Source organism: Lonchura striata, chromosome 18 (genome assembly GCF_050655825.1).
Source record: "Lonchura striata isolate lonStrDom1 chromosome 18, ASM5065582v1, whole genome shotgun sequence".
Classification (NCBI taxonomy): Eukaryota; Metazoa; Chordata; class Aves; order Passeriformes; family Estrildidae; genus Lonchura; species Lonchura striata.
Window position 1 is genome coordinate 10,346,898 of NC_140720.1, and position 69,749 is coordinate 10,416,646.

Below are 69,749 nucleotides of genomic sequence, written 5' to 3' on the forward strand. Positions count from 1 at the left end.
TTGAGGTGGGGACAAATTCGGTGTGGGCTCCATCCTTCGATATAAGGATTCTTTGCAGTCAGGGCCAGGGGCCCCTGGGCACATCCTTTTTCCATTTTCCCTGGGAAAGAAAACTCAGCAGTCCAGGTTCCTGATGTCAGTTTGTAGGGCTCCCTTGGGTCTATCAGGGCAGCACAAGTTTGAGGTGGGGACAACTTCGGTGTGGGGTCCATGTTTCGATAAAAGGATTTTTTGCAGTCAGGGCCAGGGGCCCCTGGGCACATCAGTTTTCCATTTTCCCTGGGAAAGAAAACTCAGCAGTCCAGGTTCCTGATGTCAGTTTGTAGGGCTCCCTTGGGTCTATCAGGGCAGCACAAGTTTGAGGTGGGGACAACTTCGGTGTGGGGTCTATCTTTGGATATAAGGATTTTTTGCAGTGAGGCCCTAGCCCAGGTCCAGGGGCCCCTGGGCACATCCTTTTTCCATTTTCCCTGGGAAAGAAAACTCAGCAGTCCAGGTTCCTGATGTCAGTTTGTAGGGCTCCCTTGGGTCTATCAGGGCAGCACAAGTTTGAGGTGGGGACAACTTCGGTGTGGGGTCCATCCTTCGATATAAGGATTTTTTGCAGTCAGGGCCAGGGGCCCCTGGGCACAACCTTTTTCTATTTTCCCTGGGAAAGGAAACTCAGCAGTCCAGGTTCCTGATGTCAGTTTGTAGGGCTCCCTTGGGTCTATCAGGGCAGCACAAGTTTGAGGTGGTGACATGTTCGGAGTGGGGTCTATCCTTCGATATAAGGATTTTTTGCAGTGAGTGCCCAGCCCATGGCCAGGGGCCCCTGGGCACATCATTTTTCCATTTTCCCTGGGAAAGAAAACTCAGCAGTCCAGGTTCCTGATGTCAGTTTGTATGGTTCCCTTGGGTCTATCAGGGCAGCACAAGTTTGAGGTGGGGACAACTTCGGTGTGGGGTCCATCCTTCGATATAAGGATTTTTTGCAGTGAGTGCCCAGCCAATGGCCAGGGGGCCCTGGGCACATCCTTTTTCCATTTTCCCTGGGAAAGAAAACTCAGCAGTCCAGGTTCCTGATGTCAGTTTGTAGGGTTCCCTTGGGTCTATCAGGGCAGCACAAGTTTGAGGTGGGGACAACTTCGGACTGGGGTCCATCCTTCGATATAAGAATTTTTTGCAGTCAGGGACAGGGGCCCCTGGGCACATCCTTTTTCCATTTTCCCTGGGAAAGAAAACTCAGCAGTCCAGGTTCCTGATGTCAGTTTGTAGGGCTCCCTTGGGTCTATCAGGGCAGCACAAGTTTGAGGTGGGGACATCTTCGGTGTGAGGTCCATCCTTCGATATAAGGATTCTTTGCAGTGAGGCCCCAGCCCAGGTCCCGGGGCCCCTGGGCACATGCTTCTTCCATTTTCCCTGGGAAAGAAAACTCAGCAGTCCAGGTTCCTGATGTCAGTTTGTAGGGCTCCCTTGGGTCTATCAGGGCAGCACAAGTTTGAGGTGGGGACAACTTCGGTGTGGGGTCCATGCTTCGATATAAGGATTTTTTGCAGTCAGGGCCAGGGGCCACCGGGTACATCCCTTTTCCATTTTCCCTGGGAAAGAAAACTCAGCAATCCAGGTTCCTGATGTCAGTTTGTAGGGCTCCCTTGGGTGTATCAGGGCAGCACAAGTTTGAGGTGGGGACAAATTCGGTGTGGGCTCCATCCTTCGATATAAGGGTTTTTTGCAGTCAGGGCCAGGGGCCCCTGGGCACATCCTTTTTCCATTTTCCCTGGGAAAGAAAACTCAGCAGTCCAGGTTCCTGATGTCAGTTTGTAGGGCTCCCTTGGGTCTATCAGGGCAGCACATGTTTGAGGTGGGGACAAATTCGGTGTGGGGTCCATCCTTCGATATAAGGATTCTTTGCAGTGAGTGCCCAGCCCAGGTCCAGGGGCCCCTGGGCACATACTTTTTCCATTTTCCCTGGGAAAGAAAACTCAGCAGTCCAGGTTCCTGATGTCAGTTTGTAGGGCTCCCTTGGGTCTATCAGGGCAGCACAAATTTGAGGTGGGGACATCTTCGGTGTGGGGTCCATCCTACGATATAAGGATTTTTTGCAGTGAGTGCCCAGCCCATGGCCAGGGGACCCTGGGCACAACATTTTTCCATTTTCTATGGGAAAGAAAACTCAGCAGTCAGGGTTCCTGATGTCAGTTTGTAGGGTTTTCTTGGGTCTATCAGGGCAGCACAAGTTTGAGGTGGGGACAACTTCGGTGTGGGGTCCATCCTTCGATATAAGGATTTTTTCAAGTCAGGGCCAGGGGCCCAGGGCCAGGGGCCCCTGGGCACATCCTTTTTCCATTTTCCCTGGGAAAGAAAACTCAGCAGTCCAGGTTCCTGATGTCAGTTTGTAGGGCTCCCTTGGGTCTATCAGGGCAGCAGATGTTTGAGGTGGGGACAACTTCGGTGTGGGGTCCATCCTTCAATATAAGGATTTTTTGCAGTCAGGGCCAGGGGCCCCTGGGCACATCATTTTTCCATTTTCCCTGGGAAAGAAAACTCAGCAGTCCAGGTTCCTGATGTCAGTTTGTAGGGCTCCCTTGGGTCTATCAGGGCAGCACAAGTTTGAGGTGGGGACAACTTCGGTGTGGGGTCCATCCTTTGATATAAGGGTTTTTTGCAGTCAGGGCCAGGGGCCCCTGGGCACATCCTTTTTCTTTATCCCTGGGGAAGAAAACTCAGCAGTCCAGGTTCCTGATGTCAGTTTGTAGGGCTCCCTTGGGTCTATCAGGGCAGCACAAGTTTGAGGTGGGGACAACTTCGGTGTGGGGTCCATCCTTCGATATAAGGAGTTTTTGCAGTCAGTGCCAGGGGCCCCTGGGCACATCCTTTTTCCATTTTCCCTGGGAAAGAAAACTCAGCAGTCCAGGTTCCTGATGTCACTTTGTAGGGCTCCCTTGGGTCTATCAGGGCAGCACAAGTTTGAGGTGGGGACAACTTCGGTGTGGGGTCCATCCTTCGATATAAGGATTCTTTGCAGTCAGGGCCAGGGGCACCTGGGCACATCCTTTTTCCATTTTCCCTGGGAAAGAAAACTCAGCAGTCCAGGTTCCTGATGTCAGCTTGTAGGGCTCCCTTGGGTCTATCAGGGCAGCACAAGTTTGAGGTGGGGACAACTTCGGTGTGGGGTCCATCCTTCGATATAAGGATTCTTTGCAGTGAGGCCCCAGCCCAGGTCCAGGGGCCCCTGGGCACATGCTTCTTCCATTTTCCCTGGGAAAGAAAACTCAGCAGTCCAGGTTCCTGATGTCAGTTTGTAGGGCTCCCTTGGGTCTATCAGGGCAGCACAAGTTTGAGGTGGGGACAACTTCGGTGTGGGGTCCATGCTTCGAGATAAGGATTTTTTGCAGTCAGGGCCAGGGGCCACCGGGTACATCCCTTTTCCATTTTCCCTGGGAAAGAAAACTCAGCAATCCAGGTTCCTGATGTCAGTTTGTAGGGCTCCCTTGGGTGTATCAGGGCAGCACAAGTTTGAGGTGGGGACAAATTCGGTGTGGGCTCCATCCTTCGATATAAGGGTTTTTTGCAGTCAGGGCCAGGGGCCCCTGGGCACATCCTTTTTCCATTTTCCCTGGGAAAGAAAACTCAGCAGTCCAGGTTCCTGATGTCAGTTTGTAGGGCTCCCTTGGGTCTATCAGGGCAGCACAAGTTTGAGGTGGGGACAACTTCGGTGTGGGGTCCATCCTTCGATATAAGGATTTTTTGCAGTCAGGGCCAGGGGCCACCGGGCACATCGTTTTTCCATTTTCCCTGGGAAAGAAAACTCAGCAGTCCAGGTTCCTGATGTCAGTTTGTAGGGCTCCCTTGGGTCTATCAGGGCAGCACAAGTTTGAGGTGGGGACAAATTCGGTGTGGGCTCCATCCTTCGATATAAGGGTTTTTTGCAGTCAGGGCCAGGGGCCCCTGGGCACATCCTTTTTCCATTTTCCCTGGGAAAGAAAACTCAGCAGTCCAGGTTCCTGATGTCAGTTTGTAGGGCTCCCTTGGGTCTATCAGGGCAGCACAAGTTTGAGGTGGGGACAACTTCGGTGTGGGGTCCATCCTTCGATAAAAGGATTTTTTGCAGTCAGGGCCAGGGGCCCCTGGGCACATCAGTTTTCCATTTTCCCTGGGAAAGAAAACTCAGCAGTCCAGGTTCCTGATGTCAGTTTGTAGGGCTCCCTTGGGTCTATCAGGGCAGCACAAGTTTGAGGTGGGGACAACTTCGGTGTGGGGTCTATCTTTGGATATAAGGATTTTTTGCAGTGAGGCCCCAGCCCAGGTCCAGGGGCCCCTGGGCACATCCTTTTTCCATTTTCCCTGGGAAAGAAAACTCAGCAGTCCAGGTTCCTGATGTCAGTTTGTAGGGCTCCCTTGGGTCTATCAGGGCAGCACAAGTTTGAGGTGGGGACAACTTCGGTGTGGGGTCCATCCTTCGATATAAGGATTTTTTGCAGTCAGCAACAGGGGCCCCTGGGCACAACCTTTTTCCATTTTCCCTGGGAAAGAAAACTCAGCAGTCCAGGTTCCTGATGTCAGTTTGTAGGGCTCCCTTGGGTCTATCAGGGCAGCACAAGTTTGAGGTGGGGACAACTTCGGTGTGGGGTCCATCCTTCGATATAAGGATTTTTTGCAGTGAGTGCCCAGCCCATGGCCAGGGGACCCTGGGCACATCATTTTTCCATTTTCCATGGGAAAGAAAACTCAGCAGTCCAGGTTCCTGATGTCAGTTTGTAGGGTTCCCTTGGGTCTATCAGGGCAGCACAAGTTTGAGGTGGGGACAACTTCGGTGTGGGGTCCATCCTTCGATATAAGGATTTTTTGCAGTGAGTGCCCAGCCAATGGCCAGGGGGCCCTGGGCACATCCTTTTTCCATTTTCCCTGGGAAAGAAAACTCAGCAGTCCAGGTTCCTGATGTCAGTTTGTAGGGTTCCCTTGGGTCTTTCAGGGCAGCACAAGTTTGAGGTGGGGACAACTTCGGACTGGGGTCCATCCTTCGATATAAGAATTTTTTGCAGTCAGGGACAGGGGCCCCTGGGCACATCCTTTTTCCATTTTCCCTGGGAAAGAAAACTCAGCAGTCCAGGTTCCTGATGTCAGTTTGTAGGGCTCCCTTGGGTCTATCAGGGCAGCACAAGTTTGAGGTGGGGACAACTTCGGTGTGGGGTCCATCCTTCGATATAAGGATTCTTTGCAGTAAGGCCCCAGCCCAGGTCCAGGGGCCCCTGGGCACATGCTTCTTCCATTTTCCCTGGGAAAGAAAACTCAGCAGTCCAGGTTCCTGATGTCAGTTTGTAGGGCTCCCTTGGGTCTATCAGGGCAGCACAAGTTTGAGGTGGGGACAACTTCGGTGTGGGGTCCATGCTTCGATATAAGGATTTTTTGCAGTCAGGGCCAGGGGCCACCGGGTACATCCCTTTTCCATTTTCCCTGGGAAAGAAAACTCAGCAATCCAGGTTCCTGATGTCAGTTTGTAGGGCTCCCTTGGGTGTATCAGGGCAGCACAAGTTTGAGGTGGGGACAAATTCGGTGTGGGCTCCATCCTTCGATATAAGGGTTTTTTGCAGTCAGGGCCAGGGGCCCCTGGGCACATCCTTTTTCCATTTTCCCTGGGAAAGAAAACTCAGCAGTCCAGGTTCCTGATGTCAGTTTGTAGGGCTCCCTTGGGTCTATCAGGGCAGCACATGTTTGAGGTGGGGACAACTTCGGTGTGGGGTCCATCCTTCGATATAAGGATTCTTTGCAGTGAGTGCCCAGCCCAGGTCCAGGGGCCCCTGGGCACATACTTTTTCCATTTTCCCTGGGAAAGAAAACTCAGCAGTCCAGGTTCCTGATGTCAGTTTGTAGGGCTCCCTTGGGTCTATCAGGGCAGCACAAGTTTGAGGTGGGGACAACTTCGGTGTGGGGTCCATCCTTCGATATAAGGATTTTTTGCAGTCAGCAACAGGGGCCCCTGGGCACATCCTTTTTCCATTTTCCCTGGGAAAGAAAACTCAGCAGTCCAGGTTCCTGATGTCAGTTTGTAGGGCTCCCTTGGGTCTATCAGGGCAGCACAAATTTGAGGTGGGGACATCTTCGGTGTGGGGTCCATCCTTCGATATAAGGATTTTTTGCAGTGAGTGCCCAGCCCATGGCCAGGGGACCCTGGGCACATCATTTTTCCATTTTCCATGGGAAAGAAAACTCAGCAGTCCAGGTTCCTGATGTCAGTTTGTAGGGTTCCCTTGGGTCTATCAGGGCAGCACAAGTTTGAGGTGGGGACAACTTCGGTGTGGAGTCCATCCTTCGATATAAGGATTTTTTCAAGTCAGGGCTAGGGGCCAAGGGCCAGGGGCCCCTGGGCACATCCTTTTTCCATTTTCCCTGGGAAAAAAAACTCAGCAGTCCAGGTTCCTGATGTCAGTTTGTAGGGCTCCCTTGGGTCTATCAGGGCAGCAGATGTTTGAGGTGGGGACAACTTCGGTGTGGGGTCCATCCTTCAATATAAGGATTTTTTGCAGTCAGGGCCAGGGGCCCCTGGGCACATCATTTTTCCATTTTCCCTGGGAAAGAAAACTCAGCAGTCCAGGTTCCTGATGTCAGTTTGTAGGGCTCCCTTGGGTCTATCAGCGCAGCACAAGTTTGAGGTGGGGACAACTTCGGTGTGGGGTCCATCCTTTGATATAAGGATTCTTTGCAGTCAGGGCCAGGGGCCCCTGGGCACATCCTTTTTCTTTATCCCTGGGGAAGAAAACTCAGCAGTCCAGGTTCCTGATGTCAGTTTGTAGGGCTCCCTTGGGTGTATCAGGGCAGCACAAGTTTGAGGTGGGGACAAATTCGGTGTGGGCTCCATCCTTCGATATAAGGGTTTTTTGCAGTCAGGGCCAGGGGCCCCTGGGCACATCCTTTTTCCATTTTCCCTGGGAAAGAAAACTCAGCAGTCCAGGTTCCCGATGTCAGTTTGTAGGGCTCCCTTGGGTCTATCAGGGCAGCACAAGTTTGAGGTGGGGACAAATTCGGTGTGGGCTCCATCCTTCGATATAAGGGTTTTTTGCAGTCAGGGCCAGGGGCCCCTGGGCACATCCTTTTTCCATTTTCCCTGGGAAAGAAAACTCAGCAGTCCAGGTTCCTGATGTCAGTTTGTAGGGCTCCCTTGGGTCTATCAGGGCAGCACAAGTTTGAGGTGGGGACAACTTCGGTGTGGGGTCCATCCTTCGATAAAAGGATTTTTTGCAGTCAGGGCCAGGGGCCCCTGGGCACATCAGTTTTCCATTTTCCCTGGGAAAGAAAACTCAGCAGTCCAGGTTCCTGATGTCAGTTTGTAGGGCTCCCTTGGGTCTATCAGGGCAGCACAAGTTTGAGGTGGGGACAACTTCGGTGTGGGGTCCATCCTTCGATATAAGGATTTTTTGCAGTCAGGGCCAGGGGCCCCTGGGCACAACCTTTTTCCATTTTCCCTGGGAAAGAAAACTCAGCAGTCCAGGTTCCTGATGTCAGTTTGTAGGGCTCCCTTGGGTCTATCAGGGCAGCACAAGTTTGAGGTGGGGACAACTTCGGTGTGGGGTCCATCCTTCGATATAAGGATTTTTTGCAGTGAGTGCCCAGCCCATGGCCAGGGGACCCTGGGCACATCATTTTTCCATTTTCCATGGGAAAGAAAACTCAGCAGTCCAGGTTCCTGATGTCAGTTTGTAGGGTTCCCTTGGGTCTATCAGGGCAGCACAAGTTTGAGGTGGGGACAAATTCGGTGTGGGGTCCATCCTTCGATATAAGGATTTTTTGCAGTGAGTGCCCAGCCAATGGCCAGGGGGCCCTGGGCACATCCTTTTTCCATTTTCCCTGGGAAAGAAAACTCAGCAGTCCAGGTTCCTGATGTCAGTTTGTAGGGTTCCCTTGGGTCTTTCAGGGCAGCACAAGTTTGAGGTGGGGACAACTTCGGACTGGGGTCCATCCTTCGATATAAGAATTTTTTGCAGTCAGGGACAGGGGCCCCTGGGCACATCCTTTTTCCATTTTCCCTGGGAAAGAAAACTCAGCAGTCCAGGTTCCTGATGTCAGTTTGTAGGGCTCCCTTGGGTCTATCAGGGCAGCACAAGTTTGAGGTGGGGACAACTTCGGTGTGGGGTCCATCCTTCGATATAAGGATTCTTTGCAGTAAGGCCCCAGCCCAGGTCCAGGGGCCCCTGGGCACATGCTTCTTCCATTTTCCCTGGGAAAGAAAACTCAGCAGTCCAGGTTCCTGATGTCAGTTTGTAGGGCTCCCTTGGGTCTATCAGGGCAGCACAAGTTTGAGGTGGGGACAACTTCGGTGTGGGGTCCATGCTTCGATATAAGGATTTTTTGCAGTCAGGGCCAGGGGCCACCGGGTACATCCCTTTTCCATTTTCCCTGGGAAAGAAAACTCAGCAATCCAGGTTCCTGATGTCAGTTTGTAGGGCTCCCTTGGGTGTATCAGGGCAGCACAAGTTTGAGGTGGGGACAAATTCGGTGTGGGCTCCATCCTTCGATATAAGGGTTTTTTGCAGTCAGGGCCAGGGGCCCCTGGGCACATCCTTTTTCCATTTTCCCTGGGAAAGAAAACTCAGCAGTCCAGGTTCCTGATGTCAGTTTGTAGGGCTCCCTTGGGTCTATCAGGGCAGCACATGTTTGAGGTGGGGACAACTTCGGTGTGGGGTCCATCCTTCGATATAAGGATTCTTTGCAGTGAGTGCCCAGCCCAGGTCCAGGGGCCCCTGGGCACATACTTTTTCCATTTTCCCTGGGAAAGAAAACTCAGCAGTCCAGGTTCCTGATGTCAGTTTGTAGGGCTCCCTTGGGTCTATCAGGGCAGCACAAGTTTGAGGTGGGGACAACTTCGGTGTGGGGTCCATCCTTCGATATAAGGATTTTTTGCAGTCAGCAACAGGGGCCCCTGGGCACATCCTTTTTCCATTTTCCCTGGGAAAGAAAACTCAGCAGTCCAGGTTCCTGATGTCAGTTTGTAGGGCTCCCTTGGGTCTATCAGGGCAGCACAAATTTGAGGTGGGGACATCTTCGGTGTGGGGTCCATCCTTCGATATAAGGATTCTTTGCAGTGAGTGCCCAGCCCATGGCCAGGGGACCCTGGGCACATCATTTTTCCATTTTCCATGGGAAAGAAAACTCAGCAGTCCAGGTTCCTGATGTCAGTTTGTAGGGTTCCCTTGGGTCTATCAGGGCAGCACAAGTTTGAGGTGGGGACAACTTCGGTGTGGAGTCCATCCTTCGATATAAGGATTTTTTCAAGTCAGGGCTAGGGGCCAAGGGCCAGGGGCCCCTGGGCACATCCTTTTTCCATTTTCCCTGGGAAAAAAAACTCAGCAGTCCAGGTTCCTGATGTCAGTTTGTAGGGCTCCCTTGGGTCTATCAGGGCAGCAGATGTTTGAGGTGGGGACAACTTCGGTGTGGGGTCCATCCTTCAATATAAGGATTTTTTGCAGTCAGGGCCAGGGGCCCCTGGGCACATCATTTTTCCATTTTCCCTGGGAAAGAAAACTCAGCAGTCCAGGTTCCTGATGTCAGTTTGTAGGGCTCCCTTGGGTCTATCAGCGCAGCACAAGTTTGAGGTGGGGACAACTTCGGTGTGGGGTCCATCCTTTGATATAAGGATTCTTTGCAGTCAGGGCCAGGGGCCCCTGGGCACATCCTTTTTCTTTATCCCTGGGGAAGAAAACTCAGCAGTCCAGGTTCCTGATGTCAGTTTGTAGGGCTCCCTTGGGTGTATCAGGGCAGCACAAGTTTGAGGTGGGGACAAATTCGGTGTGGGCTCCATCCTTCGATATAAGGGTTTTTTGCAGTCAGGGCCAGGGGCCCCTGGGCACATCCTTTTTCCATTTTCCCTGGGAAAGAAAACTCAGCAGTCCAGGTTCCCGATGTCAGTTTGTAGGGCTCCCTTGGGTCTATCAGGGCAGCACAAGTTTGAGGTGGGGACAAATTCGGTGTGGGCTCCATCCTTCGATATAAGGGTTTTTTGCAGTCAGGGCCAGGGGCCCCTGGGCACATCCTTTTTCCATTTTCCCTGGGAAAGAAAACTCAGCAGTCCAGGTTCCTGATGTCAGTTTGTAGGGCTCCCTTGGGTCTATCAGGGCAGCACAAGTTTGAGGTGGGGACAACTTCGGTGTGGGGTCCATCCTTCGATAAAAGGATTTTTTGCAGTCAGGGCCAGGGGCCCCTGGGCACATCAGTTTTCCATTTTCCCTGGGAAAGAAAACTCAGCAGTCCAGGTTCCTGATGTCAGTTTGTAGGGCTCCCTTGGGTCTATCAGGGCAGCACAAGTTTGAGGTGGGGACAACTTCGGTGTGGGGTCTATCTTTGGATATAAGGATTTTTTGCAGTGAGGCCCCAGCCCAGGTCCAGGGGCCCCTGGGCACATCCTTTTTCCATTTTCCCTGGGAAAGAAAACTCAGCAGTCCAGGTTCCTGATGTCAGTTTGTAGGGCTCCCTTGGGTCTATCAGGGCAGCACAAGTTTGAGGTGGGGACAACTTCGGTGTGGGGTCCATCCTTCGATATAAGGATTTTTTGCAGTCAGGGCCAGGGGCCCCTGGGCACAACCTTTTTCCATTTTCCCTGGGAAAGAAAACTCAGCAGTCCAGGTTCCTGATGTCAGTTTGTAGGGCTCCCTTGGGTCTATCAGGGCAGCACAAGTTTGAGGTGGTGACATCTTCGGAGTGGGGTCTATCCTTCGATATAAGGATTTTTTGCAGTGAGTGCCCAGCCCATGGCCAGGGGCCCCTGGGCACATCATTTTTCCATTTTCCCTGGGAAAGAAAACTCAGCAGTCCAGGTTCCTGATGTCAGTTTGTATGGTTCCCTTGGGTCTATCAGGGCAGCACAAGTTTGAGGTGGGGACAACTTCGGTGTGGGGTCCATCCTTCGATATAAGGATTTTTTGCAGTGAGTGCCCAGCCAATGGCCAGGGGGCCCTGGGCACATCCTTTTTCCATTTTCCCTGGGAAAGAAAACTCAGCAGTCCAGGTTCCTGATGTCAGTTTGTAGGGTTCCCTTGGGTCTATCAGGGCAGCACAAGTTTGAGGTGGGGACAACTTCGGACTGGGGTCCATCCTTCGATATAAGAATTTTTTGCAGTCAGGGACAGGGGCCCCTGGGCACATCCTTTTTCCATTTTCCCTGGGAAAGAAAACTCAGCAGTCCAGGTTCCTGATGTCAGTTTGTAGGGCTCCCTTGGGTCTATCAGGGCAGCACAAGTTTGAGGTGGGGACAACTTCGGTGTGGGGTCCATCCTTCGATATAAGGATTCTTTGCAGTAAGGCCCCAGCCCAGGTCCAGGGGCCCCTGGGCACATGCTTCTTCCATTTTCCCTGGGAAAGAAAACTCAGCAGTCCAGGTTCCTGATGTCAGTTTGTAGGGCTCCCTTGGGTCTATCAGGGCAGCACAAGTTTGAGGTGGGGACAACTTCGGTGTGGGGTCCATGCTTCGATATAAGGATTTTTTGCAGTCAGGGCCAGGGGCCACCGGGTACATCCCTTTTCCATTTTCCCTGGGAAAGAAAACTCAGCAATCCAGGTTCCTGATGTCAGTTTGTAGGGCTCCCTTGGGTGTATTAGGGCAGCACAAGTTTGAGGTGGGGACAAATTCGGTGTGGGCTCCATCCTTCGATATAAGGGTTTTTTGCAGTCAGGGCCAGGGGCCCCTGGGCACATCCTTTTTCCATTTTCCCTGGGAAAGAAAACTCAGCAGTCCAGGTTCCTGATGTCAGTTTGTAGGGCTCCCTTGGGTCTATCAGGGCAGCACATGTTTGAGGTGGGGACAAATTCGGTGTGGGGTCCATCCTTCGATATAAGGATTCTTTGCAGTGAGTGCCCAGCCCAGGTCCAGGGGCCCCTGGGCACATACTTTTTCCATTTTCCCTGGGAAAGAAAACTCAGCAGTCCAGGTTCCTGATGTCAGTTTGTAGGGCTCCCTTGGGTCTATCAGGGCAGCACAAGTTTGAGGTGGGGACAACTTCGGTGTGGGGTCCATCCTTCGATATAAGGATTTTTTGCAGTCAGCAACAGGGGCCCCTGGGCACATCCTTTTTCCATTTTCCCTGGGAAAGAAAACTCAGCAGTCCAGGTTCCTGATGTCAGTTTGTAGGGCTCCCTTGGGTCTATCAGGGCAGCACAAATTTGAGGTGGGGACATCTTCGGTGTGGGGTCCATCCTTCGATATAAGGATTTTTTGCAGTGAGTGCCCAGCCCATGGCCAGGGGACCCTGGGCACATCCTTTTTCCATTTTCCATGGGAAAGAAAACTCAGCAGTCCAGGTTCCTGATGTCAGTTTGTAGGGTTCCCTTGGGTCTATCAGGGCAGCACAAGTTTGAGGTGGGGATAACTTCGGTGTGGGGTCCATCCTTCGATATAAGGATTTTTTCAAGTCAGGGCCAGGGGCCAAGGGCCAGGGGCCCCTGGGCACATCATTTTTCCATTTTCCCTGGGAAAGAAAACTCAGCAGTCCAGGTTCCTGATGTCAGTTTGTAGGGCTCCCTTGGGTCTATCAGGGCAGCACAAGTTTGAGGTGGGGACAACTTCGGTGTGGGGTCCATCCTTTGATATAAGGATTCTTTGCAGTCAGGGCCAGGGGCCCCTGGGCACATCCTTTTTCTTTATCCCTGGGGAAGAAAACTCAGCAGTCCAGGTTCCTGATGTCAGTTTGTAGGGCTCCCTTGGGTGTATCAGGGCAGCACAAGTTTGAGGTGGGGACAAATTCGGTGTGGGCTCCATCCTTCGATATAAGGGTTTTTTGCAGTCAGGGCCAGGGGCCCCTGGGCACATCCTTTTTCCATTTTCCCTGGGAAAGAAAACTCAGCAGTCCAGGTTCCTGATGTCAGTTTGTAGGGCTCCCTTGGGTCTATCAGGGCAGCACATGTTTGAGGTGGGGACAAATTCGGTGTGGGGTCCATCCTTCGATATAAGGATTCTTTGCAGTGAGTGCCCAGCCCAGGTCCAGGGGCCCCTGGGCACACACTTTTTCCATTTTCCCTGGGAAAGAAAACTCAGCAGTCCAGCTTCCTGATGTCAGTTTGTAGGGCTCCCTTGGGTCTATCAGGGCAGCACAAGTTTGAGGTGGGGACAACTTCGGTGTGGGGTCCATCCTTCGATATAAGGATTTTTTGCAGTCAGGGCCAGGGGCCACCGGGCACATCGTTTTTCCATTTTCCCTGGGAAAGAAAACTCAGCAGTCCAGGTTCCTGATGTCAGTTTGTAGGGCTCCCTTGGGTCTATCAGGGCAGCACAAGTTTGAGGTGGGGACAAATTCGGTGTGGGCTCCATCCTTCGATATAAGGATTCTTTGCAGTCAGGGCCAGGGGCCCCTGGGCACATCCTTTTTCCATTTTCCCTGGGAAAGAAAACTCAGCAGTCCAGGTTCCTGATGTCAGTTTGTAGGGCTCCCTTGGGTCTATCAGGGCAGCACAAGTTTGAGGTGGGGACAACTTCGGTGTGGGGTCCATGTTTCGATAAAAGGATTTTTTGCAGTCAGGGCCAGGGGCCCCTGGGCACATCAGTTTTCCATTTTCCCTGGGAAAGAAAACTCAGCAGTCCAGGTTCCTGATGTCAGTTTGTAGGGCTCCCTTGGGTCTATCAGGGCAGCACAAGTTTGAGGTGGGGACAACTTCGGTGTGGGGTCTATCTTTGGATATAAGGATTTTTTGCAGTGAGGCCCCAGCCCAGGTCCAGGGGCCCCTGGGCACATCCTTTTTCCATTTTCCCTGGGAAAGAAAACTCAGCAGTCCAGGTTCCTGATGTCAGTTTGTAGGGCTCCCTTGGGTCTATCAGGGCAGCACAAGTTTGAGGTGGGGACAACTTCGGTGTGGGGTCCATCCTTCGATATAAGGATTTTTTGCAGTCAGGGCCAGGGGCCCCTGGGCACAACCTTTTTCCATTTTCCCTGGGAAAGAAAACTCAGCAGTCCAGGTTCCTGATGTCAGTTTGTAGGGCTCCCTTGGGTCTATCAGGGCAGCACAAGTTTGAGGTGGTGACATCTTCGGAGTGGGGTCTATCCTTCGATATAAGGATTTTTTGCAGTGAGTGCCCAGCCCATGGCCAGGGGCCCCTGGGCACATCATTTTTCCATTTTCCCTGGGAAAGAAAACTCAGCAGTCCAGGTTCCTGATGTCAGTTTGTATGGTTCCCTTGGGTCTATCAGGGCAGCACAAGTTTGAGGTGGGGACAACTTCGGTGTGGGGTCCATCCTTCAATATAAGGATTTTTTGCAGTCAGGGCCAGGGGCCCCTGGGCACATCATTTTTCCATTTTCCCTGGGAAAGAAAACTCAGCAGTCCAGGTTCCTGATGTCAGTTTGTAGGGCTCCCTTGGGTCTATCAGGGCAGCACAAGTTTGAGGTGGGGACAACTTCGGTGTGGGGTCCATCCTTTGATATATGGATTCTTTGCAGTCAGGGCCAGGGGCCCCTGGGCACATCCTTTTTCTTTATCCCTGGGGAAGAAAACTCAGCAGTCCAGGTTCCTGATGTCAGTTTGTAGGGCTCCCTTGGGTGTATCAGGGCAGCACAAGTTTGAGGTGGGGACAAATTCGGTGTGGGCTCCATCCTTCGATATAAGGGTTTTTTGCAGTCAGGGCCAGGGGCCCCTGGGCACATCCTTTTTCCATTTTCCCTGGGAAAGAAAACTCAGCAGTCCAGGTTCCTGATGTCAGTTTGTAGGGCTCCCTTGGGTCTATCAGGGCAGCACATGTTTGAGGTGGGGACAAATTCGGTGTGGGGTCCATCCTTCGATATAAGGATTCTTTGCAGTGAGTGCCCAGCCCAGGTCCAGGGGCCCCTGGGCACACACTTTTTCCATTTTCCCTGGGAAAGAAAACTCAGCAGTCCAGCTTCCTGATGTCAGTTTGTAGGGCTCCCTTGGGTCTATCAGGGCAGCACAAGTTTGAGGTGGGGACAACTTCGGTGTGGGGTCCATCCTTCGATATAAGGATTTTTTGCAGTCAGGGCCAGGGGCCCCTGGGCACAACCTTTTTCCATTTTCCCTGGGAAAGAAAACTCAGCAGTCCAGGTTCCTGATGTCAGTTTGTAGGGCTCCCTTGGGTCTATCAGGGCAGCACAAGTTTGAGGTGGTGACATCTTCGGAGTGGGGTCTATCCTTCGATATAAGGATTTTTTGCAGTGAGTGCCCAGCCCATGGCCAGGGGCCCCTGGGCACATCAGTTTTCCATTTTCCCTGGGAAAGAAAACTCAGCAGTCCAGGTTCCTGATGTCAGTTTGTATGGTTCCCTTGGGTCTATCAGGGCAGCACAAGTTTGAGGTGGGGACAACTTCGGTGTGGGGTCCATCCTTCAATATAAGGATTTTTTGCAGTCAGGGCCAGGGGCCCCTGGGCACATCATTTTTCCATTTTCCCTGGGAAAGAAAACTCAGCAGTCCAGGTTCCTGATGTCAGTTTGTAGGGCTCCCTTGGGTCTATCAGGGCAGCACAAGTTTGAGGTGGGGACAACTTCGGTGTGGGGTCCATCCTTTGATATATGGATTCTTTGCAGTCAGGGCCAGGGGCCCCTGGGCACATCCTTTTTCTTTATCCCTGGGGAAGAAAACTCAGCAGTCCAGGTTCCTGATGTCAGTTTGTAGGGCTCCCTTGGGTGTATCAGGGCAGCACAAGTTTGAGGTGGGGACAAATTCGGTGTGGGCTCCATCCTTCGATATAAGGGTTTTTTGCAGTGAGGCCCCAGCCCAGGTCCAGGGGCCCCTGGGCACACACTTTTTCCATTTTCCCTGGGAAAGAAAACTCAGCAGTCCAGCTTCCTGATGTCAGTTTGTAGGGCTCCCTTGGGTCTATCAGGGCAGCACAAGTTTGAGGTGGGGACAACTTCGGTGTGGGGTCCATCCTTCGATATAAGGATTTTTTGCAGTCAGGGCCAGGGGCCACCGGGCACATCGTTTTTCCATTTTCCCTGGGAAAGAAAACTCAGCAGTCCAGGTTCCTGATGTCAGTTTGTAGGGCTCCCTTGGGTCTATCAGGGCAGCACAAGTTTGAGGTGGGGACAAATTCGGTGTGGGGTCCATCCTTCGATATAAGGATTTTTTGCAGTCAGGGCCAGGGGCCCCTGGGCACATCCTTTTTCCATTTTCCCTGGGAAAGAAAACTCAGCAGTCCAGGTTCCTGATGTCAGTTTGTAGGGCTCCCTTGGGTCTATCAGGGCAGCACAAGTTTGAGGTGGGGACAACTTCGGTGTGGGGTCCATGTTTCGATAAAAGGATTTTTTGCAGTCAGGGCCAGGGGCCCCTGGGCACATCAGTTTTCCATTTTCCCTGGGAAAGAAAACTCAGCAGTCCAGGTTCCTGATGTCAGTTTGTAGGGCTCCCTTGGGTCTATCAGGGCAGCACAAGTTTGAGGTGGGGACAACTTCGGTGTGGGGTCTATCTTTGGATATAAGGATTTTTTGCAGTGAGGCCCTAGCCCAGGTCCAGGGGCCCCTGGGCACATCCTTTTTCCATTTTCCCTGGGAAAGAAAACTCAGCAGTCCAGGTTCCTGATGTCAGTTTGTAGGGCTCCCTTGGGTCTATCAGGGCAGCACAAGTTTGAGGTGGGGACAACTTCGGTGTGGGGTCCATCCTTCGATATAAGGATTTTTTGCAGTCAGGGCCAGGGGCCCCTGGGCACAACCTTTTTCTATTTTCCCTGGGAAAGGAAACTCAGCAGTCCAGGTTCCTGATGTCAGTTTGTAGGGCTCCCTTGGGTCTATCAGGGCAGCACAAGTTTGAGGTGGTGACATGTTCGGAGTGGGGTCTATCCTTCGATATAAGGATTTTTTGCAGTGAGTGCCCAGCCCATGGCCAGGGGCCCCTGGGCACATCATTTTTCCATTTTCCCTGGGAAAGAAAACTCAGCAGTCCAGGTTCCTGATGTCAGTTTGTATGGTTCCCTTGGGTCTATCAGGGCAGCACAAGTTTGAGGTGGGGACAACTTCGGTGTGGGGTCCATCCTTCGATATAAGGATTTTTTGCAGTGAGTGCCCTGCCAATGGCCAGGGGGCCCTGGGCACATCCTTTTTCCATTTTCCCTGGGAAAGAAAACTCAGCAGTCCAGGTTCCTGATGTCAGTTTGTAGGGTTCCCTTGGGTCTATCAGGGCAGCACAAGTTTGAGGTGGGGACAACTTCGGACTGGGGTCCATCCTTCGATATAAGAATTTTTTGCAGTCAGCGACAGGGGCCCCTGGGCACATCCTTTTTCCATTTTCCCTGGGAAAGAAAACTCAGCAGTCCAGGTTCCTGATGTCAGTTTGTAGGGCTCCCTTGGGTCTATCAGGGCAGCACAAGTTTGAGGTGGGGACAACTTCGGTGTGGGGTCCATGCTTCGATATAAGGATTTTTTGCAGTCAGGGCCAGGGGCCACCGGGTACATCCCTTTTCCATTTTCCCTGGGAAAGAAAACTCAGCAATCCAGGTTCCTGATGTCAGTTTGTAGGGCTCCCTTGGGTGTATCAGGGCAGCACAAGTTTGAGGTGGGGACAAATTCGGTGTGGGCTCCATCCTTCGATATAAGGGTTTTTTGCAGTCAGGGCCAGGGGCCCCTGGGCACATCCTTTTTCCATTTTCCCTGGGAAAGAAAACTCAGCAGTCCAGGTTCCTGATGTCAGTTTGTAGGGCTCCCTTGGGTCTATCAGGGCAGCACATGTTTGAGGTGGGGACAAATTCGGTGTGGGGTCCATCCTTCGATATAAGGATTCTTTGCAGTGAGTGCCCAGCCCAGGTCCAGGGGCCCCTGGGCACATACTTTTTCCATTTTCCCTGGGAAAGAAAACTCAGCAGTCCAGGTTCCTGATGTCAGTTTGTAGGGCTCCCTTGGGTCTATCAGGGCAGCACAAATTTGAGGTGGGGACATCTTCGGTGTGGGGTCCATCCTACGATATAAGGATTTTTTGCAGTGAGTGCCCAGCCCATGGCCAGGGGACCCTGAGCACAACATTTTTCCATTTTCCATGGGAAAGAAAACTCAGCAATCCAGGTTCCTGATGTCAGTTTGTAGGGCTCCCTTGGGTCTATCAGGGCAGCACATGTTTGAGGTGGGGACAAATTCGGTGTGGGGTCCATCCTTCGATATAAGGATTCTTTGCAGTGAGGCCCCAGCCCAGGTCCAGGGGCCCCTGGGCACACACTTTTTCCATTTTCCCTGGGAAAGAAAACTCAGCAGTCCAGCTTCCTGATGTCAGTTTGTAGGGCTCCCTTGGGTCTATCAGGGCAGCACAAGTTTGAGGTGGGGACAACTTCGGTGTGGGGTCCATCCTTCGATATAAGGATTTTTTGCAGTCAGGGCCAGGGGCCACCGGGCACATCGTTTTTCCATTTTCCCTGGGAAAGAAAACTCAGCAGTCCAGGTTCCTGATGTCAGTTTGTAGGGCTCCCTTGGGTCTATCAGGGCAGCACAAGTTTGAGGTGGGGACAAATTCGGTGTGGGCTCCATCCTTCGATATAAGGATTCTTTGCAGTCAGGGCCAGGGGCCCCTGGGCACATCCTTTTTCCATTTTCCCTGGGAAAGAAAACTCAGCAGTCCAGGTTCCTGATGTCAGTTTGTAGGGCTCCCTTGGGTCTATCAGGGCAGCACAAGTTTGAGGTGGGGACAACTTCGGTGTGGGGTCCATGTTTCGATAAAAGGATTTTTTGCAGTCAGGGCCAGGGGCCCCTGGGCACATCAGTTTTCCATTTTCCCTGGGAAAGAAAACTCAGCAGTCCAGGTTCCTGATGTCAGTTTGTAGGGCTCCCTTGGGTCTATCAGGGCAGCACAAGTTTGAGGTGGGGACAACTTCGGTGTGGGGTCTATCTTTGGATATAAGGATTTTTTGCAGTGAGGCCCTAGCCCAGGTCCAGGGGCCCCTGGGCACATCCTTTTTCCATTTTCCCTGGGAAAGAAAACTCAGCAGTCCAGGTTCCTGATGTCAGTTTGTAGGGCTCCCTTGGGTCTATCAGGGCAGCACAAGTTTGAGGTGGGGACAACTTCGGTGTGGGGTCCATCCTTCGATATAAGGATTTTTTGCAGTCAGGGCCAGGGGCCCCTGGGCACAACCTTTTTCTATTTTCCCTGGGAAAGAAAACTCAGCAGTCCAGGTTCCTGATGTCAGTGTGTAGGGCTCCCTTGGGTCTATCAGGGCAGCACAAGTTTGAGGTGGTGACATGTTCGGAGTGGGGTCTATCCTTCGATATAAGGATTTTTTGCAGTGAGTGCCCAGCCCATGGCCAGGGGCCCCTGGGCACATCATTTTTCCATTTTCCCTGGGAAAGAAAACTCAGCAGTCCAGGTTCCTGATGTCAGTTTGTATGGTTCCCTTGGGTCTATCAGGGCAGCACAAGTTTGAGGTGGGGACAACTTCGGTGTGGGGTCCATCCTTCGATATAAGGATTTTTTGCAGTGAGTGCCCAGCCAATGGCCAGGGGGCCCTGGGCACATCCTTTTTCCATTTTCCCTGGGAAAGAAAACTCAGCAGTCCAGGTTCCTGATGTCAGTTTGTAGGGTTCCCTTGGGTCTATCAGGGCAGCACAAGTTTGAGGTGGGGACAACTTCGGACTGGGGTCCATCCTTCGATATAAGAATTTTTTGCAGTCAGGGACAGGGGCCCCTGGGCACATCCTTTTTCCATTTTCCCTGGGAAAGAAAACTCAGCAGTCCAGGTTCCTGATGTCAGTTTGTAGGGCTCCCTTGGGTCTATCAGGGCAGCACAAGTTTGAGGTGGGGACATCTTCGGTGTGAGGTCCATCCTTCGATATAAGGATTCTTTGCAGTGAGGCCCCAGCCCAGGTCCCGGGGCCCCTGGGCACATGCTTCTTCCATTTTCCCTGGGAAAGAAAACTCAGCAGTCCAGGTTCCTGATGTCAGTTTGTAGGGCTCCCTTGGGTCTATCAGGGCAGCACAAGTTTGAGGTGGGGACAACTTCGGTGTGGGGTCCATGCTTCGATATAAGGATTTTTTGCAGTCAGGGCCAGGGGCCACCGGGTACATCCCTTTTCCATTTTCCCTGGGAAAGAAAACTCAGCAATCCAGGTTCCTGATGTCAGTTTGTAGGGCTCCCTTGGGTGTATCAGGGCAGCACAAGTTTGAGGTGGGGACAAATTCGGTGTGGGCTCCATCCTTCGATATAAGGGTTTTTTGCAGTCAGGGCCAGGGGCCCCTGGGCACATCCTTTTTCCATTTTCCCTGGGAAAGAAAACTCAGCAGTCCAGGTTCCTGATGTCAGTTTGTAGGGCTCCCTTGGGTCTATCAGGGCAGCACATGTTTGAGGTGGGGACAAATTCGGTGTGGGGTCCATCCTTCGATATAAGGATTCTTTGCAGTGAGTGCCCAGCCCAGGTCCAGGGGCCCCTGGGCACATACTTTTTCCATTTTCCCTGGGAAAGAAAACTCAGCAGTCCAGGTTCCTGATGTCAGTTTGTAGGGCTCCCTTGGGTCTATCAGGGCAGCACAAATTTGAGGTGGGGACATCTTCGGTGTGGGGTCCATCCTACGATATAAGGATTTTTTGCAGTGAGTGCCCAGCCCATGGCCAGGGGACCCTGGGCACAACATTTTTCCATTTTCTATGGGAAAGAAAACTCAGCAGTCAGGGTTCCTGATGTCAGTTTGTAGGGTTTTCTTGGGTCTATCAGGGCAGCACAAGTTTGAGGTGGGGACAACTTCGGTGTGGGGTCCATCCTTCGATATAAGGATTTTTTCAAGTCAGGGCCAGGGGCCCAGGGCCAGGGGCCCCTGGGCACATCCTTTTTCCATTTTCCCTGGGAAAGAAAACTCAGCAGTCCAGGTTCCTGATGTCAGTTTGTAGGGCTCCCTTGGGTCTATCAGGGCAGCAGATGTTTGAGGTGGGGACAACTTCGGTGTGGGGTCCATCCTTCAATATAAGGATTTTTTGCAGTCAGGGCCAGGGGCCCCTGGGCACATCATTTTTCCATTTTCCCTGGGAAAGAAAACTCAGCAGTCCAGGTTCCTGATGTCAGTTTGTAGGGCTCCCTTGGGTCTATCAGGGCAGCACAAGTTTGAGGTGGGGACAACTTCGGTGTGGGGTCCATCCTTTGATATAAGGGTTTTTTGCAGTCAGGGCCAGGGGCCCCTGGGCACATCCTTTTTCTTTATCCCTGGGGAAGAAAACTCAGCAGTCCAGGTTCCTGATGTCAGTTTGTAGGGCTCCCTTGGGTCTATCAGGGCAGCACAAGTTTGAGGTGGGGACAACTTCGGTGTGGGGTCCATCCTTCGATATAAGGAGTTTTTGCAGTCAGTGCCAGGGGCCCCTGGGCACATCCTTTTTCCATTTTCCCTGGGAAAGAAAACTCAGCAGTCCAGGTTCCTGATGTCACTTTGTAGGGCTCCCTTGGGTCTATCAGGGCAGCACAAGTTTGAGGTGGGGACAACTTCGGTGTGGGGTCCATCCTTCGATATAAGGATTCTTTGCAGTCAGGGCCAGGGGCACCTGGGCACATCCTTTTTCCATTTTCCCTGGGAAAGAAAACTCAGCAGTCCAGGTTCCTGATGTCAGCTTGTAGGGCTCCCTTGGGTCTATCAGGGCAGCACAAGTTTGAGGTGGGGACAACTTCGGTGTGGGGTCCATCCTTCGATATAAGGATTCTTTGCAGTGAGGCCCCAGCCCAGGTCCAGGGGCCCCTGGGCACATGCTTCTTCCATTTTCCCTGGGAAAGAAAACTCAGCAGTCCAGGTTCCTGATGTCAGTTTGTAGGGCTCCCTTGGGTCTATCAGGGCAGCACAAGTTTGAGGTGGGGACAACTTCGGTGTGGGGTCCATGCTTCGAGATAAGGATTTTTTGCAGTCAGGGCCAGGGGCCACCGGGTACATCCCTTTTCCATTTTCCCTGGGAAAGAAAACTCAGCAATCCAGGTTCCTGATGTCAGTTTGTAGGGCTCCCTTGGGTGTATCAGGGCAGCACAAGTTTGAGGTGGGGACAAATTCGGTGTGGGCTCCATCCTTCGATATAAGGGTTTTTTGCAGTCAGGGCCAGGGGCCCCTGGGCACATCCTTTTTCCATTTTCCCTGGGAAAGAAAACTCAGCAGTCCAGGTTCCTGATGTCAGTTTGTAGGGCTCCCTTGGGTCTATCAGGGCAGCACATGTTTGAGGTGGGGACAAATTCGGTGTGGGGTCCATCCTTCGATATAAGGATTCTTTGCAGTGAGTGCCCAGCCCAGGTCCAGGGGCCCCTGGGCACATACTTTTTCCATTTTCCCTGGGAAAGAAAACTCAGCAGTCCAGGTTCCTGATGTCAGTTTGTAGGGCTCCCTTGGGTCTATCAGGGCAGCACAACTTTGAGGTGGGGACAACTTCGGTGTGGGGTCCATCCTTCGATATAAGGATTTTTTGCAGTCAGGGCCAGGGGCCCCTGGGCACATCCTTTTTCCATTTTCCCTGGGAAAGAAAACTCAGCAGTCCAGGTTCCTGATGTCAGTTTGTAGGGCTCCCTTGGGTCTATCAGGGCAGCACAAATTTGAGGTGGGGACATCTTCGGTGTGGGGTCCATCCTACGATATAAGGATTTTTTGCAGTGAGTGCCCAGCCCATGGCCAGGGGACCCTGGGCACATCATTTTTCCATTTTCCATGGGAAAGAAAACTCAGCAGTCCAGGTTCCTGATGTCAGTTTGTAGGGTTCCCTTGGGTCTATCAGGGCAGCACAAGTTTGAGGTGGGGACAACTTCGGTGTGGGGTCCATCCTTCGATATAAGGATTTTTTCAAGTCAGGGCCAGGGGCCCAGGGCCAGGGGCCCCTGGGCACATCCTTTTTCCATTTTCCCTGGGAAAGAAAACTCAGCAGTCCAGGTTCCTGATGTCAGTTTGTAGGGCTCCCTTGGGTCTATCAGGGCAGCACAAGTTTGAGGTGGGGACAACTTCGGTGTGGGGTCCATCCTTCGATATAAGGATTTTTTGCAGTCAGGGCCAGGGGCCACCGGGCACATCGTTTTTCCATTTTCCCTGGGAAAGAAAACTCAGCAGTCCAGGTTCCTGATGTCAGTTTGTAGGGCTCCCTTGGGTCTATCAGGGCAGCACAAGTTTGAGGTGGGGACAAATTCGGTGTGGGCTCCATCCTTCGATATAAGGATTCTTTGCAGTCAGGGCCAGGGGCCCCTGGGCACATCCTTTTTCCATTTTCCCTGGGAAAGAAAACTCAGCAGTCCAGGTTCCTGATGTCAGTTTGTAGGGCTCCCTTGGGTCTATCAGGGCAGCACAAGTTTGAGGTGGGGACAACTTCGGTGTGGGGTCCATGTTTCGATAAAAGGATTTTTTGCAGTCAGGGCCAGGGGCCCCTGGGCACATCAGTTTTCCATTTTCCCTGGGAAAGAAAACTCAGCAGTCCAGGTTCCTGATGTCAGTTTGTAGGGCTCCCTTGGGTCTATCAGGGCAGCACAAGTTTGAGGTGGGGACAACTTCGGTGTGGGGTCTATCTTTGGATATAAGGATTTTTTGCAGTGAGGCCCCAGCCCAGGTCCAGGGGCCCCTGGGCACATCCTTTTTCCATTTTCCCTGGGAAAGAAAACTCAGCAGTCCAGGTTCCTGATGTCAGTTTGTAGGGCTCCCTTGGGTCTATCAGGGCAGCACAAGTTTGAGGTGGGGACAACTTCGGTGTGGGGTCCATCCTTCGATATAAGGATTTTTTGCAGTCAGGGCCAGGGGCCCCTGGGCACAACCTTTTTCCATTTTCCCTGGGAAAGAAAACTCAGCAGTCCAGGTTCCTGATGTCAGTTTGTATGGTTCCCTTGGGTCTATCAGGGCAGCACAAGTTTGAGGTGGGGACAACTTCGGTGTGGGGTCCATCCTTCGATATAAGGATTTTTTGCAGTGAGTGCCCAGCCAATGGCCAGGGGGCCCTGGGCACATCCTTTTTCCATTTTCCCTGGGAAAGAAAACTCAGCAGTCCAGGTTCCTGATGTCAGTTTGTAGGGTTCCCTTGGGTCTATCAGGGCAGCACAAGTTTGAGGTGGGGACAACTTCGGACTGGGGTCCATCCTTCGATATAAGAATTTTTTGCAGTCAGGGACAGGGGCCCCTGGGCACATCATTTTTCCATTTTCCCTGGGAAAGAAAACTCAGCAGTCCAGGTTCCTGATGTCAGTTTGTAGGGCTCCCTTGGGTCTATCAGGGCAGCACAAGTTTGAGGTGGGGACAACTTCGGTGTGGGGTCCATCCTTCGATATAAGGATTCTTTGCAGTGAGGCCCCAGCCCAGGTCCAGGGGCCCCTGGGCACATGCTTCTTCCATTTTCCCTGGGAAAGAAAACTCAGCAGTCCAGGTTCCTGATGTCAGTTTGTAGGGCTCCCTTGGGTCTATCAGGGCAGCACAAGTTTGAGGTGGTGACATCTTCGGAGTGGGGTCTATCCTTCGATATAAGGATTTTTTGCAGTGAGTGCCCAGCCCATGGCCAGGGGCCCCTGGGCACATCATTTTTCCATTTTCCCTGGGAAAGAAAACTCAGCAGTCCAGGTTCCTGATGTCAGTTTGTATGGTTCCCTTGGGTCTATCAGGGCAGCACAAGTTTGAGGTGGGGACAACTTCGGTGTGGGGTCCATCCTTCAATATAAGGATTTTTTGCAGTCAGGGCCAGGGGCACCTGGGCACATCATTTTTCCATTTTCCCTGGGAAAGAAAACTCAGCAGTCCAGGTTCCTGATGTCAGTTTGTAGGGCTCCCTTGGGTCTATCAGGGCAGCACAAGTTTGAGGTGGGGACAACTTCGGTGTGGGGTCCATCCTTTGATATATGGATTCTTTGCAGTCAGGGCCAGGGGCCCCTGGGCACATCCTTTTTCTTTATCCCTGGGGAAGAAAACTCAGCAGTCCAGGTTCCTGATGTCAGTTTGTAGGGCTCCCTTGGGTGTATCAGGGCAGCACAAGTTTGAGGTGGGGACAAATTCGGTGTGGGCTCCATCCTTCGATATAAGGGTTTTTTGCAGTCAGGGCCAGGGGCCCCTGGGCACATCCTTTTTCCATTTTCCCTGGGAAAGAAAACTCAGCAGTCCAGGTTCCTGATGTCAGTTTGTAGGGCTCCCTTGGGTCTATCAGGGCAGCACATGTTTGAGGTGGGGACAAATTCGGTGTGGGGTCCATCCTTCGATATAAGGATTCTTTGCAGTGAGGCCCCAGCCCAGGTCCAGGGGCCCCAGGGCACACACTTTTTCCATTTTCCCTGGGAAAGAAAACTCAGCAGTCCAGCTTCCTGATGTCAGTTTGTAGGGCTCCCTTGGGTCTATCAGGGCAGCACAAGTTTGAGGTGGGGACAACTTCGGTGTGGGGTCCATCCTTCGATATAAGGATTTTTTGCAGTCAGGGCCAGGGGCCACCGGGCACATCGTTTTTCCATTTTCCCTGGGAAAGAAAACTCAGCAGTCCAGGTTCCTGATGTCAGTTTGTAGGGCTCCCTTGGGTCTATCAGGGCAGCACAAGTTTGAGGTGGGGACAAATTCGGTGTGGGCTCCATCCTTCGATATAAGGATTCTTTGCAGTCAGGGCCAGGGGCCCCTGGGCACATCCTTTTTCCATTTTCCCTGGGAAAGAAAACTCAGCAGTCCAGGTTCCTGATGTCAGTTTGTAAGGCTCCCTTGGGTCTATCAGGGCAGCACAAGTTTGAGGTGGGGACAACTTCGGTGTGGGGTCCATGTTTCGATAAAAGGATTTTTTGCAGTCAGGGCCAGGGGCCCCTGGGCACATCAGTTTTCCATTTTCCCTGGGAAAGAAAACTCAGCAGTCCAGGTTCCTGATGTCAGTTTGTAGGGCTCCCTTGGGTCTATCAGGGCAGCACAAGTTTGAGGTGGGGACAACTTCGGTGTGGGGTCTATCTTTGGATATAAGGATTTTTTGCAGTGAGGCCCTAGCCCAGGTCCAGGGGCCCCTGGGCACATCCTTTTTCCATTTTCCCTGGGAAAGAAAACTCAGCAGTCCAGGTTCCTGATGTCAGTTTGTAGGGCTCCCTTGGGTCTATCAGGGCAGCACAAGTTTGAGGTGGGGACAACTTCGGTGTGGGGTCCATCCTTCGATATAAGGATTTTTTGCAGTCAGGGCCAGGGGCCCCTGGGCACAACCTTTTTCCATTTTCCCTGGGAAAGAAAACTCAGCAGTCCAGGTTCCTGATGTCAGTTTGTAGGGCTCCCTTGGGTCTATCAGGGCAGCACAAGTTTGAGGTGGTGACATGTTCGGAGTGGGGTCTATCCTTCGATATAAGGATTTTTTGCAGTGAGTGCCCAGCCCATGGCCAGGGGCCCCTGGGCACATCATTTTTCCATTTTCCCTGGGAAAGAAAACTCAGCAGTCCAGGTTCCTGATGTCAGTTTGTATGGTTCCCTTGGGTCTATCAGGGCAGCACAAGTTTGAGGTGGGGACAACTTCGGTGTGGGGTCCATCCTTCGATATAAGGATTTTTTGCAGTGAGTGCCCAGCCAATGGCCAGGGGGCCCTGGGCACATCCTTTTTCCATTTTCCCTGGGAAAGAAAACTCAGCAGTCCAGGTTCCTGATGTCAGTTTGTAGGGTTCCCTTGGGTCTATCAGGGCAGCACAAGTTTGAGGTGGGGACAACTTCGGACTGGGGTCCATCCTTCGATATAAGAATTTTTTGCAGTCAGGGACAGGGGCCCCTGGGCACATCCTTTTTCCATTTTCCCTGGGAAAGAAAACTCAGCAGTCCAGGTTCCTGATGTCAGTTTGTAGGGCTCCCTTGGGTCTATCAGGGCAGCACAAGTTTGAGGTGGGGACATCTTCGGTGTGAGGTCCATCCTTCGATATAAGGATTCTTTGCAGTGAGGCCCCAGCCCAGGTCCAGGGGCCCCTGGGCACATGCTTCTTCCATTTTCCCTGGGAAAGAAAACTCAGCAGTCCAGGTTCCTGATGTCAGTTTGTAGGGCTCCCTTGGGTCCATCAGGGCAGCACAAGTTTGAGGTGGGGACAACTTCGGAGTGGGGTCCATGCTTCGATATAAGGATTTTTTGCAGTCAGGGCCAGGGGCCACCGGGTACATCCCTTTTCCATTTTCCCTGGGAAAGAAAACTCAGCAATCCAGGTTCCTGATGTCAGTTTGTAGGGCTCCCTTGGGTGTATCAGGGCAGCACAAGTTTGAGGTGGGGACAAATTCGGTGTGGGCTCCATCCTTCGATATAAGGGTTTTTTGCAGTCAGGGCCAGGGGCCCCTGGGCACATCCTTTTTCCATTTTCCCTGGGAAAGAAAACTCAGCAGTCCAGGTTCCTGATGTCAGTTTGTAGGGCTCCCTTGGGTCTATCAGGGCAGCACATGTTTGAGGTGGGGACAAATTCGGTGTGGGGTCCATCCTTCGATATAAGGATTCTTTGCAGTGAGTGCCCAGCCCAGGTCCAGGGGCCCCTGGGCACATACTTTTTCCATTTTCCCTGGGAAAGAAAACTCAGCAGTCCAGGTTCCTGATGTCAGTTTGTAGGGCTCCCTTGGGTCTATCAGGGCAGCACAAATTTGAGGTGGGGACATCTTCGGTGTGGGGTCCATCCTACGATATAAGGATTTTTTGAAGTGAGTGCCCAGCCCATGGCCAGGGGACCCTGGGCACAACATTTTTCCATTTTCCATGGGAAAGAAAACTCAGCAGTCAGGGTTCCTGATGTCAGTTTGTAGGGTTCCCTTGGGTCTATCAGGGCAGCACAAGTTTGAGGTGGGGACAACTTCGGTGTGGGGTCCATCCTTCGATATAAGGATTTTTTCAAGTCAGGGCCAGGGGCCCAGGGCCAGGGGCCCCTGGGCACATCCTTTTTCCATTTTCCCTGGGAAAGAAAACTCAGCAGTCCAGGTTCCTGATGTCAGTTTGTAGGGCTCCCTTGGGTCTATCAGGGCAGCAGATGTTTGAGGTGGGGACAACTTCGGTGTGGGGTCCATCCTTCAATATAAGGATTTTTTGCAGTCAGGGCCAGGGGCCCCTGGGCACATCATTTTTCCATTTTCCCTGGGAAAGAAAACTCAGCAGTCCAGGTTCCTGATGTCAGTTTGTAGGGCTCCCTTGGGTCTATCAGGGCAGCACAAGTTTGAGGTGGGGACAACTTCGGTGTGGGGTCCATCCTTTGATATAAGGGTTTTTTGCAGTCAATGGCCAGGGGCCCCTGGGCACATCCTTTTTCTTTATCCCTGGGGAAGAAAACTCAGCAGTCCAGGTTCCTGATGTCAGTTTGTAGGGCTCCCTTGGGTCTATCAGGGCAGCACAAGTTTGAGGTGGGGACAACTTCGGTGTGGGGTCCATCCTTCGATATAAGGAGTTTTTGCAGTCAGTGCCAGGGGCCCCTGGGCACATCCTTTTTCCATTTTCCCTGGGAAAGAAAACTCAGCAGTCCAGGTTCCTGATGTCAGTTTGTAGGGCTCCCTTGGGTCTATCAGGGCAGCACAAGTTTGAGGTGGGGACAACTTCGGTGTGGGGTCCATCCTTCGATATAAGGATTTTTTGCAGTCAGGGCCAGGGGCACCTGGGCACATCCTTTTTCCATTTTCCCTGGGAAAGAAAACTCAGCAGTCCAGGTTCCTGATGTCAGCTTGTAGGGCTCCCTTGGGTCTATCAGGGCAGCACAAGTTTGAGGTGGGGACAACTTCGGTGTGGGGTCCATCCTTCGATATAAGGATTCTTTGCAGTGAGGCCCCAGCCCAGGTCCAGGGGCCCCTGGGCACATTCTTCTTCCATTTTCCCTGGGAAAGAAAACTCAGCAGTCCAGGTTCCTGATGTCAGTTTGTAGGGCTCCCTTGGGTCTATCAGGGCAGCACAAGTTTGAGGTGGGGACAACTTCGGTGTGGGGTCCATGCTTCGATATAAGGATTTTTTGCAGTCAGGGCCAGGGGCCACCGGGTACATCCCTTTTCCATTTTCCCTGGGAAAGAAAACTCAGCAATCCAGGTTCCTGATGTCAGTTTGTAGGGCTCCCTTGGGTGTATCAGGGCAGCACAAGTTTGAGGTGGGGACAAATTCGGTGTGGGCTCCATCCTTCGATATAAGGGTTTTTTGCAGTCAGGGCCAGGGGCCCCTGGGCACATCCTTTTTCCATTTTCCCTGGGAAAGAAAACTCAGCAGTCCAGGTTCCTGATGTCAGTTTGTAGGGCTCCCTTGGGTCTATCAGGGCAGCACATGTTTGAGGTGGGGACAAATTCGGTGTGGGGTCCATCCTTCGATATAAGGATTCTTTGCAGTGAGTGCCCAGCCCAGGTCCAGGGGCCCCTGGGCACATACTTTTTCCATTTTCCCTGGGAAAGAAAACTCAGCAGTCCAGGTTCCTGATGTCAGTTTGTAGGGCTCCCTTGGGTCTATCAGGGCAGCACAACTTTGAGGTGGGGACAACTTCGGTGTGGGGTCCATCCTTCGATATAAGGATTTTTTGCAGTCAGGGCCAGGGGCCCCTGGGCACATCCTTTTTCCATTTTCCCTGGGAAAGAAAACTCAGCAGTCCAGGTTCCTGATGTCAGTTTGTAGGGCTCCCTTGGGTCTATCAGGGCAGCACAAGTTTGAGGTGGGGACAACTTCGGTGTGGGGTCTATCTTTGGATATAAGGATTTTTTGCAGTGAGGCCCCAGCCCAGGTCCAGGGGCACCTGGGCACATCCTTTTTCCATTTTCCCTGGGAAAGAAAACTCAGCAGTCCAGGTTCCTGATGTCAGTTTGTAGGGCTCCCTTGGGTCTATCAGGGCAGCACAAGTTTGAGGTGGGGACAAATTCGGTGTGGGCTCCATCCTTCGATATAAGGGTTTTTTGCAGTCAGGGCCAGGGGCCCCTGGGCACAACCTTTTTCCATTTTCCCTGGGAAAGAAAACTCAGCAGTCCAGGTTCCTGATGTCAGTTTGTAGGGCTCCCTTGGGTCTATCAGGGCAGCACAAGTTTGAGGTGGTGACATCTTCGGAGTGGGGTCTATCCTTCGATATAAGGATTTTTTGCAGTGAGTGCCCAGCCCATGGCCAGGGGCCCCTGGGCACATCATTTTTCCATTTTCCCTGGGAAAGAAAACTCAGCAGTCCAGGTTCCTGATGTCAGTTTGTATGGTTCCCTTGGGTCTATCAGGGCAGCACAAGTTTGAGGTGGGGACAACTTCGGTGTGGGGTCCATCCTTCAATATAAGGATTTTTTGCAGTCAGGGCCAGGGGCCCCTGGGCACACCATTTTTCCATTTTCCCTGGGAAAGAAAACTCAGCAGTCCAGGTTCCTGATGTCAGTTTGTAGGGCTCCCTTGGGTCTATCAGGGCAGCACAAGTTTGAGGTGGGGACAACTTCGGTGTGGGGTCCATCCTTCGATATAAGGATTCTTTGCAGTCAGGGCCAGGGGCCCCTGGGCACATCCTATTTCTTTATCCCTGGGGAAGAAAACTCAGCAGTCCAGCTTCCTGATGTCAGTTTGTAGGGCTCCCTTGGGTGTATCAGGGCAGCACAAGTTTGAGGTGGGGACAAATTCGGTGTGGGCTCCATCCTTCGATATAAGGGTTTTTTGCAGTCAGGGCCAGGGGCCCCTGGGCACATCAGTTTTCCATTTTCCCTGGGAAAGAAAACTCAGCAGTCCAGGTTCCTGATGTCAGTTTGTAGGGCTCCCTTGGGTCTATCAGGGCAGCACATGTTTGAGGTGGGGACAAATTCGGTGTGGGGTCCATCCTTCGATATAAGGATTCTTTGCAGTGAGGCCCCAGCCCAGGTCCAGGGGCCCCTGGGCACACACTTTTTCCATTTTCCCTGGGAAAGAAAACTCAGCAGTCCAGCTTCCTGATGTCAGTTTGTAGGGCTCCCTTGGGTCTATCAGGGCAGCACAAGTTTGAGGTGGGGACAACTTCGGTGTGGGGTCCATCCTTCGATATAAGGATTTTTTGCAGTCAGGGCCAGGGGCCACCGGGCACATCGTTTTTCCATTTTCCCTGGGAAAGAAAACTCAGCAGTCCAGGTTCCTGATGTCAGTTTGTAGGGCTCCCTTGGGTCTATCAGGGCAGCACAAGTTTGAGGTGGGGACAAATTTGGTGTGGGCTCCATCCTTCGATATAAGGATTCTTTGCAGTCAGGGCCAGGGGCCCCTGGGCACATCCTTTTTCCATTTTCCCTGGGAAAGAAAACTCAGCAGTCCAGGTTCCTGATGTCAGTTTGTAGGGCTCCCTTGGGTCTATCAGGGCAGCACAAGTTTGAGGTGGGGACAACTTCGGTGTGGGGTCCATCCTTCGATATAAGGATTCTTTGCAGTCAGGGCCAGGGGCCCCTGGGCACATCAGTTTTCCATTTTCCCTGGGAAAGAAAACTCAGCAGTCCAGGTTCCTGATGTCAGTTTGTAGGGCTCCCTTGGGTCTATCAGGGCAGCACAAGTTTGAGGTGGGGACAACTTCGGTGTGGGGTCTATCTTTGGATATAAGGATTTTTTGCAGTGAGGCCCCAGCCCAGGTCCAGGGGCCCCTGGGCACATCCTTTTTCCATTTTCCCTGGGAAAGAAAACTCAGCAGTCCAGGTTCCTGATGTCAGTTTGTAGGGCTCCCTTGGGTCTATCAGGGCAGCACAAGTTTGAGGTGGTGACATCTTCGGAGTGGGGTCTATCCTTCGATATAAGGATTTTTTGCAGTGAGTGCCCAGCCCATGGCCAGGGGCCCCTGGGCACATCATTTTTCCATTTTCCCTGGGAAAGAAAACTCAGCAGTCCAGGTTCCTGATGTCAGTTTGTATGGTTCCCTTGGGTCTATCAGGGCAGCACAAGTTTGAGGTGGGGACAACTTCGGTGTGGGGTCCATCCTTCGATATAAGGATTTTTTGCAGTGAGTGCCCAGCCAATGGCCAGGGGGCCCTGGGCACATCCTTTTTCCATTTTCCCTGGGAAAGAAAACTCAGCAGTCCAGGTTCCTGATGTCAGTTTGTAGGGTTCCCTTGGGTCTATCAGGGCAGCACAAGTTTGAGGTGGGGACAACTTCGGACTGGGGTCCATCCTTCGATATAAGAATTTTTTGCAGTCAGGGACAGGGGCCCCTGGGCACATCCTTTTTCCATTTTCCCTGGGAAAGAAAACTCAGCAGTCCAGGTTCCTGATGTCAGTTTGTAGGGCTCCCTTGGGTCTATCAGGGCAGCACAAGTTTGAGGTGGGGACAACTTCGGTGTGGGGTCCATCCTTCGATATAAGGATTCTTTGCAGTAAGGCCCCAGCCCAGGTCCAGGGGCCCCTGGGCACATGCTTCTTCCATTTTCCCTGGGAAAGAAAACTCAGCAGTCCAGGTTCCTGATGTCAGTTTGTAGGGCTCCCTTGGGTCTATCAGGGCAGCACAAGTTTGAGGTGGGGACAACTTCGGTGTGGGGTCCATGCTTCGATATAAGGATTTTTTGCAGTCAGGGCCAGGGGCCACCGGGTACATCCCTTTTCCATTTTCCCTGGGAAAGAAAACTCAGCAATCGAGGTTCCTGATGTCAGTTTGTAGGGCTCCCTTGGGTGTATCAGGGCAGCACAAGTTTGAGGTGGGGACAAATTCGGTGTGGGCTCCATCCTTCGATATAAGGATTCTTTGCAGTCAGGGCCAGGGGCCCCTGGGCACATCCTTTTTCCATTTTCCCTGGGAAAGAAAACTCAGCAGTCCAGGTTCCTGATGTCAGTTTGTAGGGCTCCCTTGGGTCTATCAGGGCAGCACATGTTTGAGGTGGGGACAAATTCGGTGTGGGGTCCATCCTTCGATATAAGGATTCTTTGCAGTGAGTGCCCAGCCCAGGTCCAGGGGCCCCTGGGCACATACTTTTTCCATTTTCCCTGGGAAAGAAAACTCAGCAGTCCAGGTTCCTGATGTCAGTTTGTAGGGCTCCCTTGGGTCTATCAGGGCAGCACAAGTTTGAGGTGGGGACAACTTCGGTGTGGGGTCCATCCTTCGATATAAGGATTTTTTGCAGTCAGGGCCAGGGGCCCCTGGGCACATCCTTTTTCCATTTTCCCTGGGAAAGAAAACTCAGCAGTCCAGGTTCCTGATGTCAGTTTGTAGGGCTCCCTTGGGTCTATCAGGGCAGCACAAATTTGAGGTGGGGACATCTTCGGTGTGGGGTCCATCCTTCGATATAAGGATTTTTTGCAGTGAGTGCCCAGCCCATGGCCAGGGGACCCTGGGCACATCATTTTTCCATTTTCCATGGGAAAGAAAACTCAGCAGTCCAGGTTCCTGATGTCAGTTTGTAGGGTTCCCTTGGGTCTATCAGGGCAGCACAAGTTTGAGGTGGGGACAACTTCGGTGTGGGGTCCATCCTTCGATATAAGGATTTTTTCAAGTCAGGGCCAGGGGCCAAGGGCCAGGGGCCCCTGGGCACATCCTTTTTCCATTTTCCCTGGGAAAAAAAACTCAGCAGTCCAGGTTCCTGATGTCAGTTTGTAGGGCTCCCTTGGGTCTATCAGGGCAGCAGATGTTTGAGGTGGGGACAACTTCGGTGTGGGGTCCATCCTTCAATATAAGGATTTTTTGCAGTCAGGGCCAGGGGCCCCTGGGCACATCATTTTTCCATTTTCCCTGGGAAAGAAAACTCAGCAGTCCAGGTTCCTGATGTCAGTTTGTAGGGCTCCCTTGGGTCTATCAGGGCAGCACAAGTTTGAGGTGGGGACAACTTCGGTGTGGGGTCCATCCTTTGATATAAGGATTCTTTGCAGTCAGGGCCAGGGGCCCCTGGGCACATCCTTTTTCTTTATCCCTGGGGAAGAAAACTCAGCAGTCCAGGTTCCTGATGTCAGTTTGTAGGGCTCCCTTGGGTGTATCAGGGCAGCACAAGTTTGAGGTGGGGACAAATTCGGTGTGGGCTCCATCCTTCGATATAAGGGTTTTTTGCAGTCAGGGCCAGGGGCCCCTGGGCACACACTTTTTCCATTTTCCCTGGGAAAGAAAACTCAGCAGTCCAGCTTCCTGATGTCAGTTTGTAGGGCTCCCTTGGGTCTATCAGGGCAGCACATGTTTGAGGTGGGGACAAATTCGGTGTGGGGTCCATCCTTCGATATAAGGATTCTTTGCAGTGAGGCCCCAGCCCAGGTCCAGGGGCCCCTGGGCACACACTTTTTCCATTTTCCCTGGGAAAGAAAACTCAGCAGTCCAGCTTCCTGATGTCAGTTTGTAGGGCTCCCTTGGGTCTATCAGGGCAGCACAAGTTTGAGGTGGGGACAACTTCGGTGTGGGGTCCATCCTTCGATATAAGGATTTTTTGCAGTCAGGGCCAGGGGCCACCGGGCACATCGTTTTTCCATTTTCCCTGGGAAAGAAAACTCAGCAGTCCAGGTTCCTGATGTCAGTTTGTAGGGCTCCCTTGGGTCTATCAGGGCAGCACAAGTTTGAGGTGGGGACAAATTCGGTGTGGGCTCCATCCTTCGATATAAGGATTCTTTGCAGTCAGGGCCAGGGGCCCCTGGGCACATCCTTTTTCCATTTTCCCTGGGAAAGAAAACTCAGCAGTCCAGGTTCCTGATGTCAGTTTGTAGGGCTCCCTTGGGTCTATCAGGGCAGCACAAGTTTGAGGTGGGGACAACTTCGGTGTGGGGTCCATCCTTCGATATAAGGATTTTTTGCAGTCAGGGCCAGGGGCCCCTGGGCACAACCTTTTTCCATTTTCCCTGGGAAAGAAAACTCAGCAGTCCAGGTTCCTGATGTCAGTTTGTAGGGCTCCCTTGGGTCTATCAGGGCAGCACAAGTTTGAGGTGGTGACATCTTCGGAGTGGGGTCTATCCTTCGATATAAGGATTTTTTGCAGTGAGTGCCCAGCCCATGGCCAGGGGCCCCTGGGCACATCATTTTTCCATTTTCCCTGGGAAAGAAAACTCAGCAGTCCAGGTTCCTGATGTCAGTTTGTATGGTTCCCTTGGGTCTATCAGGGCAGCACAAGTTTGAGGTGGGGACAACTTCGGTGTGGGGTCCATCCTTCAATATAAGGATTTTTTGCAGTCAGGGCCAGGGGCCCCTGGGCACATCATTTTTCCATTTTCCCTGGGAAAGAAAACTCAGCAGTCCAGGTTCCTGATGTCAGTTTGTAGGGCTCCCTTGGGTCTATCAGGGCAGCACAAGTTTGAGGTGGGGACAACTTCGGTGTGGGGTCCATCCTTTGATATAAGGATTCTTTGCAGTCAGGGCCAGGGGCCCCTGGGCACATCCTTTTTCTTTATCCCTGGGGAAGAAAACTCAGCAGTCCAGGTTCCTGATGTCAGTTTGTAGGGCTCCCTTGGGTGTATCAGGGCAGCACAAGTTTGAGGTGGGGACAACTTCGGACTGGGGTCCATCCTTCGATATAAGAGTTTTTTGCAGTCAGGGACAGGGGCCCCTGGGCACATCCTTTTTCCATTTTCCCTGGGAAAGAAAACTCAGCAGTCCAGGTTCCTGATGTCAGTTTGTAGGGCTCCCTTGGGTCTATCAGGGCAGCACAAGTTTGAGGTGGGGACAACTTCGGTGTGGGGTCCATCCTTCGATATAAGGATTCTTTGCAGTGAGGCCCCAGCCCAGGTCCAGGGGCCCCTGGGCACACACTTTTTCCATTTTCCCTGGGAAAGAAAACTCAGCAGTCCAGCTTCCTGATGTCAGTTTGTAGGGCTCCCTTGGGTCTATCAGGGCAGCACAAGTTTGAGGTGGGGACAACTTCGGTGTGGGGTCCATCCTTCGATATAAGGATTTTTTGCAGTCAGGGCCAGGGGCCACCGGGCACATCGTTTTTCCATTTTCCCTGGGAAAGAAAACTCAGCAGTCCAGGTTCCTGATGTCAGTTTGTAGGGCTCCCTTGGGTCTATCAGGGCAGCACAAGTTTGAGGTGGGGACAAATTCGGTGTGGGCTCCATCCTTCGATATAAGGATTCTTTGCAGTCAGGGCCAGGGGCCCCTGGGCACATCCTTTTTCCATTTTCCCTGGGAAAGAAAACTCGGCAGTCCAGGTTCCTGATGTCAGTTTGTAGGGCTCCCTTGGGTCTATCAGGGCAGCACAAGTTTGAGGTGGGGACAACTTCGGTGTGGGGTCTATCTTTGGATATAAGGATTTTTTGCAGTGAGGCCCCAGCCCAGGTCCAGGGGCCCCTGGGCACATCCTTTTTCCATTTTCCCTGGGAAAGAAAACTCAGCAGTCCAGGTTCCTGATGTCAGTTTGTAGGGCTCCCTTGGGTCTATCAGGGCAGCACAAGTTTGAGGTGGGGACAACTTCGGTGTGGGGTCCATCCTTCGATATAAGGATTTTTTGCAGTCAGGGCCAGGGGCCCCTGGGCACAACCTTTTTCCATTTTCCCTGGGAAAGAAAACTCAGCAGTCCAGGTTCCTGATGTCAGTTTGTAGGGTTCCCTTGGGTCTATCAGGGCAGCACAAGTTTGAGGTGGTGACATCTTCGGAGTGGGGTCTATCCTTCGATATAAGGATTTTTTGCAGTGAGTGCCCAGCCCATGGCCAGGGGCCCCTGGGCACATCATTTTTCCATTTTCCCTGGGAAAGAAAACTCAGCAGTCCAGGTTCCTGATGTCAGTTTGTATGGTTCCCTTGGGTCTATCAGGGCAGCACAAGTTTGAGGTGGGGACAACTTCGGTGTGGGGTCCATCCTTCGATATAAGGATTTTTTGCAGTGAGTGCCCAGCCAATGGCCAGGGGGCCCTGGGCACATCCTTTTTCCATTTTCCCTGGGAAAGAAAACTCAGCAGTCCAGGTTCCTGATGTCAGTTTGTAGGGTTCCCTTGGGTCTATCAGGGCAGCACAAGTTTGAGGTGGGGACAACTTCGGACTGGGGTCCATCCTTCGATATAAGAATTTTTTGCAGTCAGGGACAGGGGCCCCTGGGCACATCCTTTTTCCATTTTCCCTGGGAAAGAAAACTCAGCAGTCCAGGTTCCTGATGTCAGTTTGTAGGGCTCCCTTGGGTCTATCAGGGCAGCACAAGTTTGAGGTGGGGACAACTTCGGTGTGGGGTCCATCCTTCGATATAAGGATTCTTTGCAGTGAGGCCCCAGCCCAGGTCCAGGGGCCCCTGGGCACATGCTTCTTCCATTTTCCCTGGGAAAGAAAACTCAGCAGTCCAGGTTCCTGATGTCAGTTTGTAGGGCTCCCTTGGGTCTATCAGGGCAGCACAAGTTTGAGGTGGGGACAACTTCGGTGTGGGGTCCATGCTTCGATATAAGGATTTTTTGCAGTCAGGGCCAGGGGCCACCGGGTACATCCCTTTTCCATTTTCCCTGGGAAAGAAAACTCAGCAATCCAGGTTCCTGATGTCAGTTTGTAGGGCTCCCTTGGGTGTATCAGGGCAGCACAAGTTTGAGGTGGGGACAAATTCGGTGTGGGCTCCATCCTTCGATATAAGGGTTTTTTGCAGTCAGGGCCAGGAGCCCCTGGGCACATCCTTTTTCCATTTTCCCTGGGAAAGAAAACTCAGCAGTCCAGGTTCCTGATGTCAGTTTGTAGGGCTCCCTTGGGTCTATCAGGGCAGCACATGTTTGAGGTGGGGACAAATTCGGTGTGGGGTCCATCCTTCGATATAAGGATTCTTTGCAGTGAGTGCCCAGCCCAGGTCCAGGGGCCCCTGGGCACATACTTTTTCCATTTTCCCTGGGAAAGAAAACTCAGCAGTCCAGGTTCCTGATGTCAGTTTGTAGGGCTCCCTTGGGTCTATCAGGGCAGCACAAGTTTGAGGTGGGGACAACTTCGGTGTGGGGTCCATCCTTCGATATAAGGATTTTTTGCAGTCAGCAACAGGGGCCCCTGGGCACATCCTTTTTCCATTTTCCCTGGGAAAGAAAACTCAGCAGTCCAGGTTCCTGATGTCAGTTTGTAGGGCTCCCTTGGGTCTATCAGGGCAGCACAAATTTGAGGTGGGGACAAATTCGGTGTGGGGTCCATCCTACGATATAAGGATTTTTTGCAGTGAGTGCCCAGCCCATGGCCAGGGGACCCTGGGCACAACATTTTTCCATTTTCCATGGGAAAGAAAACTCAGCAGTCAGGGTTCCTGATGTCAGTTTGTAGGGTTCCCTTGGGTCTATCAGGGCAGCACAAGTTTGAGGTGGGGACAACTTCGGTGTGGGGTCCATCCTTCGATATAAGGATTTTTTGCAGTCAGGGCCAGGGGCACCTGGGCACATCCTTTTTCCATTTTCCCTGGGAAAGAAAACTCAGCAGTCCAGGTTCCTGATGTCAGCTTGTAGGGCTCCCTTGGGTCTATCAGGGCAGCACAAGTTTGAGGTGGGGACAACTTCGGTGTGGGGTCCATCCTTCGATATAAGGATTCTTTGCAGTGAGGCCCCAGCCCAGGTCCAGGGGCCCCTGGGCACATGCTTCTTCCATTTTCCCTGGGAAAGAAAACTCAGCAGTCCAGGTTCCTGATATCAGTTTGTAGGGCTCCCTTGGGTCTATCAGGGCAGCACAAGTTTGAGGTGGGGACAACTTCGGTGTGGGGTCCATCCTTTAATATAAGGATTTTTTGCAGTCAGGGCCAGGGGCCACCGGGTACATCCCTTTTCCATTTTCCCTGGGAAAGAAAACTCAGCAGTCCAGGTTCCTGATGTCAGTTTGTAGGGCTCCCTTGGGTGTATCAGGGCAGCACAAGTTTGAGGTGGGGACAAATTCGGTGTGGGCTCCATCCTTCGATATAAGGGTTTTTTGCAGTCAGGGCCAGGGGCCCCTGGGCACATCCTTTTTCCATTTTCCCTGGGAAAGAAAACTCAGCAGTCCAGGTTCCTGATGTCAGTTTGTAGGGCTCCCTTGGGTCTATCAGGGCAGCACATGTTTGAGGTGGGGACAAATTCGGTGTGGGGTCCATCCTTCGATATAAGGATTCTTTGCAGTGAGTGCCCAGCCCAGGTCCAGGGGCCCCTGGGCACATACTTTTTCCATTTTCCCTGGGAAAGAAAACTCAGCAGTCCAGGTTCCTGATGTCAGTTTGTAGGGCTCCCTTGGGTCTATCAGGGCAGCACAACTTTGAGGTGGGGACAACTTCGGTGTGGGGTCCATCCTTCGATATAAGGATTTTTTGCAGTCAGGGCCAGGGGCCCCTGGGCACATCCTTTTTCCATTTTCCCTGGGAAAGAAAACTCAGCAGTCCAGGTTCCTGATGTCAGTTTGTAGGGCTCCCTTGGGTCTATCAGGGCAGCACAAATTTGAGGTGGGGACATCTTCGGTGTGGGGTCCATCCTACGATATAAGGATTTTTTGCAGTGAGTGCCCAGCCCATGGCCAGGGGACCCTGGGCACATCATTTTTCCATTTTCCATGGGAAAGAAAACTCAGCAGTCCAGGTTCCTGATGTCAGTTTGTAGGGTTCCCTTGGGTCTATCAGGGCAGCACAAGTTTGAGGTGGGGACAACTTCGGTGTGGGGTCCATCCTTCGATATAAGGATTTTTTCAAGTCAGGGCCAGGGGCCCAGGGCCAGGGGCCCCTGGGCACATCCTTTTTCCATTTTCCCTGGGAAAGAAAACTCAGCAGTCCATGTTCCTGATGTCAGTTTGTAGGGCTCCCTTGGGTCTATCAGGGCAGCAGATGTTTGAGGTGGGGACAACTTCGGTGTGGGGTCCATCCTTCGATATAAGGATTTTTTGCAGTCAGGGCCAGGGGCCACCGGGCACATCGTTTTTACATTTTCCCTGGGAAAGAAAACTCAGCAGTCCAGGTTCCTGATGTCAGTTTGTAGGGCTCCCTTGGGTCTATCAGGGCAGCACAAGTTTGAGGTGGGGACAAATTCGGTGTGGGCTCCATCCTTCGATATAAGGATTCTTTGCAGTCAGGGCCAGGGGCCCCTGGGCACATCCTTTTTCCATTTTCCCTGGGAAAGAAAACTCAGCAGTCCAGGTTCCTGATGTCAGTTTGTAGGGCTCCCTTGGGTCTATCAGGGCAGCACAAGTTTGAGGTGGGGACAACTTCGGTGTGGGGTCCATGTTTCGATAAAAGGATTTTTTGCAGTCAGGGCCAGGGGCCCCTGGGCACATCAGTTTTCCATTTTCCCTGGGAAAGAAAACTCAGCAGTCCAGGTTCCTGATGTCAGTTTGTAGGGCTCCCTTGGGTCTATCAGGGCAGCACAAGTTTGAGGTGGGGACAACTTCGGTCTGGGGTCTATCTTTGGATATAAGGATTTTTTGCAGTGAGGCCCCAGCCCAGGTCCAGGGGCCCCTGGGCACATCCTTTTTCCATTTTCCCTGGGAAAGAAAACTCAGCAGTCCAGGTTCCTGATGTCAGTTTGTAGGGCTCCCTTGGGTCTATCAGGGCAGCACAAGTTTGAGGTGGGGACAACTTCGGTGTGGGGTCCATCCTTCGATATAAGGATTTTTTGCAGTCAGGGCCAGGGGCCCCTGGGCACAACCTTTTTCCATTTTCCCTGGGAAAGAAAACTCAGCAGTCCAGGTTCCTGATGTCAGTTTGTAGGGCTCCCTTGGGTCTATCAGGGCAGCACAAGTTTGAGGTGGTGACATCTTCGGAGTGGGGTCTATCCTTCGATATAAGGATTTTTTGCAGTGAGTGCCCAGCCCATGGCCAGGGGCCCCTGGGCACATCATTTTTCCATTTTCCCTGGGAAAGAAAACTCAGCAGTCAGGGTTCCTGATGTCAGTTTGTAGGGTTCCCTTGGGTCTATCAGGGCAGCACAAGTTTGAGGTGGGGACAACTTCGGTGTGGGGTCCATCCTTCGATATAAGGATTTTTTGCAGTCAGGGCCAGGGGCACCTGGGCACATCCTTTTTCCATTTTCCCTGGGAAAGAAAACTCAGCAGTCCAGGTTCCTGATGTCAGCTTGTAGGGCTCCCTTGGGTCTATCAGGGCAGCACAAGTTTGAGGTGGGGACAACTTCGGTGTGGGGTCCATCCTTCGATATAAGGATTCTTTGCAGTGAGGCCCCAGCCCAGGTCCAGGGGCCCCTGGGCACATGCTTCTTCCATTTTCCCTGGGAAAGAAAACTCAGCAGTCCAGGTTCCTGATATCAGTTTGTAGGGCTCCCTTGGGTCTATCAGGGCAGCACAAGTTTGAGGTGGGGACAACTTCGGTGTGGGGTCCATGCTTCGATATAAGGATTTTTTGCAGTCAGGGCCAGGGGCCACCGGGTACATCCCTTTTCCATTTTCCCTGGGAAAGAAAACTCAGCAGTCCAGGTTCCTGATGTCAGTTTGTAGGGCTCCCTTGGGTGTATCAGGGCAGCACAAGTTTGAGGTGGGGACAAATTCGGTGTGGGCTCCATCCTTCGATATAAGGGTTTTTTGCAGTCAGGGCCAGGGGCCCCTGGGCACATCCTTTTTCCATTTTCCCTGGGAAAGAAAACTCAGCAGTCCAGGTTCCTGATGTCAGTTTGTAGGGCTCCCTTGGGTCTATCAGGGCAGCACATGTTTGAGGTGGGGACAAATTCGGTGTGGGGTCCATCCTTCGATATAAGGATTCTTTGCAGTGAGTGCCCAGCCCAGGTCCAGGGGCCCCTGGGCACATACTTTTTCCATTTTCCCTGGGAAAGAAAACTCAGCAGTCCAGGTTCCTGATGTCAGTTTGTAGGGCTCCCTTGGGTCTATCAGGGCAGCACAAATTTGAGGTGGGGACATCTTCGGTGTGGGGTCCATCCTACGATATAAGGATTTTTTGCAGTGAGTGCCCAGCCCATGGCCAGGGGACCCTGGGCACATCATTTTTCCATTTTCCATGGGAAAGAAAACTCAGCAGTCCAGGTTCCTGATGTCAGTTTGTAGGGTTCCCTTGGGTCTATCAGGGCAGCACAAGTTTGAGGTGGGGACAACTTCGGTGTGGGGTCCATCCTTCGATATAAGGATTTTTTCAAGTCAGGGCCAGGGGCCCAGGGCCAGGGGCCCCTGGGCACATCCTTTTTCCATTTTCCCTGGGAAAGAAAACTCAGCAGTCCAGGTTCCTGATGTCAGTTTGTAGGGCTCCCTTGGGTCTATCAGGGCAGCAGATGTTTGAGGTGGGGACAACTTCGGTGTGGGGTCCATCCTTCGATATAAGGATTTTTTGCAGTCAGGGCCAGGGGCCACCGGGCACATCGTTTTTACATTTTCCCTGGGAAAGAAAACTCAGCAGTCCAGGTTCCTGATGTCAGTTTGTAGGGCTCCCTTGGGTCTATCAGGGCAGCACAAGTTTGAGGTGGGGACAAATTCGGTGTGGGCTCCATCCTTCGATATAAGGATTCTTTGCAGTCAGGGCCAGGGGCCCCTGGGCACATCCTTTTTCCATTTTCCCTGGGAAAGAAAACTCAGCAGTCCAGGTTCCTGATGTCAGTTTGTAGGGCTCCCTTGGGTCTATCAGGGCAGCACAAGTTTGAGGTGGGGACAACTTCGGTGTGGGGTCCATGTTTCGATAAAAGGATTTTTTGCAGTCAGGGCCAGGGGCACCTGGGCACATCCTTTTTCCATTTTCCCTGGGAAAGAAAACTCAGCAGTCCAGGTTCCTGATGTCAGCTTGTAGGGCTCCCTTGGGTCTATCAGGGCAGCACAAGTTTGAGGTGGGGACAACTTCGGTGTGGGGTCCATCCTTCGATATAAGGATTCTTTGCAGTGAGGCCCCAGCCCAGGTCCAGGGGCCCCTGGGCACATGCTTCTTCCATTTTCCCTGGGAAAGAAAACTCAGCAGTCCAGGTTCCTGATATCAGTTTGTAGGGCTCCCTTGGGTCTATCAGGGCAGCACAAGTTTGAGGTGGGGACAACTTCGGTGTGGGGTCCATCCTTTAATATAAGGATTTTTTGCAGTCAGGGCCAGGGGCCACCGGGTACATCCCTTTTCCATTTTCCCTGGGAAAGAAAACTCAGCAGTCCAGGTTCCTGATGTCAGTTTGTAGGGCTCCCTTGGGTGTATCAGGGCAGCACAAGTTTGAGGTGGGGACAAATTCGGTGTGGGCTCCATCCTTCGATATAAGGGTTTTTTGCAGTCAGGGCCAGGGGCCCCTGGGCACATCCTTTTTCCATTTTCCCTGGGAAAGAAAACTCAGCAGTCCAGGTTCCTGATGTCAGTTTGTAGGGCTCCCTTGGGTCTATCAGGGCAGCACATGTTTGAGGTGGGGACAAATTCGGTGTGGGGTCCATCCTTCGATATAAGGATTCTTTGCAGTGAGTGCCCAGCCCAGGTCCAGGGGCCCCTGGGCACATACTTTTTCCATTTTCCCTGGGAAAGAAAACTCAGCAGTCCAGGTTCCTGATGTCAGTTTGTAGGGCTCCCTTGGGTCTATCAGGGCAGCACAACTTTGAGGTGGGGACAACTTCGGTGTGGGGTCCATCCTTCGATATAAGGATTTTTTGCAGTCAGGGCCAGGGGCCCCTGGGCACATCCTTTTTCCATTTTCCCTGGGAAAGAAAACTCAGCAGTCCAGGTTCCTGATGTCAGTTTGTAGGGCTCCCTTGGGTCTATCAGGGCAGCAGATGTTTGAGGTGGGGACAACTTCGGTGTGGGGTCCATCCTTCGATATAAGGATTTTTTGCAGTCAGGGCCAGGGGCCACCGGGCACATCGTTTTTACATTTTCCCTGGGAAAGAAAACTCAGCAGTCCAGGTTCCTGATGTCAGTTTGTAGGGCTCCCTTGGGTCTATCAGGGCAGCACAAGTTTGAGGTGGGGACAAATTCGGTGTGGGCTCCATCCTTCGATATAAGGATTCTTTGCAGTCAGGGCCAGGGGCCCCTGGGCACATCCTTTTTCCATTTTCCCTGGGAAAGAAAACTCAGCAGTCCAGGTTCCTGATGTCAGTTTGTAGGGCTCCCTTGGGTCTATCAGGGCAGCACAAGTTTGAGGTGGGGACAACTTCGGTGTGGGGTCCATGTTTCGATAAAAGGATTTTTTGCAGTCAGGGCCAGGGGCCCCTGGGCACATCAGTTTTCCATTTTCCCTGGGAAAGAAAACTCAGCAGTCCAGGTTCCTGATGTCAGTTTGTAGGGCTCCCTTGGGTCTATCAGGGCAGCACAACTTTGAGGTGGGGACAACTTCGGTCTGGGGTCTATCTTTGGATATAAGGATTTTTTGCAGTGAGGCCCCAGCCCAGGTCCAGGGGCCCCTGGGCACATCCTTTTTCCATTTTCCCTGGGAAAGAAAACTCAGCAGTCCAGGTTCCTGATGTCAGTTTGTAGGGCTCCCTTGGGTCTATCAGGGCAGCACAAGTTTGAGGTGGGGACAACTTCGGTGTGGGGTCCATCCTTCGATATAAGGATTTTTTGCAGTCAGGGCCAGGGGCCCCTGGGCACAACCTTTTTCCATTTTCCCTGGGAAAGAAAACTCAGCAGTCCAGGTTCCTGATGTCAGTTTGTAGGGCTCCCTTGGGTCTATCAGGGCAGCACAAGTTTGAGGTGGTGACATCTTCGGAGTGGGGTCTATCCTTCGATATAAGGATTTTTTGCAGTGAGTGCCCAGCCCATGGCCAGGGGCCCCTGGGCACATCATTTTTCCATTTTCCCTGGGAAAGAAAACTCAGCAGTCCAGGTTCCTGATGTCAGTTTGTATGGTTCCCTTGGGTCTATCAGGGCAGCACAAGTTTGAGGTGGGGACAACTTCGGTGTGGGGTCCATCCTTCAATATAAGGATTTTTTGCAGTCAGGGCCAGGGGCCCCTGGGCACATCATTTTTCCATTTTCCCTGGGAAAGAAAACTCAGCAGTCCAGGTTCCTGATGTCAGTTTGTAGGGCTCCCTTGGGTCTATCAGGGCAGCACAAGTTTGAGGTGGAGACAACTTCGGTGTGGGGTCCATCCTTTGATATAAGGATTCTTTGCAGTCAGGGCCAGGGGCCCCTGGGCACATCCTTTTTCTTTATCCCTGGGGAAGAAAACTCAGCAGTCCAGGTTCCTGATGTCAGTTTGTAGGGCTCCCTTGGGTGTATCAGGGCAGCACAAGTTTGAGGTGGGGACAACTTCGGTGTGGGCTCCATCCTTCGATATAAGGGTTTTTTGCAGTCAGGGCCAGGGGCCCCTGGGCACATCCTTTTTCCATTTTCCCTGGGAAAGAAAACTCAGCAGTCCAGGTTCCTGATGTCAGTTTGTAGGGCTCCCTTGGGTCTATCAGGGCAGCACATGTTTGAGGTGGGGACAAATTCGGTGTGGGGTCCATCCTTCGATATAAGGATTCTTTGCAGTGAGGCCCCAGCCCAGGTCCAGGGGCCCCTGGGCACACACTTTTTCCATTTTCCCTGGGAAAGAAAACTCAGCAGTCCAGCTTCCTGATGTCAGTTTGTAGGGCTCCCTTGGGTCTATCAGGGCAGCACAAGTTTGAGGTGGGGACAACTTCGGTGTGGGGTCCATCCTTCGATATAAGGATTTTTTGCAGTCAGGGCCAGGGGCCACCGGGCACATCGTTTTTCCATTTTCCCTGGGAAAGAAAACTCAGCAGTCCAGGTTCCTGATGTCAGTTTGTAGGGCTCCCTTGGGTCTATCAGGGCAGCACAAGTTTGAGGTGGGGACAAATTCGGTGTGGGCTCCATCCTTCGATATAAGGATTCTTTGCAGTCAGGGCCAGGGGCCCCTGGGCACATCCTTTTTCCATTTTCCCTGGGAAAGAAAACTCAGCAGTCCAGGTTCCTGATGTCAGTTTGTAGGGCTCCCTTGGGTCTATCAGGGCAGCACAAGTTTGAGGTGGGGACAACTTCGGTGTGGGGTCCATGTTTCGATAAAAGGATTTTTTGCAGTCAGGGCCAGGGGCCCCTGGGCACATCCTTTTTCCATTTTCCCTGGGAAAGAAAACTCAGCAGTCCAGGTTCCTGATGTCAGTTTGTAGGGCTCCCTTGGGTCTATCAGGGCAGCACAAGTTTGAGGTGGGGACAACTTCGGTGTGGGGTCCATCTTTGGATATAAGGATTTTTTGCAGTGAGGCCCCAGCCCAGGTCCAGGGGCCCCTGGGCACATCCTTTTTCCATTTTCCCTGGGAAAGAAAACTCAGCAGTCCAGGTTCCTGATGTCAGTTTGTAGGGCTCCCTTGGGTCTATCAGGGCAGCACAAGTTTGAGGTGGGGACAACTTCGGTGTGGGGTCCATCCTTCGATATAAGGATTTTTTGCAGTCAGGGCCAGGGGCCCCTGGGCACATCCTTTTTCCATTTTCCCTGGGAAAGAAAACTCAGCAGTCCAGGTTCCTGATGTCAGTTTGTAGGGCTCCCTTGGGTCTATCAGGGCAGCACAAGTTTGAGGTGGTGACATCTTCGGAGTGGGGTCTATCCTTCGATATAAGGATTTTTTGCAGTGAGTGCCCAGCCCATGGCCAGGGGCCCCTGGGCACATCATTTTTCCATTTTCCCTGGGAAAGAAAACTCAGCAGTCCAGGTTCCTGATGTCAGTTTGTAGAGTTCCCTTGGGTCTATCAGGGCAGCACAAGTTTGAGGTGGGGACAACTTCGGTGTGGGGTCCATCCTTCGATATAAGGATTTTTTGCAGTGAGTGCCCAGCCAATGGCCAGGGGGCCCTGGGCACATCCTTTTTCCATTTTCCCTGGGAAAGAAAGCTCAGCAGTCCAGGTTCCTGATGTCAGTTTGTAGGGTTCCCTTGGGTCTATCAGGGCAGCACAAGTTTGAGGTGGGGACAACTTCGGACTGGGGTCCATCCTTCGATATAAGAATTTTTTGCAGTCAGGGACAGGGGCCCCTGGGCACATCCTTTTTCCATTTTCCCTGGGAAAGAAAACTCAGCAGTCCAGGTTCCTGATGTCAGTTTGTAGGGCTCCCTTGGGTCTATCAGGGCAGCACAAGTTTGAGGTGGGGACATCTTCGGTGTGGGGTCCATCCTTCGATATAAGGATTCTTTGCAGTGAGGCCCCAGCCCAGGTCCAGGGGCCCCTGGGCACATGCTTCTTCCATTTTCCCTGGGAAAGAAAACTCAGCAGTCCAGGTTCCTGATGTCAGTTTGTAGGGCTCCCTTGGGTCTATCAGGGCAGCACAAGTTTGAGGTGGGGACAACTTCGGTGTGGGGTCCATGCTTCGATATAAGGATTTTTTGCAGTCAGGGCCAGGGGCCACCGGGTACATCCCTTTTCCATTTTCCCTGGGAAAGAAAACTCAGCAGTCCAGGTTCCTGATGTCAGTTTGTAGGGCTCCCTTGGGTGTATCAGGGCAGCACAAGTTTGAGGTGGGGACAAATTCGGTGTGGGCTCCATCCTTCGATATAAGGGTTTTTTGCAGTCAGGGCCAGGGGCCCCTGGGCACATCCTTTTTCCATTTTCCCTGGGAAAGAAAACTCAGCAGTCCAGGTTCCTGATGTCAGTTTGTAGGGCTCCCTTGGGTCTATCAGGGCAGCACATGTTTGAGGTGGGGACAAATTCGGTGTGGGGTCCATCCTTCGATATAAGGATTCTTTGCAGTGAGTGCCCAGCCCAGGTCCAGGGGCCCCTGGGCACATCCTTTTTCCATTTTCCCTGGGAAAGAAAACTCAGCAGTCCAGGTTCCTGATGTCAGTTTGTAGGGCTCCCTTGGGTCTATCAGGGCAGCACAAGTTTGAGGTGGGGACAACTTCGGTGTGGGGTCCATCCTTCGATATAAGGATTTTTTGCAGTCAGCAACAGGGGCCCCTGGGCACATCCTTTTTCCATTTTCCCTGGGAAAGAAAACTCAGCAGTCCAGGTTCCTGATGTCAGTTTGTAGGGCTCCCTTGGGTCTATCAGGGCAGCACAAATTTGAGGTGGGGACATCTTCGGTGTGGGGTCCATCCTACGATATAAGGATTTTTTGCAGTGAGTGCCCAGCCCATGGCCAGGGGACCCTGGGCACAACATTTTTCCATTTTCCATGGGAAAGAAAACTCAGCAGTCAGGGTTCCTGATGTCAGTTTGTAGGGTTCCCTTGGGTCTATCAGGGCAGCACAAGTTTGAGGTGGGGACAACTTCGGTGTGGGGTCCATCCTTCGATATAAGGATTTTTTCAAGTCAGGGCCAGGAGCCCAGGGCCAGGGGCCCCTGGGCACATCCTTTTTCCCTTTTTCCCTGGGAAAGAAAACTCAGCAGTCCAGGTTCCTGATGTCAGTTTGTAGGGCTCCCTTGGGTCTATCAGGGCAGCAGATGTTTGAGGTGGGGACAACTTCGGTGTGGGGTCCATCCTTCAATATAAGGATTTTTTGCAGTCAGGGCCAGGGGCCCCTGGGCACATCATTTTTCCATTTTCCCTGGGAAAGAAAACTCAGCAGTCCAGGTTCCTGATGTCAGTTTGTAGGGCTCCCTTGGGTCTATCAGGGCAGCACAAGTTTGAGGTGGGGACAACTTCGGTGTGGGGTCCATCCTTTGATATAAGGGTTTTTTGCAGTCAGGGCCAGGGGCCCCTGGGCACATCCTTTTTCTTTATCCCTGGGGAAGAAAACTCAGCAGTCCAGCTTCCTGATGTCAGTTTGTAGGGCTCCCTTGGGTCTATCAGGGCAGCACAAGTTTGAGGTGGGGACAACTTCGGTGTGGGGTCCATCCTTCGATATAAGGAGTTTTTGCAGTCAGTGCCAGGGGCCCCTGGGCACATCCTTTTTCCATTTTCCCTGGGAAAGAAAACTCAGCAGTCCAGGTTCCTGATGTCAGTTTGTAGGGCTCCCTTGGGTCTATCAGGGCAGCACAAGTTTGAGGTGGGGACAACTTCGGTGTGGGGTCCATCCTTCGATATAAGGATTTTTTGCAGTCAGGGCCAGGGGCACCTGGGCACATCCTTTTTCCATTTTCCCTGGGAAAGAAAACTCAGCAGTCCAGGTTCCTGATGTCAGCTTGTAGGGCTCCCTTGGGTCTATCAGGGCAGCACAAGTTTGAGGTGGGGACAACTTCGGTGTGGGGTCCATCCTTCGATATAAGGATTCTTTGCAGTGAGGCCCCAGCCCAGGTCCAGGGGCCCCTGGGCACATGCTTCTTCCATTTTCCCTGGGAAAGAAAACTCAGCAGTCCAGGTTCCTGATGTCAGTTTGTAGGGCTCCCTTGGGTCTATCAGGGCAGCACAAGTTTGAGGTGGGGACAACTTCGGTGTGGGGTCCATGCTTCGATATAAGGATTTTTTGCAGTCAGGGCCAGGGGCCACCGGGTACATCCCTTTTCCATTTTCCCTGGGAAAGAAAACTCAGCAATCCAGGTTCCTGATGTCAGTTTGTAGGGCTCCCTTGGGTGTATCAGGGCAGCACAAGTTTGAGGTGGGGACAAATTCGGTGTGGGCTCCATCCTTCGATATAAGGGTTTTTTGCAGTCAGGGCCAGGGGCCCCTGGGCACATCCTTTTTCCATTTTCCCTGGGAAAGAAAACTCAGCAGTCCAGGTTCCTGATGTCAGTTTGTAGGGCTCCCTTGGGTCTATCAGGGCAGCAGATGTTTGAGGTGGGGACAACTTTGGTGTGGGGTCCATCCTTCGATATAAGGATTTTTTGCAGTCAGAACCAGCGGCCCCTGGGCACATCCTTTTTCCATTTTCCCTGGGAAAGAAAACTCAGCAGTCCAGGTTCCTGATGTCAGTTTGTAGGGCTCCCTTGGGTCTATCAGGGCAGCACAAGTTTGAGGTGGGGACAAATTCGGTGTGGGCTCCATCCTTCGATATAAGGATTCTTTGCAGTCAGGGCCAGGGGCCCCTGGGCACATCCTTTTTCCATTTTCCCTGGGAAAGAAAACTCAGCAGTCCAGGTTCCTGATGTCAGTTTGTAGGGCTCCCTTGGGTCTATCAGGGCAGCACAAGTTTGAGGTGGGGACAACTTCGGTGTGGGGTCCATGTTTCGATAAAAGGATTTTTTGCAGTCAGGGCCAGGGGCCCCTGGGCACATCAGTTTTCCATTTTCCCTGGGAAAGAAAACTCAGCAGTCCAGGTTCCTGATGTCAGTTTGTAGGGCTCCCTTGGGTCTATCAGGGCAGCACAAGTTTGAGGTGGGGACAACTTCGGTGTGGGGTCTATCTTTGGATATAAGGATTTTTTGCAGTGAGGCCCCAGCCCAGGTCCAGGGGCCCCTGGGCACATCCTTTTTCCATTTTCCCTGGGAAAGAAAACTCAGCAGTCCAGGTTCCTGATGTCAGTTTGTAGGGCTCCCTTGGGTCTATCAGGGCAGCACAAGTTTGAGGTGGGGACAACTTCGGTGTGGGGTCCATCCTTCGATATAAGGATTTTTTGCAGTCAGGGCCAGGGGCACCTGGGCACATCCTTTTTCCATTTTCCCTGGTAAAGAAAATTCAGCAGTCCAGGTTCCTAATGTCAGCTTGTAGGGCTCCCTTGGGTCTATCAGGGCAGCACAAGTTTGAGGTGGGGACAACTTCGGTGTGGGGTCCATCCTTCGATATAATGATTCTTTGCAGTGAGGCCCCAGCCCAGGTCCAGGGGCCCCTGGGCACACACTTTTTCCATTTTCCCTGGGAAAGAAAACTCAGCAGTCCAGCTTCCTGATGTCAGTTTGTAGGGCTCCCTTGGGTCTATCAGGGCAGCACAAGTTTGAGGTGGGGACAACTTCGGTGTGGGGTCCATCCTTCGATATAAGGATTTTTTGCAGTCAGGGCCAGGGGCCACCGGGCACATCGTTTTTCCATTTTCCCTGGGAAAGAAAACTCAGCAGTCCAGGTTCCTGATGTCAGTTTGTAGGGCTCCCTTGGGTGTATCAGGGCAGCACAAGTTTGAGGTGGGGACAACTTCGGTGTGGGGTCCATCCTTCGATATAAGGATTCTTTGCAGTGAGGCCCCAGCCCACGTCCAGGGGCCCCTGGGCACACCCTTTTTCCATTTTCCCTGGGAAAGAAAACTCAGCAGTCCAGGTTCCTGATGTCAGTTTGTAGGGCTCCCTTGGGTCTATCAGGGCAGCACAAGTTTGAGGTGGGGACAACTTCGGTGTGGGGTCCATCCTTTGATATAAGGATTTTTTGCAGTCAGGGCCAGGGGCCACCGGGCACATCGTTTTTCCATTTTCCCTGGGAAAGAAAACTCAGCAGTCCAGGTTCCTGATGTCAGTTTGTAGGGCTCCCTTGGGTCTATCAGGGCAGCACAAGTTTGAGGTGGGGACAAATTCGGTGTGGGCTCCATCCTTCGATATAAGGGTTTTTTGCAGTCAGGGCCAGGGGCCCCTGGGCACATCCTTTTTCCATTTTCCCTGGGAAAGAAAACTCAGCAGTCCAGGTTCCTGATGTCAGTTTGTAGGGCTCCCTTGGGTCTATCAGGGCAGCACAAGTTTGAGGTGGGGACAACTTCGGTGTGGGGTCCATGCTTCGATAAAAGGATTTTTTGCAGTCAGGGCCAGGGGCCCCTGGGCACATCAGTTTTCCATTTTCCCTGGGAAAGAAAACTCAGCAGTCCAGGTTCCTGATGTCAGTTTGTAGGGCTCCCTTGGGTCTATCAGGGCAGCACAAGTTTGAGGTGGGGACAACTTCGGTGTGGGGTCTATCTTTGGATATAAGGATTCTTTGCAGTGAGGCCCCAGCCCAGGTCCAGGGGCCCCTGGGCACATCCTTTTTCCATTTTCCCTGGGAAAGAAAACTCAGCAGTCCAGGTTCCTGATGTCAGTTTGTAGGGCTCCCTTGGGTCTATCAGGGCAGCACAAGTTTGAGGTGGGGACAACTTCGGTGTGGGGTCCATCCTTCGATATAAGGATTTTTTGCAGTCAGGGCCAGGGGCCCCTGGGCACAACCTTTTTCCATTTTCCCTGGGAAAGAAAACTCAGCAGTCCAGGTTCCTGATGTCAGTTTGTAGGGCTCCCTTGGGTCTATCAGGGCAGCACAATTTTGAGGTGGTGACATCTTCGGAGTGGGGTCTATCCTTCGATATAAGGATTTTTTGCAGTCAGGGCCCAGCCCATGGCCAGGGGCCCCTGGGCACATCATTTTTCCATTTTCCCTGGGAAAGAAAACTCAGCAGTCCAGGTTCCTGATGTCAGTTTGTATGGTTCCCTTGGGTCTATCAGGGCAGCACAAGTTTGAGGTGGGGACAACTTCGGTGTGGGGTCCATCCTTCGATATAAGGATTTTTTGCAGTGAGTGCCCAGCCAATGGCCAGGGGGCCCTGGGCACATCCTTTTTCCATTTTCCCTGGGAAAGAAAACTCAGCAGTCCAGGTTCCTGATGTCAGTTTGTAGAGTTCCCTTGGGTCTATCAGGGCAGCACAAGTTTGAGGTGGGGACAACTTCGGACTGGGGTCCATCCTTCGATATAAGAATTTTTTGCAGTCAGGGACAGGGGCCCCTGGGCACATCCTTTTTCCATTTTCCCTGGGAAAGAAAACTCAGCAGTCCAGGTTCCTGATGTCAGTTTGTAGGGCTCCCTTGGGTCTATCAGGGCAGCACAAGTTTGAGGTGGGGACAACTTCGGTGTGGGGTCCATCCTTCGATATAAGGATTCTTTGCAGTGAGGCCCCAGCCCAGGTCCAGGGGCCCCTGGGCACATGCTTCTTCCATTTTCCCTGGGAAAGAAAACTCAGCAGTCCAGGTTCCTGATGTCAGTTTGTAGGGCTCCCTTGGGTCTATCAGGGCAGCACAAGTTTGAGGTGGGGACAACTTCGGTGTGGGGTCCATGCTTCGATATAAGGATTTTTTGCAGTCAGGGCCAGGGGCCACCGGGTACATCCCTTTTCCATTTTCCCTGGGAAAGAAAACTCAGCAATCCAGGTTCCTGATGTCAGTTTGTAGGGCTCCCTTGGGTCTATCAGGGCAGCACAAGTTTGAGGTGGGGACAAATTCGGTGTGGGCTCCATCCTTCGATATAAGGGTTTTTTGCAGTCAGGGCCAGGGGCCCCTGGGCACATCCTTTTTCCATTTTCCCTGGGAAAGAAAACTCAGCAGTCCAGGTTCCTGATGTCAGTTTGTAGGGCTCCCTTGGGTCTATCAGGGCAGCACAAGTTTGAGGTGGGGACAACTTCGGTGGGGCGTCCATGCTTCGATATAAGGATTTTTTGCAGTCAGAGCCAGGGGCCCTTAGGCACATCATTTTTCCATTTTCCCTGGGAAAGAAAACTCAGCAGTCCAGGTTCCTGATGTCAGTTTGTAGGGCTCCCTTGGGTCTATCAGGACAGCACAAGTTTGAGGTGGGGACAACTTCGGTGTGGGGTCCATCCTTCGATATAAGGATTTTTTGCAGTTAGGGCCAGGGGCCACCGGGCACATCCTTTTTCCTTTTTCCCTGGGAAAGAAAACTCAGCAGTCTGGATTCCTGATGTCAGCTTGTAGGGCTCCCTTGGGTCTATCAGGGCAGCACAAGTTTGAGGTGGGGACAACTTCGGTGTGGGGTCCATCCTTCGATATAAGGATTCTTTGCAGTGAGGCCCCAGCCCAGGTCCAGGGGCCCCTGGGCACACACTTTTTCCATTTTCCCTGGGAAAGAAAACTCAGCAGTCCAGCTTCCTGATGTCAGTTTGTAGGGCTCCCTTGGGTCTATCAGGGCAGCACAAGTTTGAGGTGGGGACAACTTCGGTGTGGGGTCCATTCTTCGATATAAGGATTTTTTGCAGTCAGGGCCAGGGGCCACCGGGCACATCGTTTTTCCATTTTCCCTGGGAAAGAAAACTCAGCAGTCCAGGTTCCTGATGTCAGTTTGTAGGGCTCCCTTGGGTCTATCAGGGCAGCACAAGTTTGAGGTGGGGACAAATTCGGTGTGGGCTCCATCCTTCGATATAAGGGTTTTTTGCAGTCAGGGCCAGGGGCCCCTGGGCACATCCTTTTTCCATTTTCCCTGGGAAAGAAAACTCAGCAGTCCAGGTTCCTGATGTCAGTTTGTAGGGCTCCCTTGGGTGTATCAGGGCAGCACAAGTTTGAGGTGGGGACAACTTCGGTGTGGGGTCTATCTTTGGATATAAGGATTCTTTGCAGTGAGGCCCCAGCCCAGGTCCAGGGGCCCCTGGGCACATCCTTTTTCCATTTTCCCTGGGAAAGAAAACTCAGCAGTCCAGGTTCCTGATGTCAGTTTGTAGGGCTCCCTTGGGTCTATCAGGGCAGCACAAGTTTGAGGTGGGGACAACTTCGGTGTGGGGTCCATCCTTCGATATAAGGATTTTTTGCAGTCAGGGCCAGGGGCCCCTGGGCACAACCTTTTTCCATTTTCCCTGGGAAAGAAAACTCAGCAGTCCAGGTTCCTGATGTCAGTTTGTAGGGCTCCCTTGGGTCTATCAGGGCAGCACAAGTTTGAGGTGGTGACATCTTCGGAGTGGGGTCCATCCTTCGATATAAGGATTTTTTGCAGTGAGTGCCCAGCCCATGGCCAGGGGCCCCTGGGCACATCATTTTTCCATTTTCCCTGGGAAAGAAAACTCAGCAGTCCAGGTTCCTGATGTCAGTTTGTATGGTTCCCTTGGGTCTATCAGGGCAGCTCAAGTTTGAGGTGGGGACAACTTCGGTGTGGGGTCCATCCTTCGATATAAGGATTTTTTGCAGTGAGTGCCCAGCCAATGGCCAGGGGGCCCTGGGCACATCCTTTTTCCATTTTCCCTGGGAAAGAAAACTCAGCAGTCCAGGTTCCTGATGTCAGTTTGTAGGGTTCCCTTGGGTCTATCAGGGCAGCACATGTTTGAGGTGGGGACAACTTCGGACTGGGGTCCATCCTTCGATATAAGAATTTTTTGCAGTCAGGGACAGGGGCCCCTGGGCACATCCTTTTTCCATTTTCCCTGGGAAAGAAAACTCAGCAGTCCAGGTTCCTGATGTCAGTTTGTAGGGCTCCCTTGGGTCTATCAGGGCAGCACAAGTTTGAGGTGGGGACAACTTCGGTGTGGGGTCCATCCTTCGATATAAGGATTCTTTGCAGTGAGGCCCCAGCCCAGGTCCAGGGGCCCCTGGGCACATGCTTCTTCCATTTTCCCTGGGAAAGAAAACTCAGCAGTCCAGGTTCCTGATGTCAGTTTGTAGGGCTCCCTTGGGTCTATCAGGGCAGCACTAGTTTGAGGTGGGGACAACTTCGGTGTGGGGTCCATGCTTCGATATAAGGATTTTTTGCAGTCAGGGCCAGGGGCCACCGGGTACATCCCTTTTCCATTTTCCCTGGGAAAGAAAACTCAGCAATCCAGGTTCCTGATGTCAGTTTGTAGGGCTCCCTTGGGTGTATCAGGGCAGCACAAGTTTGAGGTGGGGACAAATTCGGTGTGGGCTCCATCCTTCGATATAAGGGTTTTTTGCAGTCAGGGCCAGGGGCCCCTGGGCACATCCTTTTTCCATTTTCCCTGGGAAAGAAAACTCAGCAGTCCAGGTTCCTGATGTCAGTTTGTAGGGCTCCCTTGGGTCTATCAGGGCAGCACAATTTTGAGGTGGGGACAACTTCGGTGTGGGGTCCATCCTTCGATATAAGGATTTTTTGCAGTCAGGGCCAGGGGCCCCTGGCACATCCTTTTTCCATTTTCCCTGGGAAAGAAAACTCAGCAGTCCAGGTTCCTGATGTCAGTTTGTAGGGCTCCCTTGGGTCTATCAGGGCAGCACAAGTTTGAGGTGGGGACAACTTCGGTGTGGGGTCCATGCTTCGATATATGGATTTTTTGCAGTCAGGGCCAGGGGCCCCTGGGCACATCCTTTTTCCATTTTCCCTGGGAAAGAAAACTCAGCAGTCCAGGTTCCTGATGTCAGTTTGTAGGGCTCCCTTGGGTCTATCAGGGCAGCACAAGTTTGAGGTGGGGACAACTTCGGTGTGGGGTCCATCCTTCGATATAAGGATTTTGTGCAGTCAGAACCAGCGGCCCCTGGGCACATCCTTTTTCCATTTTCCCTGGGAAAGAAAACTCAGCAGTCCAGGTTGCTGATGTCAGTTTGAAGGGCTCCCTTGGGTCTATCAGGGCAGCACAAGTTTGAGGTGGGGACAACTTCGGTGTGGGTTCCATCCTTCGATATAAAGATTTTTTGCAGTCAGGGCCAGGGGCCCTTGGGCAAATCCTTTTTCCATTTTCCCTGGGAAAGAAAACTCAGCAGTCCAGGTTCCTGATGTCAGTTTGTAGGGCTCCCTTGGGTCTATCAGGGCAGCACAAGTTTGAGGTGGGGACAACTTCGGTGTGGGGTCCATCCTTCAATATAAGAATTTTTTGCAGTCAGGGCCAGGGGCGCCTGGGCACATCCTTTTTCCATTTTCCCGGGGAAAGAAAACTCAGCAGTCCAGGTTCCTGATGTCAGTTTGTAGGGCTCCCTTGGGTCTATCAGGGCAGCACAAGTTTGAGGTGGGGACAACTTCGGTGTGGGGTCCATCCTTCGATATAAGGATTTTTTGCAGTCAGGGCCAGGGGCCCAGGGCCAGGGGCCCCTGGGCACATCCTTTTTCCATTTTCCCTGGGAAAGAAAACTCAGCAGTCCAGGTTCCTGATGTCAGTTTGTAGGGCTCCCTTGGGTCTATCAGGGCAGCACAAGTTTGAGGTGGGGACAACTTCGGTGTGGGGTCCATCCTTTAATATAAGGATTTTTTGCAGTCAGGGCCAGCGGCCCCTGGGCACATCCTTTTTCCATTTTCCCTGGGAAAGAAAACTCAGCAGTCCAGGTTCCTGATGTCAGTTTGTAGGGCTCCCTTGGGTCTATCAGGGCAGCACAAGTTTGAGGTATGGACAACTTCGGTCTGGGCTCCATCCTTCGATATAAGGATTCTTTGCAGTGAGGCCTCAGCCCAGGGCCAGGGGCCCCTGGGCACACCCTTTTTCCATTTTCCCTGGGAAAGAAAACTCAGCAGTCCAGGTTCCTGATGTCAGTTTGTAGGGCTCCCTTGGGTCTATCAGGGCAGCACAAGTTTGAGGTGGGGACATCTTCGGTGTGGGGTCCATCCTTCGATGTAAGGATTTTTTGCAGTGAGTGCCCAGCCCATGGCCAGGGGCCCCTGGGCACATCATTTTTCCATTTTCCCTGGGAAAGAAAACTCAGCAGTCCAGGTTCCTGATGTCAGTTTGTAGGGTTCCCTTGGGTCTATCAGGGCAGCACAAGTTTGAGGTGGGGACAACTTCGGTGTGGGGTCCATCCTTCGATATAAGGATTTTTTGCAGTCAGGGCACAGCCCAGGGCCAGGGGCCCCTGGGCACATCCTTTTTCCATTTTCCCTGGGAAAGAAAACTCAGCAGTCCAGGTTCCTGATGTCAGTTTGTAGGGCTCCCTTGGGTCTATCAGGGCAGCACAAGTTTGAGGTGGGGACAACTTCGGTGTGGGGTCCATCCTTCAATATAAGGATTTTTTGCAGTCAGGGACAGGGGCCCCTGGGCACATCCTTTTTCCATTTTCCCTGGGAAAGAAAACTCAGCAGTCCAGGTTCCTGATGTCAGTTTGTAGGGTTCCCTTGGGTCTATCAGGGCAGCACAAGTTTGAGGTGGGGACAACTTCGGTCTGGGGTCCATGCTTCGATATAAGAATTTTTTGCAGTCAGGGACAGGGGCCCCTGGGCACATCCTTTTTCCATTTCCCCTGGGAAAGAAAACTCAGCAGTCCAGGTTCCAGATGTCAGTTTGTAGGGCTCCCTTGGGTCTATCAGGGAGCACAACTTTGAGGTGGGGACAACGTCGGTGTGGGGTCCATCCTTCGATATAAGGATTTTTTGCAGTCAGGGCCAGGGTCCACCGGGCACATCGTTTTTCCATTTTCCCTGGGAAAGAAAACTCAGCAGTCCAGGTTCCTGATGTCAGTTTGTAGGGCTCCCTTGGGTCTATCAGGGCAGCACAAGTTTGAGGTGGGGACAAATTCGGTGTGGGGTCCATCCTTCGATATAAGAATTTTTTGCAGTCAGGGCCAGGGGCCCCTGGGCACATCCTTTTTCCATTTTCCCTGGGAAAGAAAACTCAGCAGTCCAGGTTCCTGATGTCAGTTTGTAGGGCTCCCTTGGGTCTATCAGGGCAGCACAAGTTTGAGGTGGGGACAACTTCGGTGTGGGGTCCATGCTTCGATATAAGGATTTTTTGCAGTCAGAGCCAGCAGCCCCTGGGCACATCCTTTTTCCATTTTCCCTGGGAAAGAAAACTCAGCAGTCCAGGTTCCTGATGTCAGTTTGTAGGGCTCCCTTGGGTCTATCAGGGCAGCAGATGTTTGAGGTGGGGACAACTTCGGTGTGGGGTCCATCCTTCATTATAAGGATTTTTTGCAGTCAGGGCCAGGGGCCCCTGGGCACATCATTTTTCCATTTTCCCTGGGAAAGAAAACTCAGCAGTCCAGGTTCCTGATGTCAGTTTGTAGGGCTCCCTTGGGTCTATCAGGGCAGCACAAGTTTGAGGTGGGGACAACTTCAGTGTGGGGTCCATCCTTTGATATAAGGATTCTTTGCAGTCAGGGCCAGGGGACCCTGGGCACACCCTTTTTCTTTTTCCCTGGGGAAGAAAACTCAGCAGTCCAGGTTCCTGATGTCAGTTTGTAGGGCTCCCTTGGGTCTATCAGGGCAGCACAAGTTTGAGGTGGGGACAACTTCGGTGTGGGGTCCATCCTTCGATATAAGGATTTTTTGCAGTCAGTGCCAGGGGCCCTTGGGCACATCCTTTTTCCATTTTCCCTGGGAAAGAAAACTCAGCAGTCCAGGTTCCTGATGTCAGTTTGTAGGGCTCCCTTGGGTCTATCAGGGCAGCACAAGTTTGAGGTGGGGACAACTTCGGTGTGGGGTCCATGCTTCGATATAAGGATTTTTTGCAGTCAGGGCCAGGGGCACCTGGGCACATCCTTTTTCCATTTTCCCTGGTAAAGAAAATTCAGCAGTCCAGGTTCCTAATGTCAGCTTGTAGGGCTCCCTTGGGTCTATCAGGGCAGCACAAGTTTGAGGTGGGGACAACTTCGGTGTGGGGTCCATCCTTCGATATAAGGATTTTTTGCAGTCAGGGCCAGGGGCCACCGGGCACATCGTTTTTCCATTTTCCCTGGGAAAGAAAACTCAGCAGTCCAGGTTCCTGATGTCAGTTTGTAGGGCTCCCTTGGGTGTATCAGGGCAGCACAAGTTTGAGGTGGGGACAACTTCGGTGTGGGGTCCATCCTTCGATATAAGGATTTTTTGCAGTAGGGGCCAGGGGCCACCGGGCACATCCTTTTTCCATTTTCCCTGGGAAAGAAAACTCAGCAGTCAGGGTTCCTGATGTCAGCTTGTAGGGCTCCCTTGGGTCTATCAGGGCAGCACAAGTTTGAGGTGGGGACAACTTCGGTGTGGGGTCCATCCTTCGATATAAGGATTCTTTGCAGTGAGGCCCCAGCCCAGGTCCAGGGGCCCCTGGGCACACCCTTTTTCCATTTTCCCTGGGAAAGAAAACTCAGCAGTCCAGGTTCCTGATGTCAGTTTGTAGGGCTCCCTTGGGTCTATCAGGGCAGCACAAGTTTGAGGTGGGGACAACTTCGGTGTGGGGTCCATCCTTCGATATAAGGATTTTTTGCAGGCAGGGCCAGGGGCCACCGGGCACATCGTTTTTCCATTTTCCCTGGGAAAGAAAACTCAGCAGTCCAGGTTCCTGATGTCAGTTTGTAGGGCTCCCTTGGGTCTATCAGGGCAGCACAAGTTTGAGGTGGGGACAAATTCGGTGTGGGCTCCATCCTTCGATATAAGGGTTTTTTGCAGTCAGGGCCAGGGGCCCCTGGGCACATCCTTTTTCCATTTTCCCTGGGAAAGAAAACTCAGCAGTCCAGGTTCCTGATGTCAGTTTGTAGGGCTCCCTTGGGTCTATCAGGGCAGCACAAGTTTGAGGTGGGGACAACTTCGGTGTGGGGTCCATGCTTCGATAAAAGGATTTTTTGCAGTCAGGGCCAGGGGCCCCTGGGCACATCAGTTTTCCATTTTCCCTGGGAAAGAAAACTCAGCAGTCCAGGTTCCTGATGTCAGTTTGTAGGGCTCCCTTGGGTCTATCAGGGCAGCACAAGTTTGAGGTGGGGACAACTTCGGTGTGGGGTCTATCTTTGGATATAAGGATTCTTTGCAGTGAGGCCCCAGCCCAGGTCCAGGGGCCCCTGGGCACATCCTTTTTCCATTTTCCCTGGGAAAGAAAACTCAGCAGTCCAGGTTCCTGATGTCAGTTTGTAGGGCTCCCTTGGGTCTATCAGGGCAGCACAAGTTTGAGGTGGGGACAACTTCGGTGTGGGGCCCATCCTTCGATATAAGGATTTTTTGCAGTCAGGGCCAGGGGCCCCTGGGCACAACCTTTTTCCATTTTCCCTGGGAAAGAAAACTCAGCAGTCCAGGTTCCTGATGTCAGTTTGTAGGGCTCCCTTGGGTCTATCAGGGCAGCACAAGTTTGAGGTGGTGACATCTTCGGAGTGGGGTCTATCCTTCGATATAAGGATTTTTTGCAGTGAGTGCCCAGCCCATGGCCAGGGGCCCCTGGGCACATCATTTTTCCATTTTCCCTGGGAAAGAAAACTCAGCAGTCCAGGTTCCTGATGTCAGTTTGTATGGTTCCCTTGGGTCTATCAGGGCAGCACAAGTTTGAGGTGGGGACAACTTCGGTGTGGGGTCCATCCTTCGATATAAGGATTTTTTGCAGTGAGTGCCCAGCCAATGGCCAGGGGGCCCTGGGCACATCCTTTTTCCATTTTCCCTGGGAAAGAAAACTCAGCAGTCCAGGTTCCTGATGTCAGTTTGTAGAGTTCCCTTGGGTCTATCAGGGCAGCACAAGTTTGAGGTGGGGACAACTTCGGACTGGGGTCCATCCTTCGATATAAGAATTTTTTGCAGTCAGGGACAGGGGCCCCTGGGCACATCCTTTTTCCATTTTCCCTGGGAAAGAAAACTCAGCAGTCCAGGTTCCTGATGTCAGTTTGTAGGGCTCCCTTGGGTCTATCAGGGCAGCACAAGTTTGAGGTGGGGACAACTTCGGTGTGGGGTCCATGCTTCGATATAAGGATTTTTTGCAGTCAGGGCCAGGGGCCACCGGGTACATCCCTTTTCCATTTTCCCTGGGAAAGAAAACTCAGCAATCCAGGTTCCTGATGTCAGTTTGTAGGGCTCCCTTGGGTGTATCAGGGCAGCACAAGTTTGAGGTGGGGACAAATTCGGTGTGGGCTCCATCCTTCGATATAAGGGTTTTTTGCAGTCAGGGCCAGGGGCCCCTGGGCACATCCTTTTTCCATTTTCCCTGGGAAAGAAAACTCAGCAGTCCAGGTTCCTGATGTCAGTTTGTAGGGCTCCCTTGGGTCTATCAGGGCAGCACAAGTTTGAGGTGGGGACAACTTCGGTGGGGCGTCCATGCTTCGATATAAGGATTTTTTGCAGTCAGAGCCAGGGGCCCTTAGGCACATCATTTTTCCATTTTCCCTGGGAAAGAAAACTCAGCAGTCCAGGTTCCTGATGTCAGTTTGTAGGGCTCCCTTGGGTCTATCAGGACAGCACAAGTTTGAGGTGGGGACAACTTCGGTGTGGGGTCCATCCTTCGATATAAGGATTTTTTGCAGTTAGGGCCAGGGGCCACCGGGCACATCCTTTTTCCATTTTCCCTGGGAAAGAAAACTCAGCAGTCCAGGTTCCTGATGTCAGTTTGTAGGGCTCCCTTGGGTCTATCAGGGCAGCACAAGTTTGAGGTGGGGACAACTTCGGTGTGGGGTCCATCCTTCGATATAAGGATTCTTTGCAGTGAGGCCCCAGCCCAGGTCCAGGGGCCCCTGGGCACACACTTTTTCCATTTTCCCTGGGAAAGAAAACTCAGCAGTCCAGCTTCCTGATGTCAGTTTGTAGGGCTCCCTTGGGTCTATCAGGGCAGCACAAGTTTGAGGTGGGGACAACTTCGGTGTGGGGTCCATTCTTCGATATAAGGATTTTTTGCAGTCAGGGCCAGGGGCCACCGGGCACATCGTTTTTCCATTTTCCCTGGGAAAGAAAACTCAGCAGTCCAGGTTCCTGATGTCAGTTTGTAGGGCTCCCTTGGGTCTATCAGGGCAGCACAAGTTTGAGGTGGGGACAAATTCGGTGAGGGCTCCATCCTTCGATATAAGGGTTTTTTGCAGTCAGGGCCAGGGGCCCCTGGGCACATCCTTTTTCCATTTTCCCTGGGAAAGAAAACTCAGCAGTCCAGGTTCCTGATGTCAGTTTGTAGGGCTCCCTTGGGTCTATCAGGGCAGCACAAGTTTGAGGTGGGGACAACTTCGGTGTGGGGTCTATCTTTGGATATAAGGATTCTTTGCAGTGAGGCCCCAGCCCAGGTCCAGGGGCCCCTGGGCACATCCTTTTTCCATTTTCCCTGGGAAAGAAAACTCAGCAGTCCAGGTTCCTGATGTCAGTTTGTAGGGCTCCCTTGGGTCTATCAGGGCAGCACAAGTTTGAGGTGGGGACAACTTCGGTGTGGGGTCCATCCTTCGATATAAGGATTTTTTGCAGTCAGGGCCAGGGGCCCCTGGGCACAACCTTTTTCCATTTTCCCTGGGAAAGAAAACTCAGCAGTCCAGGTTCCTGATGTCAGTTTGTAGGGCTCCCTTGGGTCTATCAGGGCAGCACAAGTTTGAGGTGGTGACATCTTCGGAGTGGGGTCCATCCTTCGATATAAGGATTTTTTGCAGTGAGTGCCCAGCCCATGGCCAGGGGCCCCTGGGCACATCATTTTTCCATTTTCCCTGGGAAAGAAAACTCAGCAGTCCAGGTTCCTGATGTCAGTTTGTATGGTTCCCTTGGGTCTATCAGGGCAGCTCAAGTTTGAGGTGGGGACAACTTCGGTGTGGGGTCCATCCTTCGATATAAGGATTTTTTGCAGTGAGTGCCCAGCCAATGGCCAGGGGGCCCTGGGCACATCCTTTTTCCATTTTCCCTGGGAAAGAAAACTCAGCAGTCCAGGTTCCTGATGTCAGTTTGTAGGGTTCCCTTGGGTCTATCAGGGCAGCACATGTTTGAGGTGGGGACAACTTCGGACTGGGGTCCATCCTTCGATATAAGAATTTTTTGCAGTCAGGGACAGGGGCCCCTGGGCACATCCTTTTTCCATTTTCCCTGGGAAAGAAAACTCAGCAGTCCAGGTTCCTGATGTCAGTTTGTAGGGCTCCCTTGGGTCTATCAGGGCAGCACAAGTTTGAGGTGGGGACAACTTCGGTGTGGGGTCCATCCTTCGATATAAGGATTCTTTGCAGTGAGGCCCCAGTCCAGGTCCAGGGGCCCCTGGGCACATGCTTCTTCCATTTTCCCTGGGAAAGAAAACTCAGCAGTCCAGGTTCCTGATGTCAGTTTGTAGGGCTCCCTTGGGTCTATCAGGGCAGCACTAGTTTGAGGTGGGGACAACTTCGGTGTGGGGTCCATGCTTCGATATAAGGATTTTTTGCAGTCAGGGCCAGGGGCCACCGGGTACATCCCTTTTCCATTTTCCCTGGGAAAGAAAACTCAGCAATCCAGGTTCCTGATGTCAGTTTGTAGGGCTCCCTTGGGTGTATCAGGGCAGCACAAGTTTGAGGTGGGGACAAATTCGGTGTGGGCTCCATCCTTCGATATAAGGGTTTTTTGCAGTCAGGGCCAGGGGCCCCTGGGCACATCCTTTTTCCATTTTCCCTGGGAAAGAAAACTCAGCAGTCCAGGTTCCTGATGTCAGTTTGTAGGGCTCCCTTGGGTCTATCAGTGCAGCACAACTTTGAGGTGGGGACAACTTCGGTGTGGGGTCCATCCTTCGATATAAGGATTTTTTGCAGTCAGGGCCAGGGTCTACCGGGCACATCCATTTTCCATTTTCCCTGGGAAAGAAAACTCAGCAGTCCAGGTTCCTGATGTCAGTTTGTAGGGCTCCCTTGGGTCTATCAGGGCAGCACAAGTTTGAGGTGGGGACAAATTCGGTGTGGGGTCCATCCTTCGATATAAGAATTTTTTGCAGTCAGGGCCAGGGGCCCCTGGCACATCCTTTTTCCATTTTCCCTGGGAAAGAAAACTCAGCAGTCCAGGTTCCTGATGTCAGTTTGTAGGGCTCCCTTGGGTCTATCAGGGCAGCACAAGTTTGAGGTGGGGACAAATTCGGTGTGGGGTCCATCCTTCGATATAAGGATTTTTTGCAGTCAGGGCCAGGGGCCCCTGGGCACATCCTTTTTCCATTTTCCCTGGGAAAGAAAACACAGCAGTCCAGGTTCCTGATGTCAGTTTGTAGGGCTCCCTTGGGTCTATCAGGGCAGCACAAGTTTGAGGTGGGGACAACTTCGGTGTGGGGTCCATCCTTCGATATAAGGATTTTGTGCAGTCAGAACCAGCGGCCCCTGGGCACATCCTTTTTCCATTTTCCCTGGGAAAGAAAACTCAGCAGTCCAGGTTCCTGATGTCAGTTTGTAGGGCTCCCTTGGGTCTATCAGGGCAGCACAAGTTTGAGGTGGGGACAACTTCGGTGTGGGGTCCATGCTTCGATATAAGGATTTTTTGCAGTCAGCGACAGGGGCCCCTGGGCACATCCTTTTTCCATTTTCCCTGGGAAAGAAAACTCAGCAGTCCAGGTTGCTGATGTCAGTTTGAAGGGCTCCCTTGGGTCTATCAGGGCAGCACAAGTTTGAGGTGGGGACAACTTCGGTGTGGGTTCCATCCTTCGATATAAAGATTTTTTGCAGTCAGGGCCAGGGGCCCCTGGGCAAATCCTTTTTCCATTTTCCCTGGGAAACAAAACTCAGCAGTCCAGGTTCCTGATGTCAGTTTGTAGGGCTCCCTTGGGTCTATCAGGGCAGCACAAGTTTGAGGTGGGGACAACTTCGGTGTGGGGTCCATCCTTCAATATAAGAATTTTTTGCAGTCAGGGCCAGGGGCGCCTGGGCACATCCTTTTTCCATTTTCCCTGGGAAAGAAAACTCAGCAGTCCAGGTTCCTGATGTCAGTTTGTAGGGCTCCCTTGGGTCTATCAGGGCAGCACAAGTTTGAGGTGGGGACAACTTCGGTGTGGGGTCCATCCTTCGATATAAGGAGTTTTTGCAGTCAGGGCCAGGGGCCCCTGGGCACATCCTTTTTCCATTTTCCCTGGGAAAGAAAACTCAGCAGTCCAGGTTCCTGATGTCAGTTTGTAGGGCTCCCTTGGGTCTATCAGGGCAGCACAAGTTTGAGGTGGGGACAACTTCGGTGTGGGGTCCATCCTTCGATATAAGGATTTTTTGCAGTCAGGGCCAGGGGCCCAGGGCCAGGGGCCCCTGGGCACATCCTTTTTCCATTTTCCCTGGGAAAGAAAACTCAGCAGTCCAGGTTCCTGATGTCAGTTTGTAGGGCTCCCTTGGGTCTATCAGGGCAGCACAAGTTTGAGGTGGGGACAACTTCGGTGTGGGGTCCATCCTTTAATATAAGGATTTTTTGCAGTCAGGGCCAGCGGCCCCTGGGCACATCCTTTTTCCATTTTCCCTGGGAAAGAAAACTCTGCAGTCCACGTTCCTGATGTCAGTTTGTAGGGCTCCCTTGGGTCTATCAGGGCAGCACAAGTTTGAGGTATGGACAACTTCGGTCTGGGCTCCATCCTTCGATATAAGGATTCTTTGCAGTGAGGCCTCAGCCCAGGGCCAGGGGCCCCTGGGCACAACCTTTTTCCATTTTCCCTGGGAAAGAAAACTCAGCAGTCCAGGTTCCTGATGTCAGTTTGTAGGGCTCCCTTGGGTCTATCAGGGCAGCACAAGTTTGAGGTGGGGACATCTTCGGTGTGGGGTCCATCCTTCGATGTAAGGATTTTTTGCAGTGAGTGCCCAGCCCATGGCCAGGGGCCCCTGGGCACATCATTTTTCCATTTTCCCTGGGAAAGAAAACTCAGCAGTCCAGGTTCCTGATGTCAGTTTGTAGGGTTCCCTTGGGTCTATCAGGGCAGCACAAGTTTGAGGTGGGGACAACTTCGGTGTGGGGTCCATCCTTCGATATAAGGATTTTTTGCAGTCAGGGCACAGCCCAGGGCCAGGGGCCCCTGGGCACATCCTTTTTCCATTTTCCCTGGGAAAGAAAACCCAGCAGTCCAGGTTCCTGATGTCAGTTTGTAGGGCTCCCTTGGGTCTATCAGGGCAGCACAAGTTTGAGGTGGGGACAACTTCGGTGTGGGGTCCATCCTTCAATATAAGGATTTTTTGCAGTCAGGGACAGGGGCCCCTGGGCACATCCTTTTTCCATTTTCCCTGGGAAAGAAAACTCAGCAGTCCAGGTTCCTGATGTCAGTTTGTAGGGTTCCCTTGGGTCTATCAGGGCAGCACAAGTTTGAGGTGGGGACAACTTCGGTCTGGGGTCCATGCTTCGATATAATAATTTTTTGCAGTCAGGGACAGGGGCCCCTGGGCACATCCTTTTTCCATTTCCCCTGGGAAAGAAAACTCAGCAGTCCAGGTTCCAGATGTCAGTTTGTAGGGCTCCCTTGGGTCTATCAGGGAGCACAACTTTGAGGTGGGGACAACTTCGGTGTGGGGTCCATCCTTCGATATAAGGATTTTTTGCAGTCAGGGCCAGGGTCCACCGGGCACATCCTTTTTCCATTTTCCCTGGGAAAGAAAACTCAGCAGTCCAGGTTCCTGATGTCAGTTTGTAGGGCTCCCTTGGGTCTATCAGGGCAGCACAAGTTTGAGGTGGGGACAACTTCGGTGTGGGGTCCATCCTTCGATATAAGGATTCTTTGCAGTGAGGCCCCAGCCCAGGTCCAGGGGCCCCTGGGCACACACTTTTTCCATTTTCCCTGGGAAAGAAAACTCAGCAGTCCAGCTTCCTGATGTCAGTTTGTAGGGCTCCCTTGGGTCTATCAGGGCAGCACAAGTTTGAGGTGGGGACAACTTCGGTGTGGGGTCCATCCTTCGATATAAGGATTTTTTGCAGTCAGGGCCAGGGGCCACCAGGCACATCGTTTTTCCATTTTCCCTGGGAAAGAAAACTCAGCAGTCCAGGTTCCTGATGTCAGTTTGTAGGGCTCCCTTGGGTCTATCAGGGCAGCACAAGTTTGAGGTGGGGACAAATTCGGTGTGGGCTCCATCCTTCGATATAAGGGTTTTTTGCAGTCAGGGCCAGGGGCCCCTGGGCACATCCTTTTTCCATTTTCCCTGGGAAAGAAAACTCAGCAGTCCAGGTTCCTGATGTCAGTTTGTAGGGCTCCCTTGGGTCTATCAGGGCAGCACAAGTTTGAGGTGGGGACAACTTCGGTGTGGGGTCCATCCTTCGATATAAGGATTCTTTGCAGTGAGGCTCCAGCCCAGGTCCAGGGGCCCCTGGGCACATGCTTCTTCCATTTTCCCTGGGAAAGAAAACTCAGCAGTCCAGGTTCCTGATGTCAGTTTGTAGGGCTCCCTTGGGTCTATCAGGGCAGCACTAGTTTGAGGTGGGGACAACTTCGGTGTGGGGTCCATGCTTCGATATAAGGATTTTTTGCAGTCAGGGCCAGGGGCCACCGGGTACAACACTTTTCCATTTTCCCTGGGAAAGAAAACTCAGCAATCCAGGTTCCTGATGTCAGTTTGTAGGGCTCCCTTGGGTGTATCAGGGCAGCACAAGTTTGAGGTGGGGACAAATTCGGTGTGGGCTCCATCCTTCGATATAAGGGTTTTTTGCAGTCAGGGCCAGGGGCCCCTGGGCACATCCTTTTTCCATTTTCCCTGGGAAAGAAAACTCATCAGTCCAGGTTCCTGATGTCAGTTTGTAGGGCTCCCTTGGGTCTATCAGGGCAGCACAACTTTGAGGTGGGGACAACTTCGGTGTGGGGTCCATCCTTCGATATAAGGATTTTTTGCAGTCAGGGCCAGGGTCTACCGGGCACATCCTTTTTCCATTTTCCCTGGGAAAGAAAACTCAGCAGTCCAGGTTCCTGATGTCAGTTTGTAGGGCTCCCTTGGGTCTATCAGGGCAGCACAAGTTTGAGGTGGGGACAAATTCGGTGTGGGGTCCATCCTTCGATATAAGAATTTTTTGCAGTCAGGGCCAGGGGCCCCTGGCACATCCTTTTTCCATTTTCCCTGGGAAAGAAAACTCAGCAGTCCAGGTTCCTGATGTCAGTTTGTAGGGCTCCCTTGGGTCTATCAGGGCAGCACAAGTTTGAGGTGGGGACAACTTCGGTGTGGGGTCCATGCTTCGATATAAGGATTTTTTGCAGTCAGGGCCAGGGGCCCCTGGGCACATCCTTTTTCCATTTTCCCTGGGAAAGAAAACTCAGCAGTCCAGGTTCCTGATGTCAGTTTGTAGGGCTCCCTTGGGTCTATCAGGGCAGCACAAGTTTGAGGTGGGGACATCTTCGGTGTGGGGTCCATCCTTCGATATAAGGATTTTTTGCAGTCAGAACCAGCGGCCCCTGGGCACATCCTTTTTCCATTTTCCCTGGGAAAGAAAACTCAGCAGTCCAGGTTCCTGATGTCAGTTTGTAGGGCTCCCTTGGGTCTATCAGGGCAGCACAAGTTTGAGGTGGGGACAACTTCGGTGTGGGGTCCATGCTTCGATATAAGGATTTTTTGCAGTCAGCGACAGGGGCCCCTGGGCACATCCTTTTTCCATTTTCCCTGGGAAAGAAAACTCAGCAGTCCAGGTTGCTGATGTCAGTTTGAAGGGCTCCCTTGGGTCTATCAGGGCAGCACAAGTTTGAGGTGGGGACAACTTCGGTGTGGGTTCCATCCTTCGATATAAAGATTTTTTGCAGTCAGGGCCAGGGGCCCCTGGGCAAATCCTTTTTCCATTTTCCCTGGGAAAGAAAACTCAGCAGTCCAGGTTCCTGATGTCAGTTTGTAGGGCTCCCTTGGGTCTATCAGGGCAGCACAAGTTTGAGGTGGGGACAACTTCGGTGTGGGGTCCATCCTTCAATATAAGAATTTTTTGCAGTCAGGGCCAGGGGCGGCTGGGCACATCCTTTTTCCATTTTCCCTGGGAAAGAAAACTCAGCAGTCCAGGTTCCTGATGTCAGTTTGTAGGGCTCCCTTGGGTCTATCAGGGCAGCACAAGTTTGAGGTGGGGACAACTTCGGTGTGGGGTCCATCCTTCGATATAAGGAGTTTTTGCAGTCAGGGCCAGGGGCCCCTGGGCACATCCTTTTTCCATTTTCCCTGGGAAAGAAAACTCAGCAGTCCAGGTTCCTGATGTCAGTTTGTAGGGCTCCCTTGGGTCTATCAGGGCAGCACAAGTTTGAGGTGGGGACAACTTCGGTGTGGGGTCCATCCTTCGATATAAGGATTTTTTGCAGTCAGGGCCAGGGGCCCAGGGCCAGGGGCCCCTGGGCACATCCTTTTTCCATTTTCCCTGGGAAAGAAAACTCAGCAGTCCAGGTTCCTGATGTCAGTTTGTAGGGCTCCCTTGGGTCTATCAGGGCAGCACAAGTTTGAGGTGGGGACAACTTCGGTGTGGGGTCCATCCTTTAATATAAGGATTTTTTGCAGTCAGGGCCAGCGACCCCTGGGCACATCCTTTTTCCATTTTCCCTGGGAAAGAAAACTCTGCAGTCCACGTTCCTGATGTCAGTTTGTAGGGCTCCCTTGGGTCTATCAGGGCAGCACAAGTTTGAGGTATGGACAACTTCGGTCTGGGCTCCATCCTTCGATATAAGGATTCTTTGCAGTGAGGCCTCAGCCCAGGGCCAGGGGCCCCTGGGCACACCCTTTTTCCATTTTCCCTGGGAAAGAAAACTCAGCAGTCCAGGTTCCTGATGTCAGTTTGTAGGGCTCCCTTGGGTCTATCAGGGCAGCACAAGTTTGAGGTGGGGACATCTTCGGTGTGGGGTCCATCCTTCGATGTATGGATTTTTTGCAGTCAGGGCACAGCCCAGGGCCAGGGGCCCCTGGGCACATCCTTTTTCCATTTTCCCTGGGAAAGAAAACTCAGCAGTCCAGGTTCCTGATGTCAGTTTGTAGGGCTCCCTTGGGTCTATCAGGGCAGCACAAGTTTGAGGTGGGCACAACTTCGGTGTGGGGTCCATCCTTCAATATAAGGATTTTTTGCAGTCAGGGACAGGGGCCCCTGGGCACATCCTTTTTCCATTTTCCCTGGGAAAGAAAACTCAGCAGTCCAGGTTCCTGATGTCAGTTTGTAGGGTTCCCTTGGGTCTATCAGGGCAGCACAAGTTTGAGGTGGGGACAACTTCGGTCTGGGGTCCATCCTTCGATATAAGAATTTTTTGCAGTCAGGGACAGGGGCCCCTGGGCACATCCTTTTTCCATTTCCCCTGGGAAAGAAAACTCAGCAGTCCAGGTTCCAGATGTCAGTTTGTAGGGCTCCCTTGGGTCTATCAGGGAGCACAACTTTGAGGTGGGGACAACTTCGGTGTGGGG